At 44.1% G+C, this 72,089-nt stretch overlaps 1 protein-coding gene across 1 annotated transcript; it reads right to left on the bottom strand.

The window, feature by feature from the left end:
• Window positions 1-58,338: 58,338 nt before the first annotated feature.
• Ptger2 (prostaglandin E receptor 2) lies at window positions 58,339-69,941 on the bottom strand. The gene is made up of 2 exons (XM_006994168.4): window positions 68,537-69,941; window positions 58,339-59,588 (listed from the first exon to the last, which is right to left on the bottom strand). Exons 1-2 carry the CDS (start codon window positions 69,377-69,379, stop codon window positions 59,343-59,345), a joined length of 1,089 nt encoding a protein of 362 aa, XP_006994230.3. The 5' UTR covers window positions 69,380-69,941; the 3' UTR covers window positions 58,339-59,342.
• Window positions 69,942-72,089: the final 2,148 nt, after the last annotated feature.

Here is a 72,089-nt window from a genome sequence, read left to right as displayed (position 1 = left end):
GGGAGGATGAGGCAGCGGGAGAAGTTCAGCGTAACTAAAAGGTCGGTGATTTAGAGACAATGGCGGGAGTGGGAATATGCTGAGGCCAATGCATCACTGCAAACGCATTTGGATTCTATAGTGAATTGGACGGAACGCCATCAAGGGTGTCTGTCAGTGGTAAAGTGGCAAGACCTGGTTTGCTGAATCAGAATATTCTCATCATTGTGAGGAAAACAACTCCACAGAGGAACAGAGAAAGAAGCAGGCACGTGTGGGCATCTGTGGGAACCTACGGTGGTTTCCCAGGTGAAGGATGGTAGTGGTTTGTACCAGTCTGATAGGCAGGCGAGAAGAAAGTGCCAGTGGAATGGGCATGGAAGTCGAAGGAAAGAGAAAAGTGAATTGATTCAGCTTTTAAGTTTTTTTTCTTTTAAAATTATGTGTGTGTGTGTGTGTGTGTATCTGTATGTGGGTTTGCACACTTGCATGCAGTGTCAATGGAGGTCAGAAGAGGGTGTCTGTTCCCTTGGAGCTGGAGTTATAGGCAATTGTGAGATGCCCAATACTGGAGCTAGAAAACAAGTCTGGGTCCTCTGCCAGAGTAGCCATCTCTCGGTCCTAACTCAGCTGTGTGTGTGTGTGTGTGTGTGTGTGTGTGTGTGTGTGTGTGTGTATGATATGTGAAGTGTAGAATAAGGTAGAAAAGACCAATTATTAGATACTGACTTATTGACTGAAAGATTTACTTAAAGCTTGTACTGTCTATTTGCCAAGCCTGACTTCACCTAGAACAGAATGACCCGGAGAAATAGCTGAAACAATGGATTGTTACCCTTAACAACCTTCTGACTGCCATGTGGGCTTCTATAAACTCTTGTTTGCTTGCCCACCCCGCCTTGTGGTTTAGAGTATAAAATGAGAATAGACACTGGATCCAGCTTCAAAGCCCTCTGGGAATCCTGGCTTCAGGTCACTGGCCATATCTCCTCTCTTCCACTCTCACTTTCACTCAAGAGTGCTTATTCCAGAAAGATCCCTGCAACATATGTATGTGTTTGTGTATGTGCACATGTGTGTGCGTTTGTGGAGTCTAGAGGCCAATGTCAATGTCTTTCTCAATTGTTCTCCCCCTATTATTTATTTATTTATTTTTGTTTGTTTGTTTGTTTTTATGTGTATGATGTTTGTTATGTAAGTCTGTGCACCACATATGTGCCTGGTACCCATGGAGGCCAGAAGAGGGTGTCAGGTTCCCTGGGTGTTGTGTGACAGATGTTTCCCAGAATCATATAACACACATGCCCACTCCCCCAGATAGGGAGCCCATGACAGACCAAAGTACTGATACCACCAAAGTCCAACTTGGTGAACCATGCATTTTATTAGGATTACTTACAGGAAGATGGGTGAGGGGTTATTTACAGGAGCAGAAATGACTCCAAGACAGCTGCATCACCAAAGCCCACGCCAGCATGAGTGACAGCTCACAAAAGCTGAGAATCTGGAGCACACTGCATAGCCTACAAAGCCCCCTGAACAGGTTGGAGAGCATCCTTTCCAGGTACCTCTGTTGGTGTGAACCCCTTCCAGGCAACTCAGCTGATTTCTGCTTCTTCCAGGCTGCTTGACCGGTCTCAGAGTCCTCTTTGCAGCTTGGCTTGCTTGAGACTGACTGGAAGTAATCTTTAAGATTTTCTCTTGAGAGGGAGGGGCCTAGTGACTCTGGTTAGTTTCGGGGACTTCCTGAGCTATTTTAAGTTGTTTACTTTCTGTCTTAAGACTGTTTCCCTTCTAGATGGAATGTTTCAACCTCAGGGGAAACAGCTACACAACACTGCACTGGGGTTTCAAACAGCTGTGAGCACCATGTCAGGGCTGTGAATCGAACCTAGGTCCCCTGGCAGAGCAGCCAGTGCTCTCAGACCCTGAGCCGTCTCTCCAGCTCCAAGTTCTCTACTTTATTTTTTAGTTAGGATTTCTCGTTGAACCTGGAGGTCAGCCAGTGAATTCCAGAGAGCTGCCTGTCTCTGCCTCCCTGACACTGGTTTTACAAATGTGCACCTCTGCATTCAGCTTACACCTAGCTCAACTATTAGACCATTTCTATGACAAGTCTTTCATGCCCGTCACTGTGGCACAGATGATAAATGTTCACTATTTGCTGAACAAGTAAATGGATCAGAGGATGCTCACGAATACTTAGTGAAGAAATGACCTGTCACGTGCTTCATTAGAGCTCTGGAAGCATCATATTGGCCTCGTTTGACTCCCCTCTTCCTGGCAACCCTCCACACCAGTTGCTTTTCTTGATGTACCAATATAAGTTCAAGGTTCTACCTGTGTGTAAAACCTCAGAGTTGCTTATTTATGGTTTTTACTGAATCATTTTTATCTACTCTACTTCCTCATCCATCTTTGGTTCTTTTTGACATACTGTTTTCTCCTTCATTCAGTCAGCAAATACGACTGTCCTGGTTAGCATTTTGTCAACTTGACACAAGCTCGAGTCATTTGACAAGAGAAAACCTCAACTGAGAAAATTTACCTACCAGACTGGCTTGAGAGCAAGTCTGTGGGGGGTATTTTCTTGATTAATGACTGATATGAGGGCCCAGATCATTGCAGGTGGTACTGCCCCTCAGCAGGTGGTCCTGGATGCTATAAGAAAGTAAGATGAGCCAGCCATGGAGAACAAGGACGTAAGCAGAACTCCTCCGTGGCCTCTGCTTCAGTTCCTGCCTCCAGGTTCCTGCCTGTCTTCCTTGAATAAGGGACTGTGATTTGGAAGTATAAGTGAAATAAATACATTCTTCCCCATGTTGCTTTTAGTTATGGTGTTTTATCACAGCAGTAGAAACCCAACTAAGACAATGGCTTGAGAATTTACTATGTGCCAGATTTGGGGCCAGGAACCCCAAATACAGGTTGAATTAATTTTAAACAGTAACAAAATCCTTGGTATTCTTCCTTAGTGATACCACATAGATTTCCCTCCTAGTTCAGACCTTTATGACTTCTCAAGGCTTCTGCAGAGTCTCTGTCCACTCACGTGGCCACACTTCTTTACAGAAGCACAGTAGTGAAAAATCAACAAACACATCTGCTGTTTGGTTTTGTCCATATTGCTTCCTCCATGGACAGTGCCCTCTTTCCCTCTGTTTTGTGAAACCCTGTAGCCTTGCTTGTTTTGGCCGCATTTCCGATAGGACTCTTTCCAGGAGCCTTTTGACCCAGTCTTCCTCCCTCCCGAGTCTCCCTGAACATGACTCTCTTCTATTTCCTGCAGATGAGCTTTGCACTGTAATCAAGAGCTCTTCCCCACTAGACCTTGAGCCAGGACCATGACTGCATATTATCACAGATGTGTAAGCTTTTGATTCTGGGTTTGAATCCTGGTTTTGGAGTTCTGTGGTTTTGTACAAGCTGTTTAATCTCACAATATCCTTATTTGGAAAAGGAGGTTCATAATATTACTTACTCAATAGGGCTATGAGGTTATGGGGAGACTTAGTGAAACACAGGGGGTAGCATTCAGGAAGTACTTGGTTAGCATTGGTTGAACTTTTGCACGTCTAGATGATTGATAGTTTGTTATTAGCATTTCCACTCCACTTGCCATTCATCAGTTAGAAGGAATACACTTGTCTTCCTTAAGAGTGTTTCTTGTTGTTGTTAAATAGCTACTCAGAGTCAGGTTACCTAATGTGATATACTTTGGCTTTAACATGTGGGAGATAATGGGAACCAAATCACAACCCGGAGAATGTCTCACATTCTGCATAATAGTTGGCTAAGCCCCATACCTCAGTGACAAAGTCCTTGACCCTAAGATTACAAGATACTTGGGGATAGGCCAGTGGTTTCCTTCTATTACAAGAAATTTCCACCGTAATCTACAGGACCTCCGCTGTTCCAGGATGATCTGTGACATGATCCCCAGTCACCTGCTCTCCTTCTTTGACTTAATAAATCTTTGTAGGGGCCTAGAATGTAAATTCCCAAAGTGACAGAGATGATGGAAATATTTGTCATAAGAGTTAAATAAGGACATCGCCGCAAAGCTAGTTGGGAGTTGTCAGAAGACAAAAAACTCATGTTTTGTCCAACTGCCATCATCGTAGGGGTAGAAACGGAAACATCAGTGGTTTGAATTCTTCTCTTCAGAAAAGCCACAAATGGCAGATATAAATTCTGTGGTGGTTTTGCTTGCAGAGGGAGCAGAGAAGTCTTGGAACTCAAGAAGAGGTGGGATACTTCCAAACCCTGTTTGACCTCTGTGCTCTACTTTCCTTTACATTTTTTTATTGTGTGAGCACACGTGTGTGTGTGTGTGTGTGTGTGTGTGTGTGTGTGTGTGAGAGAGAGAGAGAGAGAGAGAGAGAGAGAGAGAGAGAGAAAGAGAGAGAGAGAGAGAGAGAGAGAGAGAGAGAGAGAGAGAGAGAGAGAGATCAACTTCAGATGTCTCCCCTGTATTGCTCTCCACCTTATTTATTTATTGGTTTTTTTGAGACAGGGTTTCTCTGTGTAGTTTTGGTGCCTGTCCTGGAGCTCTCTCTGTAGAACCAGGCTAGCCTCAGACTCACAGAGATCCACCTGGCTCTGCCTCCTGAGTGCTGGGATTAAAGGCGTGCGCCACCACTGCCCAGCTCTCCACCTTATTTTTGAGACAGTGTCTTTAACTGAACCTGAAGTTTGATGTGTTGGCTAGACTGACTGGCCAGTAAGCTTCCTGTCTTGGCCTCCCAAGTGCTGTGATTGCACGCTACCATGCTCAGTTTTTATGTGGGTGCTGGGGATCCAAACTCAGATCCTTCTGCCTGCAGAGCAAGTAATTTACACCACTGAGCCATGTCCTTGGCCCCTGCACTGTTCTTTAAAATGGGATGGATGGGTCCTAAATCCCAAGCATATCTATCTATCTATCTATCTATCTATCTATCTATCTATCTATCTATCTATCTATCAATCTAAACATCACTCTTATAGACATGAACTCATTTTAACATCCATAACCTCATCATCATCAGCACCACTTCCAATTTTAACAGTGTAGAACTTCATCAAGAACACTGCGGAGGGCCCTAGTTTAACCCTGACAGGTTGGCTTCATAGCCAGTGTGACAACCTGGAAAGGCTTGTTTTCTACTGAGGGATTGCTTGACTGACATTTCAGTTCCAGAAACTTTGACCACTTCTTCTGGATGATGCCAACCATACAAGGTTTAGCTAGTAAAAGTTGAGGTTTCTGAGAAGAAAAAGGACAGTCTTCCTTTAAGTAGGTGTGCTGAAACTTTATAATCTCCCTACTTTCTTTCCTTCCATGGACCAAAGAAAGCTGGGGGTGGGGGGGGGCGGTGTACCATCTCCCTTACTGAGAGCCCCCACTGAGTTTCAAGGCATTGGTCTTTATGTGAGTTGTATAATTTAACTCAACTTTCCATGTGAATGCACGGATGCCCTGGGTTAATGGGTAACAGCTGAAGCAGCATTCACAACAAGGTAGCATACCTGGAGTGCCTTCCTCCCAGGGGCTGGCCTGCAATGCTTCTTGGCTGCTGCCTCTCAGAGTCTCAGACAGTTTCTGAGAAATACATGGTACTCCCTCCCCTCCTCCTGAAACCAGTTGTGATCTTTGATGTGTATGGAAGTAGGGAGTGGGCAGGCACTGGCAGTTTTAAGTACAGGTTCAGGTATTTCAGCACTTCATGAGGCTTAAGAAGCGCTGGGCTGGAACCAAACCACACATGCTCCTGTGATTAGGGTGACCCACACTCGCTAACAGTGACCCCAGGCCCAGCAAACTTCTATCTCTAACAGTGTGTTACTTTCTGAGATACATACCGAGAGGAGCCAAAGGAGAGGATTCCTGCTGGGGGATGTCTTTCTGTATGCTGTGAATATATGTTGTTCCCATTGGTTAATAAATAAGCTGCTTTGGCCTATGGCAAGGCTTCTTAGAGGCAGGTGGGAAATCCAAGGAGAGAGACAGGAAGGAGAAAGGTGAAGTCTAGGGAGAGGCCAGCTGTTGCCAGGAGAAGCAAGATGTGAAAGTACCGGTAAGTACAGCTGCATGGTAACTTACAGATAAATAGAAATGGGTTAAGTTATAAGAGCTAGCTAGCAAGAAGCCTGCCATAGGCCATGCAATAGGTAATTAATATTAGCCTCTGAGTAACTCTTGTATAAGTGGCTGTGGGAACGGGCTGGGCAGGATTGGAGAAACCTTCCAACCACAGGATTCAGCTGACATTATCAAGTCCAGTTGCTTTTAGGCCTGAGGTAAGGCAGGACATTGTGGCGGGAGCAAGCTGCTCACCTCACAGCAGGCACACAGCAAAGGGAGAGAGGAGAGAGGAAGGGTCCTCACATACTCTTCAACGGCACGCCCCAAGGACCTACCTCTTCCAGTTAGGTCCCGTCTCTGTGTCCAGCACCTGCCAACAGCGCTGCCAGGCAAGGGCTGAGCCTTCAATGCGCCAGCTTTTGAGGGGCCCTTAAGATCCCAACCTAACAATAAGCACTTTTGTGTTTTAATTTTCTCAAGTGTGTTTTTAAAATGCGAACAGCCTAGAAATATAGCTGTCTTTTGGTAGCTGGTTTCAGGACTACCACTAATCCAAATCCCAAGTCCCTTACATAAAACAGCAATCCATGCACATATCCCACACATATCCTTCACCTATCCCAGCAGTCCCGCCACATACTTTACGTCAGCTCCAGATTACTTAACGGGTAGAATGCAATGTAAATAGTTATAACACTGTATTGTCTAGGAACTAAAGACAGGGAGATAAGTTTGTACGTGTTTGACACACGTTCAAGTTTTAAAGATTATTTTCAAGCCACAGTTGTTCAAACCTGTGGATGTGGAAGCTGTAGATAGTGGAGTTGTTCAAACCTGTGGATGTAGAAGCTGTAGATGGTGGAGTTGTTCAAACCTGTGGATGTGGAAGCTGTAGATAGTGGAGTTGTTCAAACCTGTGGATGTGGAAGCTGTAGATAGTGGAGTTGTTCAAACCTGTGCATGTAGAAGCTGTAGATAGTGGAGTTGTTCAAACCTGTGGATGTAGAAGCTGTAGATGGTGGAGTTGTTCAAACCTGTGGATGTGGAAGCTGTAGATAGTGGAGTTGTTCAAACCTGTGGATGTAGAAGCTGTAGATAGTGGAGTTGTTCAAACCTGTGGGTGTAGAAGCTGTAGATAGTGGAGTTGTTCAAACCTGTGGGTGTGGAAGCTGTTGATGGTGTGTGAGCTGCGCTCCGCACACGTGGAAGGCAAGGAAAGGAGATGCTTTGCAACGGGCCATTCTCCCAGAGCTGGTACGAGTGTGGCTGTCAGGCCCTGTGGTCATCCTCTGCTGGACTGGAGTGGACATTTTAGTAAGAGCCACATGTTCAAGTTTGAGAAGTAGTGGCCTGGAGAGCCTTCTACTCCTTTGTGTTTTTAGAATGGGTGGAGAAGAAACAGAATATTAGAAAGGGTATGGAAAGGTTTGTAATCCTGAGACCAGCTACAGGGATCCAGGAGGCCAGCTGGGTGTGCCAAAGTCAAGGCCTGGGACCTATCAATCACTGTGGGTCTCTTTCTCTGTGTGAATTAAGGCCACATTTTTTCTGTATCAGAAATTATCCAAAAAGGCCTGGAGAGATGGCTCAGTGGTTAAGAGTACTGGCTGTGCTTCCAGAGGACCTGAGTTTCATTCCCAGCACCCACACAGGGTAGCTCACAACCACTTGTAAATCCAGTTTCAGGAGATACAACAACCTCTTTTGCCCTCCACAGGTACCTGAACACATGTGATACACATATACACATATGTGTTACACACAAACATGTGGTACACATACATACATAGGCACATAAACATAAATAATAAATTTATCTTTAAGAACAGCATCCAAGATTAGGATTTAAATGAAAGGCTCGTGTTTGATAAAGGGAAATTTTTTTTTTTCTGTAAAGGATGCATATTTAGGACAGAATTGGGGCTGGCGAGAGGGCCAAGGGGGTAACAGCGCTTGCCAAGTCCTGTGACTTGAATTAGATTCCCGGGACCTACATGGTAGAAGGCAACAGTGGACTTCTCCAAGTTGTCCTTAGATTTTTTTCATTTGGCACGTGTGCACATGCACAGACACGCGTGTGTGCGCACACACACACACACAAAATGTAATAAAAAAAACCCCAAGAGTGCTGTAAAATCTAATTTTACATTGGCCTTTTAGAGAAAATTATAGTATACAAGGACAGTTTGTTTTTTTCTTTTTATTAAAAACAAAACAAAACAAAAAACCCCACAGCACCTTGAATCCCATGAAATGGAAGTTTCCTCTTTGAACTGTATGGAGGAATGCAAGTTTTGGATGACAGATGTTTGATTTCCACATACATTTTTTTATCAGCTGCAGATTTTTTTTTTTTTTTTTTTTTTTTTTTGGTTTTTCGAGACAGGGTTTCTCTGTGTAGCTTTGCGCCTTTCCTGGAGCTCACTTGGTAGCCCAGGCTGGCCTCGAACTCACAGAGATCCGCCTGTCTCTGCCTCCCGAGTGCTGGGATTAAAGGCGTGCGCCACCAACGCCCGGCAAGCTGCAGATTTTTGATAGGAGGAAATATAATTGTCTGCATCTCTCCCCAACTGAAATTGTCTCACTCGTATCACAGACTTGAGTCAGGGGGACTTGATCAGGCAATCTCTTTGTGATTGACTGCTAAGGCAAACATCGGGTTCCATCTCCCTCCTGGGGAATGAGAGCGAGGGTGCTTCTGGGATGCAGGATCTTAGGGTACCACATGCTGCACCCCCCCCCCCCCCCCCCAAGCTGAGCTGCATCACTGGCACCCGCTGCTCATTTCCATGGCTTTGCCTCCTGGCCGGAAGGCCAGGTTGCCTGCACCTGTATTTTTACTCTCTGCCCTTTCTGAACCTGAATCTGCCAAGCTTACTCAGGGACTGCCTCTGTTCCCTTACTCTCTGGCCCCATCACGGCTGCCGGTAGACAGGTGGTATAAAGCCTAGGCTCTTAGAGAGACCTACTGAAGGTGAGTCCTGACCTGAGGCCAGGAGTCTCTGCTGCCTTCCTGTTGGCAATGACTTTCTTTTTGGTGGGAATTGCTGTCACACAATAGCACATTAGTTCTGCTCAGCCACTTGGGCTGTGAACTCCATGCCCAGCATTCTGACAGGTTGCATCTGCTGATATTTAAAAAGAATTTATTTCTGGCAACTTTAAAAATGTGCACCCTTAATTGCAGCACTTGGGAGGCCAGTCTCTGTGAGTTTGAGGCCAGCTTGGTCTACAGAGTGAGTTTCAGGACAGCCAGGGCTACACAGAGAAACGCTGTCTTGAAAAGTAAAAAACAAACAAAACCCCTCTATCAATTCCTGGATCTTATAACTGAGTACGGGTCTCCTGTAGTGTACAGAAGCAGAGTCTTTATCTCACCAGCTGGGATTGTCTGCACCCTGGACGCAGTACACAGGAAAGTTCTAGATACTGCTTGGATGGTGGAGGGAAAATACAAAACACTACCCTCCTGTTGTGGAATATTAGTTGAAGATGTGCTACATTTGTTTATGCTGTGGAACATTTGTTTAATGATGCAAAGATGTGTTGCATTCTTTTATGTTGCATTTGTTTAACTCGGTGAAGCTGTGTTACTGTGCCTGTCTAAAACACCTGCTTGGTCTAATAAAGAGCTGAACGGCCAACAGCGAGGCAGGAGAAAGGAAAGGTGGGGCTGGCAGGCAGAGAGAATAAATAGAAGAGAAATCTGGGAAGAGAAAATTGAGGAACAAGAAAAGGAGAAGGAAAGGGCCGGCTACCCAGCTACACAGCAAGCCACGGAGTAAGAGAGAAAGAAAGAAAGGAATACAGAATAGAGAAAGTAAAAGCCCAGAGACAAAAGGTAGATGGGATGACTTAAGTTAAGAAAAGCTGGCTAGAAATAAGCCAAGCTAAGGCTGGGCTTCATAAGAAAGAATAAGCTTCCACAGAGTTATTTGGGAACTGGGTGGTGGCCCCCCCAAGAGCAAAGAGTAAAAAAAACAAGCATAGCACCCTCCAAACTCCTTTCTGGTTATACATACCATATTTATTTTAGATTCAGTATGCTGGTATCTGCTTTTCAATTTATACTTATAAGAGGAAGAGAATTCAATGGTATAAACATTTCCGGAATTTTCTGTATAAAATTTCCTCCAGCCCATGACCTACTGTTATTAATGGATCCAATTGCTACAAACTTGTGGCTTAAAACAACACAGATGTATCATCTCAACGATTCTGGAGGACAGTGGTCCAAATTCAGTTTCCCTGGGCTAACCTGTGCTTCTGGAGTCTAGAGGAGACCACGCTTCCTTGCCTCTCATAGATTCAGGAAGTTGCCTACATTCCACACCTTGTGACCCCCTCCTCCATCTTCAAAAAGAGCAGAGTGACACCTCCCTTCTGGGGCCTCTGCTTTCGCCTCTATGACCCCCTCTCTGGCTCTATTTACCTATTTCTCCCTTTTAAGATCCTTCTCCACCCAGATGATTCAGGCTTACCCTGTATCAAGGTCCCCAGCTCAGTCCCATCTGTAAATTCCTTTCACCCTGCAGGGCATGTGTATTTGGAATGAGGGTGTGAGCACTTTAGTGGGAAGGGGCCTGTGGGGGATGTGGGGGGGGCAGTGGGGGTGTGAGGGTGATGTGGGTGGTGGGGTATGTGTGGGGTGTCAGAGGTGGGGTGGTAGGGTATGTGTGGGGTGTGAGGGGTGGTGGGGTGGTGGGGTATGTGTGGGGTGTGGGGTGTGGGGTGTGGGGTGTGAGGGGGTGTGGGGTGTGGGGTATGTGTGGGGTGTGAGGTGTGGGGTATGTGTGAGGGGGTATGGGGTATGTGTGGGGTGTGGGTGTGGGGTATGTGTGGGGTGTGAGGGGGTGTGGGGTGTGGGGTGAGGGGTGTGGGGTGTGAGGGGGTGTGGGGTATGTGTGGGGTGTGGGGTATGTGTGGGGTGTGGGGTATGTGTGGGGTGTGGGGTATGTGTGGGGTGTGGGGTGTGGGGTATGTGTGGGGTGTGGGGTATGTGTGGGGTGTGGGGTATGTGTGGGGTGTGGGGTATGTGTGGGGTGTGGGGTGTGGGGTATGTGTGGGGTGTGAGGAGGTGTGGGGTATGAGGGGGTGTGGGGTGTGAGGAGGTGTGGAGTGTGGGGTATGTGTGGTGTGTGAGGAGGTGTGGGGTGTGGGGTATGTGTGGTGTGTGAGGAGGTGTGGGGTATGAGGGGGTGTGGGGTGTGAGGAGGTGTGGGGTGGTGGGGTATGTGTGGGTGTGAGGAGGTGTGGGGTGTGGGGTATGTGTGGGGTGTGGGGTGTGGGTGGGGGTGTGGGGTATGTGTGGGGTGTGGGGTGGGTGTGGGGGGGTGGGGTATGTGTGGGGTGTGGGGTGGTGGGGTATGTGTGGGGTGGGGTGTGAGGGTGAAGGCATGATAAATGGCTGGAAAGTTTTCTGAGATAAGAATTTTTTCCCCCTGAAACTCTTTCTTCTCTCCTTTCAGCAGGAGCCACACTCTGATCTTGCTTCAGGGGGCAGAAAGCAGAAGTCACTGGCAAAACACTTCCCCTTCTGACTTAGGATTTTTAAAACCAGGGTACATAAGGAAGTTGTGCGCGGTGTCGTTGATGGAGAGGGAAGATGGAGGTGGTGGACTCTCATAGCCAGGAGGGGCTTCTCCTGGTAGTGCTCAGGGAACTGGTGGGGCTGAGAACTGAGGAAGTACCAGACCACGTTACCAATTCCAGAGCCCCCAGGCATGGATAACTTCAAACCTTAGGGACCTCCCCCAGGAAGCTGCAGCTGCAGTGTGAGATGGAGTGGAAAGTAAAAATGAAATGATGGAAGGAAAAAAAAGAAAGAAGCAACAATATTTCTTACACATCTGTCCAAGCTTGGATATAGGAACGAATAAAGCCATTGCTGCAAGAGGCAGCTAAAGGGAGGGGTGTTGCTGGAGGGCTTCTCTCCAGGTTCCCCAAGCCCCGCAGTCCCACAACCCACGTATAAAATAATCACTCAGACGCTTATATCACTTATAAACTGTATGGCCATGGCAGACTTCTTGCTAACTCTTTTTATATCTTAAATTAACCCATTTTTATAAATCTATACCTTGCCACGTGGCTGGTGGCTTACCAGAGTCTTTACATGCTGCTTGTCCTGGTGGTGGCTGCAGTGTCTCTCTCTTCAGCCTTCCGCTTCCCAGAATTCTCCTCTCTCCTTGTCCCACCTACTTCCTGCCTGGCAACCTACTTCCTGCCTGGTCACTGGCCATCAGTGTTTTATTTATATAGAGCAATATTTTTATAGAGCAATATCCACAGCAGAGGTGGCTGTTTCCTCCTTCCTCCCGGCTCTCTCTGGTCTCGGACTTGCCAGGTGGAGCACCGTGGTGCACAGGAAGGGGAAACCTGGGGTGCTGAGAGGCACCTGATCTAACGCTGTGGGTCAAGAGATACTTGCTGGGAGAACTGATGTCAGGGCTTGGTGACTAAGACAATAGCAACAGGAAGGTGATTTGCTTAAAATTCAGCCTGCGTTCTGGCAGCTGAGCTGAGAACCCTGACCTGTGAAGCTATGCTTCCAGTCCCCTACAGAGGGGTGGGCACTTTCCATGTGCTGTGGTGTGAATGCTCCCCTCCCCCCCCACAAAGACTTAGCTGCAAGGCATCTCTAGTGGGAAGTGAAATCTTTAATAAGAGTTGGGGCCTTGGGAGAGGTCTGTAAGTCACTGAAGAGGGGCTTTAGAGCACTAGCCCCTCCTTGTTCCCTGGCCTGTAAGGTGATTGACAGTTCTCTGCTCCCAGGCCACAGGTATAGTGGAAATTAATGAGGCAATTCCATGTAGTTTATCTGATAGTCGAAAGAGATTTATTTTGGGTCAACTTACAGCAAGCAAAGGGGTCGGTTATAGGACCCAGGAGAGTGCCCATGTCATTTCCAGTTTGCTCTCTGCTGTGTGGTTTTTGTCTCAACATGAGAGTTTTCAGCTACTGCTCCAGTGCCGTGCCTGCCTGTCTGCTGCCCTGATCCCCTCCACGGTGGCCATGGACTCGCACTCCGAGACTGTAAGCTCCAATAAACTCTCTTCTCTGAGATGCTTTGGTCATGGTGTCTTCCCAGCAATAGAAGAGCAACCAAGTCAGGCTCACAGAGAACACGTGGAGAGGAGCGAGAAGGACACGGAGACAAGGACTTAGGTGTGACTACAGGTTAGAAATCAATTGTACTCTCTTGTTTCTAATCAAGATTTGTTTGCATTTTCTAGACCAGTCTTCACAATATCTCTTTATATGTCCAAACTATAATAACACGCCACAGCATGAGAGAACCCAATTACTCACTACGATTCTGTTTCTATTTGTTCCAGCTGCCAAGTGGGGACTCCAAGAATCTATTTTCTTACAGTCTCAGAAATAAAAGTTCCTCCCTCCATCCTGTCACTCCCAACCCCTCACTTACACTGTCCTGACATCCCCACAGGCCCTGGTGAAATCGGCAGAAGGATGGAGCATGGTGCTTCCTAGTGTGGGCTGGGTAGGAGAAGAAGGGAGGGGAGGGGAGGGGAGGGGAGGGGAGGGGAGGGGAGGGGAGGGGAGGGGAGGGGAGGGGAGGGGAGGGGAGGGGAGGGAACAGGGCTCCAGGAAGCAGCTGTGAAACTGATGGGAAGGAAGAGCAAGCAGAGCTCCTGTGGCCCCAGGTCAGCACAGGGGAAGATTTCCGAACACACTCTCTTGACAGTGGTTCTTAGGGAAAGGCTGCTTGCAGGGAGCAGAAGAGAGAAAACAGAAGAAAGCGGAGGCAGGAAAGATGGAACCAGTTGTCTGACATATTACAGCGTGCAGTGGACTGCACTGGCCATCAGTCACTGGAGAAAGCTAGGGCACAGCGTGCAGTGGACTGCACTGGCCGTCAGTCACTGGGGAAAGCTAGGGTACAGCATGCAGTGGACTGCACTGGCTATCAGTCACTGGAGAAAGCTAGGGTATAGCGTGCAGTGGACTGCACTGGCCATCAGTCACTGGGGAAATGGAGAAACCTAGGGCACACTAAGAACTGGGTCAGGGATTAGTGAGTGTACCAGCTGCCGTATGTGAGCTGTCTCAGCAATCACTCTGTGATGGCTAAAGAAACTCCCTCGTGTGCCCAGACATGCTTCTTGGAACCCACTAGCCATTTGCCTGTCTGTGACTCCAGTCCCTGGAAGATAAGTTCCCAGTAACCCTGACTCTCCCCCAAAAATGTACAGCTGTGACCATCTACTTGTTATAACATGACTGACTACCTTTTGGCTTCTGTAACTAGCTTATGCAGACATTCAAGGACTATTTTGAGGTCACCTTGACTACCTAATCTTGGCAGAGCAGAACAGCTCTTGGCTTGCTTTCAAGTGCAGAAACTCAAGGTCTTTTTATGTTTTTTGCCTTTAAAAATCCTTCCCTTACCTCCCTTCTCAAGGCAGTCTCAAGTTTGGCTCAGACATTGTTCTTCTGCTAGTGGCACTGATAAATTTAACTAATTATAATCCTGACTGAATCTGTAGTCTTTTCTCAGGAGTCACGAATTTCATGAAAACTGTCCTTGTTACTAGGAACAAGAAATGTTAGCAGACAGAGTGAAGTCTGCCGTACGTGTAAGCTGCCGTGGTTAATCTTCACCGTCAACTTGACTGGATTTGGAATGCCCTAACAGACACACCTCTGGGAATATTTCTGAAGGTATTTCCAGGACATTTAACTGGGGAAGGAAGACTGACCCTGAATGTGGGCAGCACTGTCCTATAGGCTAGAGTCACAGACTGAATAAGACAATAAATAAATAAATAAATAAATAAATAAATAAATAAATAAATAAATAAATAAATAAATAAAGCAAGTCAGCTTTCCTCCCTCCCTGCTTCCTGGCTGATGATACAGTACCGCCAGCTTTCCCGACTCTAGCTGTGATGCCTCCCTACAGCAGATTGTATTCCCTAAACTGTGAGCCACAATGACCCCTCCCTTCCCCTATTTTGCTTTTGTCAGTTTTTTAAAAATATTTTTTTTCCCACACAATATATTCTGATCACAGTTCCCCTCCATCCTTTCCTCCCAGGTCCTCCCCATCCATCCAACTCCACACTTTCTCTCTCTTTAGAAAACAAACAGGCAAATTAAAAATGAGAGAAAGAAAAAGCACAACAAACACATAAACACACATTAAAAACAAATCACAAAACCCTAAAAACACAAAATCAGAAACCATAATATACAAGCAAAAGACTGGTAAGCTAAGGAAGCCCAGACAAAGTGATATCACACACACACGCACGCACGCACGCACACAGCATTCAGTTTGCTTTGTGTTAGCCATCCACTGCTGCGCATGGGGCCTGGCCTTCAGTGCTGTGTGCTTACCCAGTGAGACTCCGTTGAAAACTAATTTTTCCTTCGTGAGCAGGTGTCGGATTTTTCAGGTATTTGTCGTAACAAAAGTGACTAACACAGGAACCCACTCCTTTTCAGTAAGGGCTGTCTATGGAGTGTCCACCTAACATTGGTACAAGGAGGAAGGGTGTCCAGGATGGGACTGGATCATATTCAGTAGAAAGGTAATGCCTTTCAGGTTTCTGTTAACTGTCCTTTTTGTCTAGAGTTTCTCTGGTCAGCTATAGCATGTACACTTAAAAGTAACACATTAAAAAAAAAGATGGTAACAACCTCTGAATGCAAAATTCCAAAACAAATACTTGTGATTTTTAATAGAAAAAGTTATTTAAACATCTATTGGCTTAATCATGAGTTAATTATCTTTGCTGAGTTATGATTTCAAAGTACTGGGAATAAGTGTTATAAAATATACAAAGATATAAAAAATGTTTTATTTTTTACTTATAGCTTGAAATCTAGTTGGAAGACAGAATTCAAATTCATGTAAGAAATTTGAATAATTTAAAAAAATTGTACTATGAGAATTTATCAACATTAAGAAACTCTATGATGGGTACTTCAAAGATCTTGGGATACCAGGGCACTCTTGGCATTGATAGAATTCTGAGAGCCATGCGCTATGAATTCTGGGATGATTCTAGCCTTGTGAAAGGTATTTGCCTGTCACTGCTCATATTGAACATTCAATAATAAGACAGGAGAAAGGCCATATTATCATTCAATCACAATTGGAAATTATTTCATTCACTTGGGCTCATGCATGTGGATAACCACTGACAGAACATTAAGCAGTAAGATGAACACAGACACTGGGCTTTCAACTAGATTGTTCTTCTAACATGTGGCTGTTTCTACTTCACATGAAAATTTAGCTGCTGGTCTTAGGAAGTAGCAGGAGAGTAAATTTGGCTCCAAAAGAAACTCGGAAAATGGGAATCTGTGATCAAAGTTCAGCTAAATATGTCAGCGTGAGTTGCCAGTAATAATGTTATAACAAATGTTTTCCGGAAGCAAATGATTGCTTTTTTTTTTTTTTTTTTTTTTTGGTCTGTATGAAATAATTCAAACCATACTTAGTAAACAGAAATTCTGGAAGCAGTCTCAAATAATGGCTCTCCCTAGTATGCCACATGCAAATAGCAAGTTAAAGAGTAAGACCTCACTCATGCAAAGGCCACTTAGAAGTTTCCTTGTAATGATGGGATTTGAGTCAACAAGTGCTCAAGGAATGCCCAACATATGATTAACTTTCCGAGCCATGGTTGCAGACAGGAACTAATGGAGCACTCCTAACACATGGCCTGGAGCCTCGGGAGTCCTCACTGATTTGGAGAGACAAGCAGGAAACACACCACATATCTCAAAGTGCAAAGCAGCAATCTCAAGTAGTGTGAGGTTATGCTTTTCATTGAGTATGGAGTGGGGGATTGTGTGTGTGAGTGCGTGTGTGCATGTGGTCAGGGAAAGTGAACAGGGTGAGGACTGGAGACGGCTTCCTGGGGGCACAGAGTGTACAGAGGGAAAATAGAAAGGACATTCCAGGACAAGGTCGGGCAGAAGCAGGAAGCATGTTGGAGAGGGAGGAGGCGAGCAGGGCCGCTTTATAATGGCTCAGCATCTTCATTTCCTAGCCTCTCACCTACTTTGCTGGGCTTCCTTCCTGTTTCAGTCATCACTGTTTCACAGCAGAACACTCCATCTCTTCTCACTAGTGTGCTCTCTCACTTGATCTTAGCCAAAGGGTTGAGAAGAGAGTGTCCCTCTTCTCTTCACCATAGCTTGCTTGTTTTTTTTTTGTTGTTGTTTTAATGAGTAGGGAGCTGGGGATCAAACTTAGGGTGTCTTTAGACATACGGCTAAGCATCAGAAAGGAGTTAGAATCAGGGATGGGAAACAGTTGACAACCTTGAGAATTTTCCTCCTGCCTCCTCCCCCTTCGTTCTTTCTCTCTGCAACTTGAGTTACCTGCTGTCCATTCACAAAGTGGAATATGCTCACCCCCAACTCCTTAACAGAAGGGCAACAGGCAAATCTTCATGCTACATGCAATCTTAACTGTATGATCTATCGTCAGGAGAGTGAAGTCACAAATAGCTTACAGAGGAAAATGCAGAAATTCCTAGGTAAGGTCAGTTGGCTTGAATGCTGTCTGGTGCTCCCTCAAGGGTGTATAGGGAAAACAGTACAGCATGCCCTTCAAGATGTATTTTTGGAAAGGCAGGGAGGAAAGATAACGAAAACCCTTGGGGGGACATGTTGCTAATCTTCATTGTCAACACAACTGGGTTTAGCATGCCCACGGGATAGATACACCTCTGTTGGGTCTACACGGGCATTTCCAGAAAGACTTAACTAAGGGGAACAACCCAGCCTGAATGTGGGGGGCTTGGATGGAAAAGCTGACTACTGACATTTCCTTTCCTTGTTCCCAGACCTTCTATGGAGCGACCTGAACTTCTCTGCTGTGTCAACCCCAGCAAGATGGACCAAACTCTTAAAACCAGGAGCCAAAATAAACCCGTTCTCCTTAAGGAGGCAAGTATTTTGGATATAGCAGAGAAAAAAGGTAGCTAGTACAGGGACTCGTTAAGAAAGATAGAAATAGAAATACTGTCTGGACGGACAATATTGGGTGTGATGAAGTAGGAGATTCCCTTGAGTCTCAGGTTTGTAACGAATGTGCAATTTAAGAGGCAGGAAGAATCAAAGATCAAGTAATGGGGGGGGGAGTGTGGGGCGTTTACCCACCACCCCCACAGCTCCCCAGAGTTTTCTTGAGTGTGAACAGCAGGAAATATTAGATAGAAGGATTTATTGCAGAGATAAACAGATAGAAAATAAAGGATAGCCTCGAGAGGGCCTGGAACCTTTTCCAATGGGCCCCGACTGTCTCTGCCCCAGGGTTTTTATAGAGACACCAAGGGGTGGAGCAAAAGACCTCCTTCCTCCCCCAGCACAGCCAAGTGCAGACCATCTCAGACACCTGCACTCAGGCCCGTGGTCCTGATCATCCTCTATTCGGACCTGCTGGGTAAAGCCACAAGGAACCCTAGAACAGGCTTCCACAGGGGAGGAGGGGAACTGGATTCAGTGTTTTGATGGAAGAACAAGAAGGAAGGTATTAAGCAAAATGGATTTTCATTTGTGATTCAGTTGAATATTTCCTCATGTGAACCTGGGACTCCTTTACCTCGAGTGTACCTAACATTCCCCCTCCCGCCCCCCATGAACCCTTTGGTTTCTGTTCCTCTGCCAGAGGAGGTTTTGTGGCTTTAATCATTATTATTAGCACACTCTCCTGCCCATTTGCCACCGCTCAGAACCAGAGAGCTGCGTGTGAACTTCAGCCCCGTTCAGAAAGTGCTAACCACTTCCTGGTCTTTCAGCTACTCTTCTCTTCTTTTCTGCTCCCTGGACGCAGAGAGGACAGTTGGTGGGCAGCCAGGAGGGCTTTGAAATCATACCTATGTGTTTTGAGCTCTCTGCAGCTTAATGTCTTGAATTTAGTTTGTAGACTTTGCTTTCTTCCTCAGTCTTCATTTGCAGTTGTATTTCATATGTTGTAGGCTGACGGGCGTCTGACTCATGATAGTTCTCCCAGCAAGTTACTTTGAGCCTCTGTTCCAAGCTTTCCATCCAGGAAATTGCCAATTCAATAACGTATCTCAGAATTATTCCGTAAAAACAAACCTAACCCAAGCACTTCTAAATCTATTAAGACTCTCCTTCCTCTCTGATGCCATCATGATTTTCTCTCTCTACCTCTTCTTGTGGGTTCCCAAGGCAGCCACATCCCAGGGCTCAAGTGGTGCCTCTCTGTGAGCTCCTCTGGTCATACACTTAGTGTTTGTGTCCTTCCCCTCCCCAGTTCGTACGCCACACTCTAGTGTACAGGTAGAAAGAGGCTTTCACAAGGTAAGGGGGTGAAATAAGGTCATGGCAGGGGTCCTCAAGGTGGGTTTAGTGCCGCCACAAGAAGGGACAGCAGAGGCCTCTCTTCTCTCAGGAGCACAAAGAAGAGGCCAGCTGAGCACACAGTGGGATGGCAGCCATCTGCAGGCCAGGAGGGGGCAGGGCTGTGTCTCCAAGTGAAAACCTTAGCCTTTTGGCAATAGGTTTTGTAGTGTCTCCAACTGTGAGGAATAAATGTTGGATTGCTAAGCTGCTCTCCTTATGGTATTTTGATACAGCCGCCTCAACTCTTACATTATTAATCTCCTCTCAAGATTTTTCTCCTCTGTTCTGGTTTCACCTGACTTTCATTTTAGATCTTTTCATTGCTAAATATTTAGATGTCATACTATCAACTCAAGCTGGACATGTCCAGGCTCAACATGTCCTGTCTGCCAGCCATAGAGACTCTTGGTGGACTCTCTCTATTTCTTCACCTTCATGTACATTAATGACAAACACTCCTGATGTCATCCACTCTAATGGGAACTGTCATTTTTCTGTCTCTAAAGCAGTCCTTTTTAGAATACTGGTTATAAGTTTGCTTTTTGTTTCATTTCATTTTTAAGACAGAGTCTGACTGTGTAGCCCCAACTGGCTTAGAATTTGTGATGTTGACCAGCCTGGCCTTGAATTCACATAAAGACCTGCCTGCCTCTGCCTCCTGGGTTCTGGGATCACAGTGTGTGACATCAGGCCTAGCTGGTTGCAAGCTTTTGTAGATATGATGTTTCTTGGTTTTTAAGCTTTTTAATTCTATATCTTTATAAAAATAGCAGATGTGCAATAAACATTTGAGTTTATTACTTGAGTTTCAAAGTGCATGTTCCATGCTCTAAAAATAGAGAACCTTGAGTTAATGTTATCTAAAATTCTTTACTCCTTAAATGATCATTACTCATTTTTATTAATTTCCAAAAAAGACATTATAAAATGTAAGTCTATCCAAACTTACTCAGTCTAAGGACACACTTTTCAAAGCCTCAATTTACATCTTCCTGTAAAAAAGTCCATGGAACAAAGCCTGAAAGATGCTATATTATGTTTAATTATTCACACATGAAAATATTGAAATAAAATACACACAGAAAATTGCTACATGTAAAACATGTATATATATATATATATATATATATATATATATATATATATATATATATGCAGATGATTATTTGAAAGCTCTAAGAAAATAAGGGTGATCATTTTTTCATGAATGTGGGGGAGATTTTACGTAATGACAAAAATCTTAAAAAAACTGGCATATTCGGCTATATGTGCTTAAAAAGTTTTAAGTGTTTCTATATACCCAAAATAATCATAAAATTAACACAAAAAGCTAGAAAACAGTGAGGAAAATCTTTGTCATGTATATGACAGCTAATTAATATCCTGCACATGAAGAGATGAAGAACTAAAGCTAAAAGGGTCAGGAGACACAAGTGAGTCACTACAGGAGGGAGACACGGTGGTCAGTCACATCCGGGGGAAAATCCAACCCAGTTATGCACTTAGTGAAACACAGGCCCTGAGCTGTCCCAGCCACTTGACCCCTCCTCTTCCTCCTCTAAATGCTCTGCTGACCCTCACCGAGACACCTTCCTTGGGTGCTGCTTGGATCACACCACCGTTGGTTCAGATGTCTGAGACAGGTCCTGTCAAGTCCAGAGCTTCAAGCCTGATGGTCAAGGACTCCTCTGCTCTCACTGACCTTTCACCCTCTCTATCCTATTTTGCCACATAGACTTAGAATTCAGTCACCGTGATGTTCGGCTATTTTACAGTCCAGTCTACAACTTCCTGTCTCTCCACTTCGGCAAAGCCTCTTCTTTCTGTCTTTTTTCTGTGCCCAGTGCCACCCCCTTCATTTGTCATTGCGCAGTTCTTAGTGAGGAACTTGGGTGCTTAACAGTTTTACTTTTAACCTTTTTGTTCATGCCCAGTCTTTCCAAAGGGTTAAATGATTCGCTTCATGTAACTTTATGGACCCCACATCTCCCAGGACATAGATACCCAGATACACTTGTTTAACAGGGAATGAATCAAAGCTTAGATCAAGTAGCAAGTGGATTACTCAACCTTCCCACTCAGAGCAGGAGTCACTTACGAGTGGCCAACTGGCTGCACCATCAAAGTGACCCTGTTTTGGCAACGAGTCTCCCACATATTGTTGACATTTTGTTCGTGTAGCTTTTGTCTCCAATAAAAGAAACACATTGTTTTTCCGTCTTATCCCAGAGGACTTGAAAGAAAATGTACTTTCCATTTATTATTTGAGAATTTCATACCGTGTACAATATGTTTTTATATCACCCACACTCACTCCCATTTCAACTCCTCCAAGACCTCCCTTGCATCTCCCTTTCAACTCCGTATTCTCTTTTTAACCCCACTAAGTCCAATTAGACCTGTTCATGTGTGTACGGGTGCAGGGCCATCCACTGTAGGAGTATGGACAACCCATGGGACATATCCCTGAAGAAAGCTGACTCCTCCACCCACAACCCCCGACAGCCATTCACTGCCCTAGTAATGCCCTAGCCAAGAGTGGGTCCTTCTGATTCACAAGTGTGACTGGGTTAATCTTATACAGGCAACCACATGGCATAGATAACTTACGAGGGAAAATTGTCAGGGGGCGAGAACAGGTCAGTTTTCCTCTTTGTGATGACTGTTTTCATTGTTGGTGGGGCACACCCACCCCACTTCTTTCTGGTAATAGACCAGCATGACTCTCCTGGCTCACTTTGTGCCTCTCTCTACCCTTGATCTACCAGAATTCGTGTGACAGGTTTGGCTCAGACTTGAGGGTCCATGTGAAAAGCAAAGACCCCCAGACTGGATATGGGCCCAGGTCTAACAACTGGATCCTTCACAGAGGTGTCTGTTTGGATTGGTAGGGAAGTGGCTGTGAGAAACAACTCCAGAATGACCATGGAGGCATCTGCCTATAGATATAATTTTCTCCCTCCCACTGAACCAAACAATCCCTATTATTTAGTAAGCCATCCTGGGCATCCTCAGATTCGTGTATCCCAGATAGAACTCTCTGACCCTCCAATCTATTTCTCCAGCCCCTTCATTGCAGAGCAAATGGCTTTACTTCCCTCCACTTGTGTACTCAAGAGACATCTTTAATTCCTTTCTTTCCCCTTGGTGTGTGTGTGTGTGTGTGTGTGTGTGTGTGTGTGTGTGTGTGTGTGTGTGTGTTTGAGGGTGTGAGGGCTTGCTAGTTCAACAGCATGCCCGTGGAGGTGAGGGCACAATCGCGGGTGTTGGTCCTTGCCTGCCATCTTGGGTGATGGGTCTCTCTGCTGTGCATGGCTGCAGCAACTCACAGTAAGAGCTCCTGTGTGTGGCTTCACATGGGTGTGAGGATTTGAGCCACCGAGGCCGTCATGCTTGTACAGCAAGCACTTTTCCCACTGATTCCATTTTTCTTCATAGCTAATAGACATCAACAAATTCTACTGCTTCTAACTCAGATCTGACTCCTTCCTTTATCTCCTTTGTCACCAGCCATAACAATGACATGGCCCCTTTCACTGTGCAAAGACAATACACAGGGGATCGACTACTAACACCAATCTACTCTCCTGGCACCCGATCTAGTCCCGTGGCAGTGAGAACTCACTTATCACCCAGAGCTGCTAGTAATCTACTGTGAGAATGACCCAAATGACCTCCTACCTCCCAATGAGGCTGCATTAAAGAACGGAATTTTGGTGGGGCAGATCATGCTCAAGCCATGCCCTCATTCTCCTTTGTTCTTTCTACCTGGAACTCTCCCCTACTGGAAATAGTGGTGATGGCTTACCATCTTCAGGTCTCTGTGCTCAGTGCTCCCAGTCAAGAAGTGGCAGCTGGTAAGTTCACGTAAGTCTTCTCCCCTTCCGTAACTGCTTTTAGGTGTCAGCTTGTCATTTATTGTGTGACAAAAACAATCTAGAAAAGGAAAGATTTATTTCAGTTCATGGCTTCAGAGATTTCAGTCCATGGCCATTGCTTTGTTTCTGGGATGTGGTGAAGAAGAACATCATGGCATAGACTATGAGGTAGAGCAGAGCTTCTCCTCCTCTTGGCAGATGGGAGACAGAGAGAAAGATAGGATGATACATTCCCAGTGACCTACTTCCTCCTCCTGGACAACACCTAGTTTCCACCACTTTTAGGAATGTCATCAAAACTTGAACCCATCATTGGATCAATCCATCATTGATTGGGCCAGAGTCTTAAGGATTCAGTAACTTCCCCACCTCTGAATATTGAACCAGGAACCAGGTCTGCAGTACCTGAGCTATAGAGCATGTATCGTATCCAAACACAATATCATCGTTACTCCATTCTGTGTATTTATATATTATACTTGTGACAATGGGTAATTGCTTCTGTCTTAGTCAGTGTTCTGTTCCTATGAAAAGACACCATGATCATGGCAACTCTTATAAAAGAAAGCATTTAATGGGGCTTGCTACAGTTTCAGAAGTTTAGTTCATTATCATCACAGAGGGGAGCATGGTGCCATATAGGCAGACCTGGTGCTGGAGAAGGAGCTGAGAGTTCTACATCTAGATCTACAGGCAGCAGGAAGAGAGAGTGGGCCGCTGGGCCTGGCTTGGGCTTCTGAAACCTCAAAGCCCACCCACAGTGACACACGTCTTCCAATGAGGCCACACCTCCTAATTCTTCTAAATAGTGCCACTTCCTGATGACAAAGCATTCAAACATGAGCCTTTGGGGGACATTATTCAAATCACCACCATTTCTTTGTTGACCTTTGCTTCCCATTACTGGAATAAATGCTTTCTCCATGTGGATTTCTTTTCTGGTGCTCAGCTGCATCTCCATGCATAGCAGGTTCAAGGCATGCATGTTTAATGTAATGGCTTGTTCTGTTCTCTGCTCTTCAGGGAAAGTTTATTAGGCCACACAATATATCACCACACCCTCCCCCCAACAAATTCCCTTCATCAGAGTAGTTTATCACGGCAATGGGAAACAAAACTGAGATAGCAGTGAAGGTTTTTGTGACATTGTAAAAGCTGAAATAAGCTTCCTTCTATGTTAGCTGTCCAACAGATGTTTCTTGAACATCAACAACAGGCCAGCCACATAGACTTGGAGGGTAGTAGAGGACAAACTAGCTTCAATATTAGACCCCTAACAGAGACACAGGGACTGGCAGTTATTGCCTCTCAAATAGCACGCCATTTCTTTGAGGAATTAGGGGAAATATATGTAAAAGCACAATCTGAATTATGCAACTCTATACAATGGCTCCTCTCTCTGTCTCTGTCTCTGTCTCTGTCTCTGTCTCTGTCTCTCTCTCTCTCTCTCTGTGTGTGTGTGTGTGTGTGTGTGTGTGTGTGTGTGTGTGTGTGTATTGCTAGGAATTGAACCTAGGTCCCCTTGCCTGCTGAGTAAGCACTCCACTATTGGGCTATATTCCCAGGCTTCATTTCCAATATTATATTAGTCTATGGCATATTAACTTAAAAGGAGTTTATGAAATCAGGTGTGGTGGTGCACACTTTAAATCCCAGCAGCCAGGAGACAAAGGCAGGTGGATCTCTGTGAGTTAGAGGCCAGCTTGGTCTACACAATGAGCTCCTAGCCAGTGAAAGCCAAGTAGTGAGACAAGACTCTGCCTCAAAACAAAACAGAAAGAAGTTTATGGCACTCGATTTTTAAATCTGCTCTTTATTTGCAGAAACTGGAGCGTTAGAAATGAAGAGAGCTTGCTGAGTTTACATAGTCACCCCTGTTTGCAGCATGCCCATTTCACTTGTTATAATAGCAGCCCTGGGTCACTGCCATCATAACCTAATGTGTAGTTTCCATGTATCTATTGTGAGAACTACAGCTTAGATACAGGATTCTATTTACCACCCTTGTGATCATGATAACAGCTGGCAACAACTATAAAATCATTCCAGTTCTCCCCTTTTCTCAATACTGGAAAAAAAGGAAATGATGCCAGTAAGCCAGTGCCCTCTCTTATGAACTGTTCTGCTCCAGTTAAGATGAACATTTTAATCAATCTTCATTCTTAAAAAGATCATAGACCCTTGGCTAGTTGGAGAGTTTGGGTGAAGGCTGTAACTATAAGACAGTGCCTGCCTGTTCTGAATGTTGGTGGCCTGGGAACTGGATGCTGAGTTTGGCCACAGAGGACTTTAACTTTCTATTAGTGGCATGACTCAACAGAAGAGTAGTCCATTTGTGGCTTGCCTTACAATATCCAGGTTTCTCATACTCTTAGAAGTTCCAAGTAGCATAGTGTGGGGATGAATGTAATTCAGTTTAGCTCCCTATTGGAGAACAAGCCATAGGAGAGTGTGTTGCCTGTCTATCATGGATGTCTATGACTCATTGCTTATTATATGAATGTTCCCTAGGATTTTCTGAAACTCCAAACACAATGTTTTGCCCTTCAGCTTTGGGGATCAGAACTCAGTGGCTCGTTTTCAAGTTGCTCAGGGCCACACACCAAGTTGTTGGACAGAAAAGTCCAGTAGGACTTAGAAAGTTAAACAATAGCTTGGAACTGTCTAACACTGGCCTCAAGATGCTACCCCGTCAATGAGTCTAGAGGGCAAGGCTTTCCTGTGGCCAGGTTGGGGATGGAGGATGGGGGGTAGATGGGGGGCAGGAACAGGGGGGGACAGGGACCGGGATGGGACATGATGACAACAGGGGTACAGGGTTATGACTGTGCTTGTGGACTGCGACCTAGGTGTGGCTGCTCAGAGACCTGTTTCTTTCCACACCCATCCGAAGGTACCATGGATCAGCTTTATTCTAAAACTCTAGGCCCAAATGACATCTCATGGAAATGTTAAAGTATAAGCTTGGGGAAAATGAGCCTATATAAATTTAAATTTGCCTCAAGCTACAGGGCTTCCATGAACCTTTAATGTATTCATTTTCATCATGGATCTTCAATACAGTATTACTTTTTTTTCAAATTTATTTGACCAGAATATCTATTAGTGGTACAATTATTAACACTTGGAGGGTTATAAATCTAATCTATGAAATTGTTACCAGGAGCAAAATCCAGAAAGCCAGACCTGTTTCCAAAATTGCCTGGATTGGAAAAGGTCCACATGCTAGGACTTTATCAGAGACAGCACCTTACTTTCTGAGTCTTGCACTAGGTATAGAGGGAAGCAAATCAGCCACAGTTAGGGATCAAACCCAGGGCTTTGTGCATGAAGGGCAAACATTCTACCAAAGAGCTACACCCTAAGCTAGAGGATGACTTATACATAGAATTATTTTATTAATTCTTTAAGAATTTCATACAATGTGTCTTAGGGTTTCTATTGCTGCAATGAAACCCACGACCAAAAAGCGAGTTGGGGAGGAAAGGGTTTATTTGGTTTACACTTCCACATCACTGTTCATCATTGGAGGAAGTCAAAACAGGAATTCAAGCAGGGCTGGAACTTGGAGGCAGGAGCTGATGCAGAGAGGCCATGGAAGGGAGCTGCTTACTGGCTTGCTTCCCCTGGCTTGCTCAGCCCACCTTCTTATAGAACCCAGGCTCCACCCACCATGGGCTGGGCCCTCTGGCATTGATCACTAAATGAGAAAATGCCTTTCAGCTGGATCTCATGGAGGCATTTCCTCAACTAAGGCTCCTTTCTCTCTGATGACTCTAGCTTGTGTCAAGTTGGCACACAAAGCCAGCTAGAACACAGTGTGTTTGGATTACAATCACCCTACTTCGTCTTCTAACTCCTCCCAGGTCCACCCCACCTTTGTTACCCTCCAAACAACATGTCTTCTCTTTATAACACATTAAATCCAATTTGTGCTGCCTATGAGACCATCTACTGGAGTATGGTTGACCCTCCAGGGGCCAAAACCTTAAAGAAAAATGACCCTCCCTCCCCCAAGAAGCCATCAACCTTCCATAGCTCTTCCTGGCACCCAGTAAGTACTAAAAGCCCCCAGCCACACACCTAGGTCTGGACCTCCATCTCTGAGGCCTCACTATAAATGGAATTTGCCCAAGTCAGTGGTTTTTAACTGGTAGGGTTCAGTTGAAGTGCAAACTAACAACACAATTTTATTCTGGCTACAATTTTGATCCAGAAAATTGATTATATGTAAATATCTTTAGGGAATCTGTGAAAAGAAACATGGTAGGATCATCCCAGAAGAGAAACAATGTACTTTGATTGCAATCGACAGCGTGAACACCCCGTTTATATGATGTTCCAGAAGCTGAAGCTTTGTTTGTGTCCTTAAAACATTCAGGAGATACATATCATCTGCACAGAAACTAAAATTATGTAGGTAATGGATGAGTAACCTTTATTTTATCCCACCTTGGCCCACAGAATTTGTTCCTTCAATTGTGTAGTTACTGGCAAGGACATACAAATCGTGGATAGCTTCTTTTTGACGTAGCTTAAGCAGAAGAGCATCAAGTGGCTGCAAGAGGTTGGAAATGCAGGATTTCTGGCCCATTCTAGATGATTCCAGTTCATTTAGAGGATGCTTGTGAGGTCAGGGATGGAAAACAGACTCCACTCACTCTGACTGCATTTTTGTGAGATAACACACTCTCATGACGGTCTCAGTCAAGATAACCTGGTTTATCTTGACTAACCAAATTAGATCAATTCAATAAAAATGACATTTTAATGAGCTGACTAAAGCAACGTTCCAGCTTTCACATCTCCCCCAGGAAGGAGGAGCGAAAGAACCATGGCATGGCTGCCATCGCATCCTTTGTGGACGGAAAATAAGACAGTGACAAATGGGAGGAAAGGCCCAGCCACGAGCCATCCCTGGAGAGTGCCATCAATTCACCATTTGTGCTGGTCTCCGATTTCCTTCGATCCTCACTCAGGATTGCTTTCTGTCATGTCTTTTTGGTGACAGTTTGTGTGTATGAAAACTCTGAAGGAAACATTTGAGTATGCTAACAGTGAAGATCACGTTTATTAAAGTTTGAAGTTGACACTTTATAGGTGAGCTCAGCTGCACTCTGGACTAAGGACGCCCTTTGAATGACTGCTTTGGAGAGACTACAGAACAGCTCACACACTATGTTACAACTGACATTAGGCAAGCCACGTGGTAACTCTGGTTACCTTGTGAAATTCCAAAACATGGAATGAGTCCTTCTTATATAAAGTGAGAAACTTATACAGCTTGATAGACAAGTCAAAGATGGGGAGAGACTGCGATTCTTGGCATTCTCAAGAGCATCTGAAATTCGCTATACTAGACAAACAAGGATTGATGGGAGAATGTTCTAGCCACATGAAAACTTGTAAACTTACATATGCTATATGTTTAGGTACCTAATTTATAGCTCAAAACTTAAGTACCCAGTCACTAACTGATGATCAAATTATAAGATGAAGAAACACATAAATTAATGAATTATTTAATCCACAGTGTATTATTTCCCATTACCAATTCTGCTGGTTTTGTCTGTCACATCCAAGATCAGAGCACTTAAAAGACAGGGTGTGCTTCAGGACGACAGGGTCATGTTTAGATGAAAAGGTGGATGCACAGACATCCCACGTCACATGCATCCTGAGAATGTCTTGCACACATTCACCTCACGTGGTACATGGAGTGCTCATTGCAACGGCAAACTGGACGATGCCTACAAGTTTATATCTGAAATGCCCACCAGGAAGAGAAATAAACAAATGGCGGTGTTCTTCCCTTTAAAGGATATAGCCACTCGTTAAAGTGAATAAATTAGATCTGTATTTATGTATTTTGAAAAATGCTTATACACGTAGAAAGCTGATACTTATAGGATGGTAGTGTGTGGGTAGTTTATTGTAGAAATAGTTTAAAAGCACATAAAGCCATTCTCTCTCTCTCTCTCTCTCTCTCTCTCTCTCTCTCTCTCTCTTTCTCTCTCTCTACCATATTCATACATAAAAGAGTCTGAAACTTACTGTGATGTTTTATTGTTAAATAAGCATGTCAATCATGTCCAAATGTAAAATTCTGGGTGGTAGGTATGGTATGTTTATATATTACTCTCTGCACTGCTCAATGTCCTTAAAGGGTTAAGCATTAGTACAGTGTCTCTCAGTGCTGCTCCTGGAGAAGGCAACAAGCTGGGGGAGTTCTGGCTGATGGTTGATTCGCCCCCAGAAGTATTACTTTGGGGAATTCAAGTAATGTACTGTTGTTTGTAAATAGACTCCAGCCTGACCTTCCGTCCAAGTTTGTGTGTGCTTGGGTGAGCCCTGCCTAACTCTCCAGATCTTCTGTTCCCCAGATTTTCCCAGCTGCCCCTTCCACTTTCTCTGTCTCTTTCATATGAGCCTATTACTCTTAAAAGTATTTCATGACCTTTTAGCACAAAAATATTTTAGAGCCATAGGATATATATTCTTTGCATTTTTTTTCTCTCTGCAAATTTGGAATTAGTCATTTTCCTAAGAACTCTGTGGGTTTTTTTTTCCCCTTCCTGGTGGGTGAGGACTGTTGCTAGAGACCAAACTCTGTCTGTTGCAAGTGCTCATATACAATATTAAATGACCTTTTTGTATAATAAAATACTCACACACACACACACACACACACACACACACACACACACACCTATAGATTAGCAGTTCTCAACCTGTGGGGTCACGACCCCTTTGGGGGTTGAATGACCCTTTCACAGGGTTGCCTAAGACCATTGGTAAAACATAGATATTTAAATTACAATTCTTTTTTTTTTTTTTTTTTGGTTTTTCGAGACAGGGTTTCTCTGTGTAGCTTTGCACCTTTCCTGGAACTCACTTGGTAGCCCAGGCTGGCCTTGAACTCACAGAGATCCTCTTGGCTCTGCCTCCTGAGTTCTGGGATTAAAGGCGTGTGCCACCACCGCCCGGCTAAATTACAATTCTTGACAGTGGCAAAATTACAGTTATGAAGTAGCAGCAAAATAATTTTATGGTTGGGGGTCACCACAACATGAGGAACTGTACTAAAGGGTCATAGTGTTAGAAAGGTTGAGAATTACTGCTGTAGTAATGGTTTTCCTTTGGGCTAGATTTCTAAAAGTAGGAAGATTGGATCAAGAGATAAATATACAGAATTTCTTCTAGGTAATTGTTAAATACCTCTCCACAGAGGTTTCACAATTACTCACTCTGTTGTGTATGAATGTATGCTTTCCCATTCCTGTTGAACTGAGTAAACTGTAGATTTTAGATTTGCCAGACTGATGCTGAAGAAATAAAATGCCACTGCATTTGTTTCCATTGTCCTTGTACAAGGGAGGTTGAGTTTGTTCCTGTATGTTAAGATCATTTGCTTTTCTTTTTCTGTGACTGTGCTGGCCTGGGCTGCGTTTTCCATCAGGCTGTCAACCCTCTCCTTCCTCAGTGCCGTGGAGACTGAGGGATCGGCCCCACCGGGAGCATTGCGGTATCTTCCCAATTTGTCCTTTGCCTTTTGCCATCTAAAAATGTTTCTATCTTACTATGCCTGCATATCTAGTCAGAGAAAGGAAGGCTTCCCCCACTTTTAGATTTTAAATGAATTTCCTCATATATATGTGTCCATATATATATTATAATTTATTATATATATATGTATTTTAAAGCTGATATGGGTTCATTTTGAATATTTAGAATTCTGATTACTTTGGAATGTATCCAGGCTTGTATTATGAAATATGAATTTTATTTTGTTTATTTGGCTATTTATTTTTAAAATTCTAAGTTAATATTTTGCTAATAACAAAGAATGAGGCTATTCCTTTTTAAATTTCCAAATGAAATGAATTAAAAAGCATGTTATAAAAATCTATTCCTGGGCCAGAGAGGTGGTTCTTAGGAGCACTAGCCACTCTTCCAGAGGACTCGGGTAGTTGCTCACAACTGTCTAGTCCCAGGGGATCTTAGATCTTCTCCTAGTTCCTGAGGGCACCAGACACACACAAGTTGCATAAACACTTAGGCCAAACAAACAAACAAACACAAAAAAAGCATCCATACACACACTAAAAAAGAAAAACAAACAACAACAAAAACTCTGTCCTCTCTCTGACTTGAAATAGCTTCTGCACCATTTACATTTCCACTCGGTGTGCCTCTGTTTTGTCCTGTTCCATCCACCCATCCCCAGTCCTCTCGTGAACCTTCTGTGGCCCAGCACCACCCAGCTGAACTTCAGAGACTTCCAGCATGGGTTCTAACCCCAGCATCTCCAGGCCACTGCTCCTTCTCACCCTCAGCGCCTGCCTGTTCTTTTCAGGGCCCTCCTACTAGTCTTCCTAGCTTTTTGTTTGTTTTTTCTTTTCTTCTTTACAAAGCCAGAAATAGAGAACCTGTTCTAATGACTGAAAGTATGTTGATAATGTTGATTGTATTATTTCCCCCAATGAATATTTCAGATATGAATAAATGTATGTGAGTGAAGGTTGGTAACCCTGGGTCGTAAGCAGCACGTGGTTTTGGTCCTGAATTGTAAGTCTGAGATTTTGACCCCTAGGACTATATGTTCCCATCCCCCTTTGCTGTTCACATGACCAGCCCTGTGGTTCCGGGGATGGAGATGTAGCTCAGTGGTAGAGTGCTTGCTTGCATGCTCAGGGCCCTGGGTTAATTTCAAGACTATTAGAGAACAAAAAATCTCCTTGTCTGACAAGACATTTCAGGTCTATAGCTTGCTTGTTCTGCAGTCTCAAGCTGTGGCCTTCACAGTTGTCCGCTGTTGTAAATGGTGTACTCAAAGGGTCCAGAGCAGCCCGAGTCCCCGAATTTTGTGCTTTCCAAAACCAGTGGTTACAAAATCAGCTCAGCAAGACCTGATACTGTGTGGACACAGCAGCCACCGTCCAGTTCAGGGACATCAGATGCTTGATTTGGTTCTTAGTAAGCTGGCACTGAACCCAAGCTTCTTCTAAAGATAGAACCTTTTCCTAGAGGTAGTTCATTAATCAAAAATGGCTATAGTCCTGTACATAGTATGAATTCCTTTGAATGGAAATTAGGCTTAAATGGAGACGCTGGGAGCCAGGGAAAGTTAAAGAATGGGGGCGAGGGTGTCAAATTTGGTATCTGAGATTGGTTCTTACGGGTATAGGTTTTGAGAATTCTTGGCCAGCATGAGAAATGTAGTGAAACAGAGGCTGTGGAAGCTGGGCAAGGTGATTACACAAAGCCCATCAGGCTCCAAGGAGGTTATTTTAGAATCATAAATATGTGCTTTGGAAATGTGCCTGCTTCTAGAGTTTAGATGTCCTATAATTATTTTTTTATGTTCTCTCTTATTTAGTTAATTTTTTTAAAGGTCAGTGATAAGCTACAAAAAATCAAAAGGAACACAAAGATATTTAAAAAAAAAAGCCTAAAAGAAAATATCAAGTCCATAACCAACTGGGTTAAAGGGAACTAGGGAATGGGCTGGTGGCCAGGGTGTGTGTGTGTGTGTGTGTGTGTGTGTGTGACTCCATTTTCTGCTGAGGGCTTGGAAGATCTGTGTTTTTAATGAGGAAATTTGTTTCCTGTTACATTGTACTTTGTTTTTACTTAACTATATGATTCTAAAACTGTGTTTCTAACCTGCTTAGAAGAATAGAAAAGCTAGACACTTAAAAAATTGATATTCTCAAAGAAGCATTTTTTAGGTTACTTTAATATAAATCTAAGTTTGGGCGAATTGAGTTTACTAAAGGAGGCAGAAGGTAATTGCTCATAGGTGGCTTGTTGCCCATCTTGGTGGCAGAGTTCACATTGTTTCCACTGTATTTTTTCCTCCTTCCTGGAAGGATCCTGGCTTGTTTGGCTTATTGTGAGAAACTCTGCTCTGTGTAACTATTCGTCCAGTAATGAAAGGAGCGACACTGTGGCATTTTTAGGCATCCACTCTTGCTTCTGCAGGGAAACATCTTGATAATAATGGTAATGTACTAAAATATTTCCTAGGGATGTCTGATTTTTTAAAAAAATAGTTTATAATCTAAATACAATCTATAATGTGCAGCTTTTTTTTTTTTTTTTTAAAAAGAATGTTCACTGCAGCTGGGAATGGTGACATGTGTCTAAAACCTCAGCATTCAGAAGGCTGAAGCAAGTTCAAGACTAGCCTGGAAATAAATAAATAATACTGATTAATAAAAATAAAGTTTGAGCTACAATGTAATAATATTTCCAAATGGCTTTCTTTAGTCATTCTCTTGAGAGGGACCTCCTTTGTCTTTTTACCATACTCTAGTCTCCAAGTAGTAGAGGTATAGTAGAAATCTCAAGATAGGAGCTTCACTGTATGAAGACTTATAGCAATGGTTATCATTTAGATGAAACTTTTCCAAAAGTGCCCAGAGTGGTCCATTCTTAATGGAAGCTTTTTAAAATTGCACCAAATATGAGGGCCTGAGTTCATATCCCCTGAACCAACACACACACACACACACACACACACACACACACACACACACACACACACCAGGTACAGTGGTGCACGTCTATAATCTCAGCTCTGAGACCCCATTTCAAAATAAATAAATATATAGATAAATAAGTAAATAAAGTGGAGAATGAGTAACAAAGACACCCCATTTCAACCTCTGGCCTCTGTAGGCACACACATACAGATGTACACCATCCACCTCAACACACATATGCACACACATGAACACCCCCCTACACACACACAAATGCTGAATAATGAGAAATGTTTACAGGGTTTGCATTTGCTTTTGCAAGTATAATAGAGAGATAGAAGAGGAGGAAAGGACCCTTGGTACATGGATCCCAAGTCTTTTTTTTTTTTTTTTAAGATTTATTTATTATGTATATAGTGTTCTGCCTGCACTCCAGAAGAGGGCACTTAGATCTCATTACAGATGGTTGTGAGCCACCATTGGTTGCTGGGAATTGAACTCAGGACCTGGAAGAGCAGCCAGTGCTCTTAACTGCTGAGTCATCTCCCCAGTCCGGATCCCAACTCTTGTATTTGTCTAAACCCCTGAGGGGTCATGTATGACTCATGCTTTGATGAAATTCAAATGGAAAGTGTAATCGGAACACAAATAACCATGGTTCTAAACAAATGGGCACTTGAGTCATTTAAAAACTTTTACAAGCTAATTTTGAAAGAAATACAGCTGTACTATTATCAAGTATATAGAGTAAATTGAATTAGCCGTCAACAAGTATTATCAAATTTTATTTGCTGCTGCTGACGTAAGTTTCTGTTGAAATGTTAGGCGTGTCTTGACCTTTCAATCACATTACAAGTTCTACACAATTTCAGTTATTTTTATCTTAAATTTGCGTGTATACAGACTTTTAACATTCTGATGACTTCTTGATCTGGAGCACATGCCACAGGACAAGAACAAAGAGAGGAAGTTCTGCTCGGAATCAGGAAGTGTATGTGTGGCTGTACACATCCTGAAGTGATATGTATTCAGGGACATATAGATGGTTAAGGGTACAATCTTTCATTTATTTATCTGCCTGTTTATTTATTGTGTGTACTTGCTTGTGTGTGTTCTCATGTGCATGTGTATGTATTTGTGTGTGAGTATGTGCCCACACACGTGTGTGCCCATGGAGGCCAGAGGTTGATGTTGGGGTTCTTCTTAATTCAATTCCGTTTTATTTCTCTCTCTCTCTCTCTCTCTCTCTCTCTCTCTCTCTCTCTCTCTCTCTCCTCTTTGAAAAATTTATTTTGGGACAAAAATCTCACTGGACCTGAGCTCACTGCTTAGCTGGACTGTCTGCCCAAAACCGCAGGGATCGTCCCTGTCTCCATCTCCCTAACTCCTAAATGCACAATCCTGAAAGCTCCCCAGTACTCCTATGAGCAGCCCGAGTTCATTTGATGACTGTAAAACTAAGAAATCACTGGTTAACCCATCAGCAGCCCATACGCGGACAGCCTGCTCGGCTTACTGGCATTTGTATAATACCCAGGGAGATGAAGGAAATCAAATCAAGTCTTAAACTAGTGAGAAGAACAACGTAACTAATGCTGAATGTCTTTCCTAAAACCTGGTTGTTACCAGAAGAAAAGGATCAGATTGCTGAGGGAGGAAAGCCTTGGACTAGTGACAGCTTTTGTGGCTGTGTGTGTATGTGTAAAAGTGTATCACGTCTGCCCTGAGCATCCCACAGGCCCTCTGAACCAGGCTACATCGGGGAAGAAGACGGGTCAGGGGAAGACAGATGATCTGTAATGAGTGAGAGCAACTGGCTGAATGGAAAGATTACTTTTATCTTTGCTACTGAGGCTCTGTATTCTGCCAAGTATATTTATGTTCCTTGGCAAAGACCAGATTTTAATTTCTTGGCAAAACACGCACCCAGACGGCATTTCTACAAGACCTAGTAAAAGATTCTTTTTTGTACATACTCATTTCACTGGGTCTTAAAAGATACAGTGGGGGATTTAAAGATAGACTTCCTAAGTCTTCAGAGAAGAATTCTTCACAAAAAGACCAGGGCGAGGCAGCTACCAGGAAGCGGCCTCTTTGCTGAGCAGTTCAGCCTGGGTCTGTGCCTAGGATTCCTGTTGATTCTGAGACACAGACTGAGTCATGATTCCACTTAAAAGTGTGTGAGGCTTTCCAAACCCCCTTTGAGTTCTTCATAAATTTGGGCTTATGATGGGCTCCTCTTATCCTTGTTTCTGTCTGGGGTGAAGGTGGCAGTGTCATTTCAACCCTGTGAGGTCACAGAGAGCACAGGGGAGTGATTAGGGAAGTTGTTAAGTGTCACTCAGGCAGAGTTCCCTACAAAATCCAGGCCCGGGATCCAGGCATAAGTGAGGCCCTGGCATGCAGCACCAAACAAAACTGACAGAAATAAAACTCCGGTTCCTGAAACGACTGGCTTTCTCTTTTGAGAATGTGCTTCGACGTGGAAAAATGGTTCGTACTGTCAAACATGCTGCCTCTGACTGCTGCTGCCAGGCGACGTAGGAAGGACAGTCACTATGATGTCCAGGTCATGGAAGTTGGTAGCCAGGGGCTCTGGACACAGCCATTCCATTAGAAAGGAGAAGAAGCACCAAGCTCAGATCCCTCCCCGCTTTGGAGCTCCCTGGGATTACATGTGACAGGCAGTCTCCTGTGGGATGTAAATATCCCTTAATTCAGAATCTGCTACTGTTAACAAGGGTTTATATTTTCATAGTGTAAACTCCACTTTCCTGAGAGAAAAGATTCTATGCTTGGCGAGACCAACTGTGCTCTTCTGAAGAAGAACAAGCGTGGCGAACTTGTAGCCCATACAACTCTCTTGTTTAGTTAGAACAACATCCAGGGAAGACACTTTTCATTGGTCTTGGCATTCCTGTAAGCTCCCGGGGGCCTGCAGAGATGGCTCAGCAGTTAAGAGCACCTGCTGCTCTTGTAGAGGATCTGAGCTCAGTTTCCCAAACCTACATCAGGCAGCTTAGAACTACTTGAAGCTCCTGCTCCAGAGAATGTGAGGTCAAATGTTGTAGATATGATTAAATTAAACATATTGAACTAGAACGATTATCCTGAACAATCCAGGTGGGCCCAGTGTGATTGCAGAGGTCTGTAGGAGAGGGAGAGCAGAGGGATGCAGCAGGGGAGGCTGAGGTGATGGATCTGCTCATCCAGGAAGGAGTTCAGGCAGCGTTCAGGGGGTGGAAGAAGCAAGGCTGTGCTTCCCCTGCGGCCTGCTGGAACACAGTCCTGCCAGCCCGTTTTAGACTTCTGCTCCTCAGCCCTAGAACATCTGCTTGCATGTTTTAAGGTCCTAAACTTGTGGTAATTTTTTTTTTTTTTACAGCAGCAACAGGAAGCTGATACAGTACTCACCTCACTGGTCTCTCTTTCCGATGACTGGTTATTTTTCTGCTTTCGGTTCTCGGGGGGCAAACACAGCCTCCATAGAGCACCTAGCGTGACTTGTTGCTGGTGTAAATTTGAGCTCAACTCTATTGGTTCCAGCTCAAAATTTCAGATAAAGATCCTGCCCAGGTCAGCTTAGGTCAGGGTTTTCCCCGAGTGGGGAAAAAGAGAAAAGAAAAACCAAACAGGATGTCAGGTCACATGGCAGTATGCTTCCTGGCTTCGCACATGTGCATTTGCATATCACAGCATCTTCTTTGCTCTCTCTCTCTCTCTCTCTCTCTCTCTCTCTCTCTCTCTCTCTCTCTCTCTCTCTCTCTCTCTCTCTCTCTCTCTCTCCCAGAGCTGAGGACTGAACCCAGGGCCTTGCACTTGCTAGGCAAGCACTCTACCACTGAGCTAAATTCCCAACCCATGTCCTTGTCCTCTAGAAGGACTTCTCTAGAAGTAGCTCTCTAGAAGTTACTGGAGTAACTGTGTGCCACTTATTACAAATGCTTGTGTGAGACTTGTGCCCTTTTCGAGAATAACAAAATAATGACAACTGCGCTGTGGTTTGGCAGTATGAGCCAGGTGTTAAAGGCTTGACCTCTCACAGTGGGGCTATTGGGAAGGTGGGAACCTTAAGTGGATTGGGGCTGTGCCCTTCAAGCAGGTATCAGGATCCCAGCTCTTTCTGTCTCTTCCACCACCAAGCTATCACAGGTCCCAGTGACCGTGTGGACCAGACCTCTGAAATCATTTGTGTCTGAAGTTGCTTGGTCATGGCGACAGGTCACTGGGCCATGCTGTGCTTGAGACTTCTTCATATTTAAAGGTGGTTTCCCCTGCTTCAGAATGATCAGAAGCCTAATATTTTTACTTTGTTGTTTCTGATTAACTCTTCTAAGAGAGAACATGGGACACGCAGCTTTTGGCTGCCTGGAGTTTGCTGTTTATCACAGGTCCCAGCTGGGCGACAGGCCCTATGCCCAAAGTCCCTGCCCATGAGAAATTTGCATTCTAGCAAAGAAAGCTATGTTCTAAAAAAAATTCCAGATAAATGAGATACGATAATAACTTGTTTGTGTTTTCTGCTTAAGAGGCCATTGTTCTCTCTATTCAAAAATAACAGTCACCAACCTCACCAGACAGATTCTCATCTTAAAGCCACATTTACCGTCATGTGGTGTTTATAAATTCATTGTGGTTCTTCGGAACAGAGTTCTCTGTTTTATCTCCTGAGTAAGGTTCAAGAGACCTAAGAGCAACAAGTCGGGGCTTCTTCCAGCAAGCCTGCATTAGAAAGAAATGTTTACTAATTGGGGAAAGCAGCCTGTAAATGGAGCATTCCTATGTGCTGAGCAGGCAGCAATCTCGACACATCACACCGAGAAAGAGATCCGGACTGTGGGGCTGCAGAACCTCTTAGCCACATTGTTAGTTAATTCTCCCTCCTGTATAGCAGTTTGCTTGTGAGAACGCACAGCCTAGGCGATCGATAGCAGCTCACTTATCAAATCAGCGAATGGCAACATTTTTCAGCTGTTATCCTCCAGGAGGTACAAACTGGCATCAGAAAAGGACCTCAAATATGAACCGCTTGGAGATGGCTCCCCCACCCCCAGCTGCTTGTGTAATGGCAAAGACGATCTGAAATCTATGTTTGATACAATCTACAGTATTATGGCTTACATCAGGTTTAAGTCAATGAGCAAATAAGTGAATGTTAGGTCAAGGGAAAATATGGAATGAACCAGGGGTGGGTAACAGATGCTGCTCTGGACTTTGTTATCTGGCTGGCTTCTTCAGAAGAACAGGAAGTGTCTTTGCTCATTTGCAGCACACGCTGTCCTGGGCAAACACACAAGGTTCTGGCACTATGCTGCTGTCCAGGGATCTTGGGTTAGGGAGTGTTACCGAAGCCATTACTCTGCGGCCTCTTCTTCAAAGATGTTCACCTTAGCAATACTGAACATCACATGCCACATTTCTCTGTCTCTATCCCTCTGTGTGTCTGTCTCTCTGTGTCTCTGTCTCTGTCTCTCTCTGTGTGTCTCTCTTACACACATATTTAGTCAATTTTCTTACCATAGCAAGATTTATGTAGTCTTAGCATGGGTATATCTTGTTTATTAATAATAAGACATTAATAAACTATTGGTTATTTAACTCTGGAAGTGCCTCTCAGTTAAAAAGTTCAGAAGATATATAACAAAGACATTGGTGCCAACTGTTCAGAACTGATGAACATCAACCATGTGTTTTGTTGGCTTCAGGTTTCTTCTAGGAAATGAAAATTGTAGATAATGTTCCTTTGGTGTCTCCCTCATCTCCAGGGACAACTACCATCAAGAAGTTGCGGGGCTTCCCTCCTTATGCGTTCCTGCCTTCTATGATGTCTTCTCCACTCACAGTTAATGTGTTAAACATGTATACGAGTGCCAGTTTATTCTACAAATCCATCTGAGACTTGTATTTTATTCGACACTGTGTGGAGGATCTTTCCATAGCAAGGCATTCTATTTAATTCATCATTCATTTTCATTTTCACTGGTGTTCGAACTGTGTCTGGTAAAACACAAGGTGTGTTTGGATTTGCGCTTTCCCGATCATAATGAGGTTGATCCTAACTTTGCACAGTTTGGTTGGTCGTTTCATATCATACTCTTCTGCAAATTGTCTGGTTGGCTCTCCGCTCGTTTTTCCTTTGTGACATTTGTGTTTTCAATAAAAAGATTTATGGACATTCTTTTTATGATTTTGTTACTATTCTTTCTTCGGCTACGTGGATGAGAAGCATCTTAAAAATAACTAATAGTTTTTCTTTCAACAGTTCTCATGGTGCTGTCTGTTGTGTGGAAGCACAGCATTTTGATGCACTGCAGAATATTGCTTATTTTATGTAGTAAAATGTACATATCATAACCTTTACCACTGGTGAAATCCAGTTATCCACAATGTTGCACAACCACCACCTCTGTGTGGTTGCACAACATTTCATCATTCGGAAAGGGAACACATATGCATTAAGCAATTCCTCCCTCTCTACCCCACCAAGGCTCCAAAAGCATGAATCTCTTAGCTTGCTGATTCTTGGTACTGTACATAAGTGGAATCACGTGACATGCGACTTTCTTGGTGTTTCACAAATGGAATCATGTGACATGCGACCTTCTGTGTCCCACTCCTTTCACTTGACACGTTCCCCGTGTTTGCTCCGTTGTGCCTTACATTAGTGCTTCGTCCCTTTTATGTTTTCTTTGTTGAAGAGGAAATGATTATTGATTATGGTTTCTGACATTTCACCCCAGGGTCAGTTAGCCTCCTTGCTTTGGGCCTGTGGTAAGGCATGGTGTGTGTGGCAAAGCTACTTATATCACAGAGACAGCAAGAAGAGGCCTGAGTCCTAATGCACCCTCCAAGGGCATGTCTCCAGTGGTCTGCTTTCTCCAACCAGGCCCCACCTCCTAAGGTTTGTCGAACCTCCCAAGATATCACCACCAGATAGGGACCAACATAAGCTTATGGGGAACGTTTCATCTTCCCATAAGAAGTATTCCAACCTGGCCCTCCAAAGCTTATGTCCATTTCACAAAGCAGAAGAATTCCATGTACCTCTAAGAGCTCCCCACCACAGTCTTCACAGTTACAGCATTGTTCCAAAGTTAAATCTGAGGTTCTTATCTGTGAGCCCCTACCAAAAAAAATTTTCATATTTGTAGTGCACAGGCTAACAGGGCAGACATTTCCAATCAAAGTGTAAGATGTGGGGACATGGAGAGCAGGCATGGGACAGAAGTAATACTGAGATCCAGCTGGACCAACATTAAATCCTGTTGCCCTGGCACATCTGGCATTCAGGATGAGTGGCATCATTGTGTAAGTTCCAAGGGAACCTACTTGTGCAGCCCAGCCCCCACAGCCTCCATGGCTGCCTTCATGGTCCCCTCACAGCCTACACAGGCCTAAGCTGGCTCTGCTTGTTCTCTGCCTCTTTTCTCGACAGCTAGTCTATATTCCTGGCATCTCTAACTTGTTGGGGTCTCCATGGCATTTCTTTTTTTACTTCGGTCTCACATCCCCATGCTCTGCCTTTTGGGGGTTCCCTCAGGCATCTCACCCTCACATACTGTTTGGACTCTGGTTCTTTCTTTGGTATCTGAGTGAAAGCCTCCATGATTCCATATATCTTCTTGCCTTCTATATCCAAGCAAAACCAGCATTACATGGCCAACACAGTATCTGCCACCAGCCTTACCAGTAGTCAGGATTCTGAAGTACCCTCAAGACATCTTTCTACTGTCAGAATGCAAAGTGCTTGGCTTGTTTCAATGCCCCTAATCTCTTTGACAGCCACACTTCCCTCGGCCCCAGCTCTGGTGTTCATTGTGGGTCAGAGGCAAGCATCTGGGATCTTTCTGTTCTCTATGCCCCCACTTCTCTCTGTTCATCCGACTAAAGTGAGGTAGCAAACCCCAAGCCACAGCCTGCCTTCTGAGCGAACTGGAAATCTCTCCCTCCAGATTAATTTTTTTCATCACCTTTCAATTCAACCTGCTAGGGTTTCAGTACACGGACAAAATGTAGGTAAGTTATTTGCCAGAGTGTTGCATGAACAGCTTCCGGTCTATTCCCAACAGAGTCCTGGTTCCCATTTGAAAACTCATAAACGGCCTTCTCTGCCCACATGCCTGTCAGCATTCTGGCCTTATACTTCAATCCTTTCTGTAGCTGAATGATAATGGGTTGTGTGTATATAGCATGTTTTTTAATTCGTTCATCATGTGACAGACATTTAGATTATTTCAGTCTGTTGCTTATTGTAAATAGTGTTTCTATGAACATTGCCACATAGGCATCTGTTTTAGTTCCTGTTTTTAACTCTTGGGAGTAGGTACATAATGGAAATGCTGGGTCACATGTAATTCTGTTCAGTGTTGTGAAGACTGTATTCTGCAGTAGCTACACCAATAAATTATTTTTATTTTTTATTTTTCTTTCTGCTTCTCCAAAATGCTTACAAGAGGGACTTAAACCCAGATATTTAACTTTCAGTGCAAACTGTAGGACACTGGTCCAAAGCTACACGTCTATGGCGAGAACTTACAGTCTGGACTGTGAAAAGCTTCCTGCTCTGTTTACTCAGCATCACTTAGACTTAAGTGGGTGTGGAACCATTGAAAAACTTACTTAGTTTTTCACAGTTTCATATATATATAATGTACTTGGACCATATTCCTCCATTATCTTCTCTTCTCCCCTTTCCCTTGCCACAGAACCCCGACCCCTTCCTACTTTCATGGTGTGTGTGTGTATGGTGTGTGTGTGTATGGTGGTGTATGTGTGTGTGTGATGTTTATATGTGATTCTTTTTTGTGTGTGGATGGGTGAACAAGCATGTGTATGTGCATATGGAAGCCACATGTAGACAGTGATGTCTTCCACAATCACTCTCCACCTCACTTTTTGAGACAGGCCTTTCACTGAACGTGGAGCACATTAGTTTGTCTAGGCTGGCTAATGAGCTCCAGGGACCCACTGTCTCTACCTCCCCAGCACTGCCATATCAGACACAAACCCCATGCCCACTTTTTATGTGTGTCTTGGAGATCTGAACTCAGGTCCTCATGCATCTGTGGCAGGCACTTGACTGACTGAACCATTTCCCAGCCACCGTTTTGTGTTCTTATCAACAATATCTGAAGGGTGGATTCTGCTACCCTTGCTGACGTCTACTTCCCGTTAAACTATGACTATAGTTATGTTAGTGGGTATAGAGTTGGTAACTTGTGTGGTTTTTAAATTTGCACTTAATAATAGCTGATGACTTTCAGCAATTTTTTCAGGTCCTTGTTGGCCACTTAATATCTTTTTAAGAGAAATATCTGTTCAAATACTTTCCATTTTATAAGTGAGTTATCTTTCTGTTGGGCTGTAAGTTCTCTCGATGCTAGGAGCTTCAAATATGTAATTTGTGAATATCTCTCTGAGTTTATATGCTTGCTTTTTAAATTCATTATAGTTTTCTGATGCACAAAAATTTCAAATTCTGATGCTTATTTTATCTATTTTTTAAAATTTTATTTGTGTTTTTGACGTTATAGATAAGAAGTTATTTCCAATTTAAGGCTATGAAGACTGATCTCTATTTCCCCCCTCAGAGTATTATGGTTTTAGCTCTTATATTTAGAACTTTTATTAGTTTCAGTTAATCTTATGTAATTATAATTTCCAATTGATTTGTAGAAATTCTCTATATTTTAAATACTAATGTTTTGGCTGCAAGAATGGTAGAAATGTTTTGAAGTTCATGAGCATCTTTTTACATTATGCATGGCATTTTTTATTGTGACAAGCATTACATTTTTATGTATAAAACTCACCATGTGTGCTTTTTGGGTCTGTTTAAGAAATCTTTCTCATCTAAGCTTGTAAGATTATTTGCCTACACTTTTCTATTTTCTTTGCCTATGTCTACATGACTTACCTGGAAATTACTTTCATATATGGTCAAGTAGAGATCTAATTACTGTTTTCTGCATAGACAACTAATAGTTTCAAATGGTGTTTATTAGCTTTTCCCTGCTGTGGATATTGCTCTATATAAATAAAACACTGATTGGCCAATAGCCAGACAGGAAGTATAGGCGGGACTAACAGAGGAGAATGGAGGAAACAGGAAGGGAAGGGAGAGACTGCCTGGAGGCGCTGCCAGGACAAGGAAGATGTAAGGTACCAATAAGCCACGAGCCATGTGGCAAAGTATAGATTAATAGAAATGGGCTAAATATAAGAGCAAGAGCTAGACAATGAGAGGCCTGAGCTAATGGCCAAGCAGTTTAAATAATGTAAGTCTGTGTGTTTATTTTATAAGTGGGCTCCAGGACTGGCAGGACTTGGCGGGAGCTGGAGAGAAATTCTCCAGCTACATTTCCCTCCTAATTTGAAAAACTACTTCTGTCCTATACCAAGTTCCTGACTTGGTAGTCTTGTCTCAGGATCTGTCTGTTTATATCTTTCCTAGAATCATTCTAATTAGCACAGATTCATTGTAAGTCTTAATAAGATTCATAGTAAGCCTGGTGTGTCAAGGTCAACCTCCCAATTCTGCAAAATTGCATGGTAGACGGAGTAATGTCCCCATGTAAGGATGTATACCTGAGTCCTATATCTTTTAGTTTACATGGTAAAAGGCACTTGCAAAAATAATCCTGGATGGTAGATGGAGAGAAAACTCTGGATTATCCAGGTAGACTCGGTGATGATCAGTGGGAAACAGGGAGTCAGAGCCAGAGAAGGCGGTGTGATGATGGAAGCAGAGGTTGGAGAGACACAGCTTTGGCCTGAGGAATGCTGGCGGCTTCTGAAAAAAGAAGGGATTCTGGGAAAACATAACTAAATTGTAACTGTTCTGCTCAGCCAAGTACCTTATGTGCATCAATCATATCATCTTGACAGAAACAGTCTAATAGGATGTAATTTGAAGGATATTTCTTTTGTTCACTATTGGGTGCCATGTATTTCTAAGTCCTTTATCACTAACAATGGAACTTTTTTCCTTTTTTCATTAGTGTAAAGTAGCAAATGTTTATTGCTCCATCAACATATGTGGCAGGCAATGTAGTCTTGAGGGAAGAGTGATTTTTTAAAAATGTTGTTCATGCGTACGAACAATTATACACAATTTGTGTGTGGTTTGACACTGCCATGGTCCTAAATCCTTTTTGCAGAACTACAGGCTCTAAAAACTAAAACCAAAAGGTCACTTGATTTTCATAGGACATTCCCAAGGAAATCTATGGAAGAATCCTTTTAGCCGTAAAGGCATTTCTGGAGATGGAATCCCTTGGTGAATGTGTTCAACTATTCATATTTAAGATGAGCTGTACAGTCAACAGTCAAAATGGTCTCTTCACACTCCAAATTCAAGCTCTCATGGCATGTACTCACTGACTTGGTTACTTTTGTGTTTAATTTTTAGCAAAGTTAGAAGCCCATGATGGTCCCGATTCTTTAAGGACTGCTCACTCCAGGTTGCAGCTCAGGGGTCCAGCCTTCGCCTAGTGTGTCAAAGGCTGTGGGTTTACACCAGAATAACAAAACCCAAAGATTCATCATCACTTGAAATAGTCTGAATGAAAAACAAGACTTCTGGCTGGGCAGTGGTGGCACACGCCTTTAGTCCTAGCACCCAGGAGGCAGAGGAAGGAGTATCTCTGTGAGTTCGAGGCCAGCCTGGTCTACAGAGTGAGTTCCAGGACAGCCAGGGCTGTTACATAGAGAAACCCTGTCATAAACCCTCCTTTTCCCCCAAAAAAGAAAGAAAGAGAAGAAAGATAAGACTTCTGGTTGAAGATTTACATTGGAAGCCTGCTAAAGGGGTTTTGTATATAGTTTTTGGCCTGGATTTTTATTTATGTCACTATTTTGAGATTTTTATCTGAATTCTTAGGAAAGGCAAGCTTCAGATTCTAACTCTAAACCCCAGTGCATCGCTCTTTGGCAGCAGAAATAAAATGCTTATCAGATGTCAGTTTTATTTTGCTTGGAGAAAAGTTCACAGAAAATGATGGGTTTAAGTATAATGCCATTATTTCCAAGATATAATTTATACGCCGATAAGTCTTCCTGAAATTTATAGTTTTGCAACTGACCAAGCTAAGCTTCTGTGTCATGTTCTTCTAAGTTGAGATAGAGCAAGTTCAGGGATGAGCAGCTGACCAAACTGGGGCCTTGCTGGTTTTGCTTTCTGCTTTTTCTTAAAAGCTGACTGCGGTTTGTGAGATCCTCCATGGCCAAAAAGCAACTAGTCTGAAGGTTGTTTTCTGTCTATATTAAATTTCCTTCATAAGACTTGGGTCATGAAGTACAATTGTGCAGGCTTTGATGAGATGCACATTTCATTAACACAATTAGCACTTGTGGATCTAGAGTTTGATGCAGGGCAGGGCTGCTTGTAGTGAAGTTATTGATGAGTGTTAACTTGGTTTTATTTTCATTTATTTTATTTTATTTATTTCATTATTTCATTTCATCATAGTTAAGAAGTCTGCCCCCGCCCCAAAGACTTGTAAATGGATCCCATATACTAGGACAGGGAAACTGAGGCACGGGAGGCTTCAGGGCAGTGAAAACCAAAGCTCAGTGAAGTGGAAGAATTTCTCAGTTCCAGGCTGGCAGCTGGTCTAGTTTGAATTTTCTTGTTGTGATAAAACTCTCGAAGGGGAGGAAAAGGGTTGATTTGGCTTACCCTTCCAGGTCACAGTTGATCACTGAGCAGAGTCAGGAGAGGAATCCAAACCTCACTCACAGGCTCCAAGCCTAGCTAGCTTCATGTACAACTGAGGACCAGCTGCCCAGGGAATGGTGTTGCCCACAAGGGATTTTGTATTCTTACATCAAATAACAATCAAGATGACCACCTACATCCCATAAATATGCCCACAGGTCAGTCTCATTTGGGCAATCCCTCTACTGAGACTCCTTTCTCTGGTGATTCTAGGCTGTGTCAGGTTGGCAGTTAATGCTAAGATGGCAAGGTCTCATGAACTGAGATGAGCAATCGGGCAGAGCCAGCGTACGCTGGCTTGTCCACTGAGAAGCTGGTAATGATGGGAATCAATCGTGTGGGAAGCTGACGAGTTAGGAAGGAACTGGTTTCTAGGCATCAGAAAGGCCCCTACTCCTCTAGGTGCTAGAGAATGGGTATTGCTCCTGGAAACCTATGTCATGAGGAAGAAAAAAAAATCACAAAATGAAAGAGAGAAGAAAAAATACAGAAGTACACGCTGCTATTAATGTGTATCGAGAGCTTCATGGTGAAGGCTATTTTGAGGGTCTTTCAGCCTTTGTAGTAACTGTACTGAATCTTCCTTCCTCCTCCTCCTCTTCTTCTCCCCTTAGCAAGTGTGGCAATACTGCATTTTCCCAAGGACCTTTGGACTTGATTAAAAATTAGGGTTATTTGTTTCTAAACTTAGCTGAAAATTAGATACACTCATTTGTTAACTCAATAAATATTTATTGAAAGTGTACTATTTGAAACAGTGTTTTAATTGCAAACAAAAAAAAGGTCTGCCATTAGGGAGTCTTTTATTTACTTGGAGAGAAAGATGATAAGTATGCACATACAGAGACATGTGCATAATGCCAGGTTCTGAGAAGAATGAAAGGGACCATTAAAAAATAAACAGAATGGTGGTAGTGGTGGGAATATGAAATACTTATAGAGTTATTTTCTACTTTATATAGGTCAAAAAAATATTCTCCATTGTGGCGACATTGAGCCAAGGCCTGAATGAAATGAGAGAGAGAAGAATGAGACTCCCTGGAGGAAAAGATATTATTTTTTGTGGGTGGTGTGGAGAGAAGTCGGTTCCATCAGGGCATTTTTTATTGTGAACACAAATGTATTTTCAATGAGGTATATCACCTCCGACTTCACAGCCTCAGGGCTTCAGTCAACCTCAATCTGCTAGACCGGACACCTGACAAAGCAGTTAGGTACATACAAGCATGATGTTGTTGTTTCTGATGTTGTATTGCTCAGTAATGGCCAGAGCAAAATTTGAGATGATGCCTAAACCTTATACTGATGGCTGTGCTGTTCTTTTTCCAAGGACAAAGCCTCTGTCATCATGGGGAAGACAGGCTGGGAGGACATCCGTAGTGAGAAGAACGAACCATCCTTTTGACTAATGTCCAGACAACAAACTCTATCCCCTGGGTGTGCTGTTACATACTCTCTAGAGTAAACATAACCCTCTATGTTCTCCAGCATAGATCTATGGTTGGTGGGGAAAGTCAGCGAAGAGATTTATTTGCTGGTTATATGGAAACCGTGGAAAGTTTAATGGTAGCCACATTATGGAAAAAGTCTTATGTAAATTTACTTTAAAGAATGATAAATCTCAGAGGGGCAGGATGGCTCAGTGGGTAAAGGTGCCTGCCGTCATGCCTGATGACCTAAGTTTGATCTCCAGGACCTGTGTGGTTAAAAGAGAAAACCGGCTCCCACAGGTTGTTGCCTTACTTCCACATGTTCACAGCCACACCCCCACCAAGCACATGAGATACATAGTTTTAAAGGTTAATGAATCTTTACTGGGGAGATGGAATGCTGTGTGTCTGTAGAAGCTGAGCTGAGCAGTAATACAGTTGAGAGCAGCTATCCTGTAGTTAAGGAAGAGGAGGGTAGTTGGGATTTTCTTTGGGCCTCTAACCAGCTCCCAAATAAAGGTACAGAGATGTATTATAAATTATGAATGCTTGACCTTCGCTTAGGCTGGTCTTACTAGTTCTTTTAACCTTATTTAACCTGTTTCTGTTCATTTAGATTGTGCTTCAGGGCTTTGTGCTTTTCTTTCATTTTGTATGTCCTGCTTTCCTACTTCCTCTGTGTCTGCCTGGTCCCTGTGGTCTTCTTTTCTTTCTTCCTTTTCGTGCCTAAATTGCTCCTCCTACTTACTTTCTCTGACTGGAAGTTCTGCCTATACCTCCTCCCTCACTATTGACCATTCAGCTTTTTATTATACCAATCAGGTGCCTTCGGCAGGCAAGTTAAAACAGCAACACATTTTTACATAATTCAACAAATGCAACACATCTTTACATCGTTAAACAAATATTTGGCAACAGAACAGGCTTGAAAAATGTGTGAAACCCCAAAGTTCAAACAATTGTATAAGGACATGCTCCAGTGGGCATGCCTCAGTTTTCTTTGGGACAGAGAATCATTCTCTCATGTGATACAATTTTCAGTAAGTCCGCACTGGATAAAAGGGCACTGTGATTTCAAAATACTGTATGTACATTTAAATAACTGTTTGTAGTTGTAGAGGTATTTGCTTTATTTCTCTCTTCTAGGAAAAGGATGATCAGGGATGTAAGTCCTCGAAGGCAAACTTTAATGTCATATTAGTGCTTAGCTTTACTAACTGGTGAGCAGGTGAGCTGGACAAAGCTAACTGTAGATGTAACCAACTGTCTTATTAAATAAGAAACACAGAACCAATGTAAAGAAAAAAGCCAAGAGGTCAGAGCTCAGAGCTAAAACCTTACCCTTCCTCCTGCGGTGGTCCTACCTCTCCGAAAGAGACCTACTTCCTGTGTGTTTGTCTTTAGATAGTCTTTCTGTTCTGTCTTCTCATTGGTTGTAAACCCAAACACGTGACTGCCTTGTCACTGCCTGTAAGTACAGCCCTGCAGGTCTTATAGGCGTATGTCTCCAATGCTGGCTGTATCCCTGAACACACAAAGAGACTTACCTACCTCTGCCTACCAAGTGCTGGGATTAAAAGCTTGCGCCACCACCACCATGCTCTTGCTATGGCTCTAATACCTCTGACCCCCGGGCAACTTTATTTATTAACATACAATTAAAATCACATTTCAGTACAAATAAAATACCACCATAGGTAATGGTTCTTAGAAAAGCAGCTCCATGGACCACACCATTATTTTGTGTCCTATTTTGTACATATTCAGTCCTTTATAACTCAGAAGCCAAACATTTGATGGAAACTAACCCCAAACCTGGGAAGATGGCTCAGTGAATAACGTACTTGTCATAGAAGAATGAGGAGTGGTGTTTGTGAGCCCAGAACCCATGTAAAATGCCAGCCAGTGAGCCAGCTCCTGATCCCAGCACCCAGGAGGCAGAGAGAGGACCCCGAAAGCAAGCTGGCTAGCTAGAGGAGCCAGAATGGGCAATCTCCAGGTTCATCAAAGACTCTGCCTCAATATGTAAAAGTGGAGAGTGAGGAAGACATCTGATGTCAGGCCTCTACATATGTGTGCACAAACATGTGTGCATGTGTGTGTGTGAACTTACAACATGCACACACAACACAAACATATACATATGAACACACATATATGCACATCACATACCCACATACACACACACACAGATACATAGCCCCTGCCTAGCCTGAGGGTTAGAAATTAGACTGTGATTATAGCTTAGACTAATCTTTCCAGATGTACAAAAACCATGAACTTGTGATCTTGTTTTCTTTGCCCTGCAGGAAGTAAGCTTCTTGGTTCATCTTTAATGCTGACATGGCCGTGAGCTCACAGAAGCACCAGGAGCACAGGACACAACCTTTTCCTCAGAATTACTTGAGATTGGGTTCTGGGCCTGATATGTCATCACCATGAAGACTTCTGTGTGTTTTTCCGAGGATATTATCCAACATTAGCATGAGACAATAACCAAAGGAAGGAAGTTAAGATGGGTGCATTACCATTTAGCTCTCAATACCAAGCTACATTTTGCTAATTGTCCCAATCAACCCCAGTGAAAGGATCTAATTCAGAACCACTCATATCCGCTCTTTTTGACCCTCAGGAAAGAATTCTGTCTGGGATCGTTCTTCACCTCTCCTTGACTCCCATGGTTTTGGGCTCTTGAAGATCACAGGGCAGGTCTTTCTTCATGATTGTGAGACGAGTCTTTGACTGAAGGAACCCTCCCCAAAGTGATTCCAGGGCGTATTACATACAGTCTTCTGGCTCGTGACTTCAGTTGTGTCTATCACTGGTGCTGGCTGCTCTGCTCCTCAGACTCAGTCAAAGCCTGTCTGAACATCTCACCATCAAGTTCCTCCTTTGCTTTGCCATTAGCAATTATTTTATCGGCAGATATTTTCACTTCAAAACTTATTCTTGTCTGCGTGGGGTCAGTTTTGTGTGTTGCACAAAACAGTACTGCACACACACCCGTAATCTGTTACCATTCTACATTTTGAAGTTTGAATTTGCACCACCTGGGTTGGTGGGAATCCACTTTGAATCTAGCTTCAACATTCTTGTGGTGTGATTATTTTGTTCTTTGAATTCCTCTTAATTTTCTTACAGAATAGAATATTAAAATTTGTTCTACTCTCTCCCTGGAATCAATCATTTCCATGAAACCCACTGTCTTCTTCAGAAAAACAACAACAATAACAACAACAACAACAACAATGCTATGTAAAGACCAAGTTGGCAAGAGGAATGCTTGTTACCATTGGGTTGGGGGAAGGCTTGCAAATTTCGTGTTCTCTTGGTGAATAAAACCAGAGAAGATACACACTTATTTATGTGTGTATTTTGAAAAATATGAGCTAGAACCAAGTCCTTGCTTCCAATCTGGCCCCACTGTATCTATTCTCATTTCCACTCTTGATCTGTGACATCTGCTCTCTGTTCTCTTCAAATGCTGGTTTATTTGTTAAACCCATCTAAATGACCAATCTCTCATCATGGCCATCACTCTCCTCCACACCTCCTTTTTCCTGCTCAAGCTGTTGGTCCAAATCTGAGCCTCTAACTGCCCTATACAGACACCATTCTCATGCCAGTTGGGTCCTGATGGCCTATATGGTAGGCATCCTACAGGGGTATTTTTCATCTTGCAAGCCTGGTCATGGAGCTATCCCCTTGCATGGACACCCTACTCTCACACAGAGGAACTCACTGGGTTGCTTCTTGTTTTAAAGGGGAGCATATCCGAGGGTGTAGCTATTGTGCTTACCTGCATGCTCACACCCTGGGCTCCATCTCCAGCACTGCACAAAGCTGGGCACAGTGGCACACACTTGCAATCCCAGCATTTGGGAAGTAGAGACAGGAGTTCAAGGCCATCCCTGGCTCCATAGTGAGTTTGAGGCCATCTTAGGGTTTTAGAAAGAGTATCCACAGAAGGTTTCTGTGGGGTAAAATGACCTTTGGCTGGTCTGAGCAGGGAGGGAGGTGAGAGAAGAAGGAGGTGAGAAAGAGAGATAAAACCACCACCAGAGCCTCCTCCCTCTGCAGTCCAGCCCCAGCTCAGCTTTCTGGGTTAATCTTCCAGTGTGCTGTGCATAGAATACCACTCTGCTTCGCCTTGGGTGACTGGCCTCCTACTTAATAGTCCTACTATAAAATATCCTATTTTATATTCTTAACATGTTCAATAGATAAACTAAAGGCACAACTTTATTGTTTGAAGACGCCATTAATATCGATCATGAAATAATAATGTTTCTCACATACTAAGTCGTTGCAGCCATTAAGTCACTATAACATTGTGGGGGAAAAACAAGAGATTCTTAGAAAGGGGCTGGGGATGCATCTTAGTGGTCTAGTGCTTGCCTATACCCTGATGAAGCTCTGGTGTTGATCCCCAGTACTGAAAAAAAATAATAACTTGTAAAAGGCAGGCAGTGTCTACACCTTCACCTTCCTTATTAGTGTTTCAAACCGATGTGCCATGGAAAGATGTGAACATCCGAGCTGGTGTTTCCTCTCAGGGTGGGAGCTCAACTCCCCCATCACCATAATAGGCAGTAAAGAGAATAAAGGTCCCTCATTTATACTTAGGCATGTTCTTCTTTTATCGGAATTCCTACTTACACAAGGAGATTTATTTTTACAGGTCAGAGGTAGCACACCGCAGTATGCAGCCCATAACATTCTGGTTATTGTGTCTTTCATTCTCAAGTAACACCAGAACATTTATTTTTAAGAACACAGGAAAGTGAGTGTGGGTTTTCAAAAGTCAGGGCCTTTTTGGCTGGTTTCTCTAAACTCAGTGTGGAAATACTGAGACACTCTCTAAGAGCTGAAAGATAGTCTTAACTCTATCTATAAAGGTCTGGCTGTTGCCGTTTTTTTAAATGCTGGATTTATCATGCACACCCTTAGGGCTGAGATGAGTCTGCTAGTTATTTCTAGTAAAGATGTCATTTGATAACTAGGAGCCAAGAAGTCCCATTCCAAAGTGTGGGTTTTAGCTCTGATATCACCTCAGAACTAAGTCATTGACATGAAGGACCAAGTTCAATTAACAATCCAATGCCCACCCCTCCCCCAACTAGTGTACATGGCCAAGGGGGAGGGGAAGAAAAAAAAACAGGTGGTCATGTGGTTGCAGATTAGATTTTTGATTAGAACCCTAATCACAGGGGCAACTTGAAGGATACCCTCTGTGCTGGCTAGTTTCATGTCAACTTGATACATGATAAAGTCATCAGGGACGAGGGAACCTCAAGAAAATGCTTCCATAAGATCCAGCTGTAGGCAAGCCTGTAGGACATTTTCTTAATTAGTGATTGATGGGGGAGGGCCCAGCCCACTGTGAATGGTGCCACCCCTGGTCTGGTGGTCCTCGGTTCTATAAGAAAGCAGGCTGAGCAAGCCATGGGGAGGAAGCCAGTAAGTAGCACCCCTCCATGGCCTTTGTATCAGCTCCTGCCTCCAGGTTCCTGTCCTGTTTGAGTTCCTGTCCTAACTTCCTTCAGTGATGAACACTTCGCTTTTGGTCATGGTGTTTCATTATAGCAACAGTAATTCTAACTAGAACACCCTTGATAGCCGCCTCACCTAACCCTGCGCACCTAGCATCCCACTCTGCAAACTGGGGTGCTCATGCTTCTTTTACTTGTTAAGGGTTCTAAGGTATGACCTTGTTTCCAAAGAAACTTGGGTGGCATCAGTAGAAACACAATGTTAAGCTTAAGCCGGGAGTCCATGTATCAGAACTCACACAATTCTTGATTGTTACCTGATAGAGGAGCAAGGGCAGAATCACTCCAGCCATCACCACCACGTCCAAGTATCAGAAAGTGGAGCCAGGTGTGCGTGAAGTCAGAACGCCCTCTAAACTTGGCATCCAGGAAAACACAGGCCCTAAACTACTCAGCATTTACTGTGTCCAGGCATAGTGTTAAATGTCCTGGTGACCTGAAAAATTGACAGGTAGATGATGCTATCTCCATTTAGAGATGAGAAAACGGGAACTCGGAGCAATGAAATAACTTGTCTGGGAAAACTTGGGGAGTCTGAAAAAAACATTTAGAGTTTGCATGCTGAATGTGTGCACCAAAGAAAGAAGGAATGTGTGCTGAGGGTGTGCACCAAAGAAAGGAATGTGTGCTGAGGGTGTGTACCAAAGAAAGAAGGAGTGTGTGCTGAGTGTGTACACCGAAGAAACAAGGAGTGTGTGCTGAGTGTGTGCACCAAAGAAAGGAGTGTGTGCTGACTGTGTGCACTAAAGAAAGAAGGAGTGTGTGCTGACTGTGTGCACTAAAGAAGGAAGGAAGGGGGCGGAGTGTGGTGGTACATGCCTGGATTTCAGCATTCTGGAAGGTGGGACAGGAGGACTTTGAGTTTGAGGATAGCCTGGGCTACATAGTGAGACTGTGTCACAAAAGTGAGAAGAGAAAAGGGGATGAATAAAGAAGCAAAGGCAAACCCCATGGAGCAGGACCAGCCACACTGGCAGCTGCTCCTGGAACCTGTGCTTTTTTTTTTTTCTACATTGTTAAAATCTTATCCCTGTCTACCCTGACTCCATTCTTCACTTTTTTTTTTCCTTTGGAGACCAGTCTGGTTTCAAATCCACTTTCTTTGGGCTCCAGCCTCTCTAGGAATGGGATTATAGGTATGCCCCTCTGTGCCACTTTCCCTGTGGTGCTTATTAGTGTTTAGATGTCACTGAATTGTTTTGTATGCTCTTTATATGGCACTGTGGACCTATCCGACCTGTGGTTTGGTTGGCAGGGCCTGCCCACAGTTAGGTTTTTCTTTTTCCCAGTGATCTTTCTCAAAATACGACTTCAATTCTAAACCAGTATACAGAGTTTAGGGCAAGTATTTTGGAAAGGAGATCTATGGTATCTTAACCCTTTCCATGAAAATGGGGCAGATCTCTATTCCCCACACTTGCTAAAGGGTATCTATTTGATGTGCAAGATGACAAGCAGAACTACCCAACACAAATTGTGAAACTACTCATGTTGGCTACCTTTCATTTTGCCCTCTAGATTTAACGCTCATGGGTAGACAGCCCAGGTCCTCTTGCATTGTAGAGTAACTACAACTAGGTTTGCCTGATGGGAGCGAGGGGCAGAGGAACTCCTTCCCGTCTTGTGGCTGGGTAGTAGCTGTTTCCTCTTTCTGAGCCATGGCTCTGGAGGACGGTGTCTTCTGCATCCCTCACTGCATCTCTACTGCAGTATCCATCCACATGGCTCTAGAGGACGGCGTCTTCTGCATCTCTCACTGGGTCCCAGTAACTGCTTCCCTCCCTTGTTACTGAAGGCATAGGAGGAAGAAGAGCTTCCAAGGCCCCCTCCACTCATCCCTTCACCCTGCCACCCCTCGGTAAATATTCCTCTCATTAGACATTCCTCCTTTATCCCTGAGTGTGTCATCCTTTCCCACCTGAATCATCGCTGACTTACACTTGACTCTGTAAAATTTCCACATGTCACACACCTGAGTTGTAGAATTGGATTACTAAAACTGACCTTTAATACCACGCGCATTTCACAGTACATAAGACCACAATTCAAGTATTTACAATTGTTTTTTAAATCACAGGAGTCTCCAGGATGAAAAAGGAACTTGATGAAAACAGCAGTGCCTGACAGAAGACCTTTGGCTGTGTGTAAATTGGATTATAGCTTTTGTGAGTTTCTAAACTACTACTGCTTTCCATAGTCTTTCAGGTGATCAAATGCCTTCTGTTTTGACATTTGTTTTTAAGATAGGGTCTCACTATGTGGCCCTGGTTGGCCTAGAATTCAATATCTAGACCAGCTGACCTTAAAGAGATTCTCCTGCCTCTGCCTCCTGAGTGCTGGGGTTAAAGACATGCACCACCACACCCCACTGATGAAATGTTTTTTTAAGTTACAAAGTCTGTTGTAATGCTGTTGAGGGATTGGCGCTATGTCAAGAGTGTACACAGAGAAGACATACAGTGGGAAGGGATGAACTTCACTGAACCCTCCCACTGAGAAGCACGGGCTCATGACCCTGCACGGAGAAATGTTCTTTTGCAGAGGGGAATGCATCTCTGTGCATGGCCCAAGTAGGAGTCTTTCCCAAGTCTGGAAAACCATTAGGTTTGGCTTAAGCTAAGTGAAATAAACAAACCTTATCCCAAGTGAGAGCTAATTGTTCTCCTCTGCCTTTCAAAGTTGTCAAATTCTAAGCCAGAGCGTGTTGTTTTTCTTAGTCTGAGTCCAAATCAGAGCTGTCTTGACTTCAGCGTTAGGACACCCCCCCCCCCCCCCCCGCCTCCCCCACTCCTGCAAAGTGTACTGGTGCTGGGGAGGAGAGTATTGAAGTTTAACAAGAGATGCTGGTCATGGGGTGGGGTGGATTGACGCCCCTGCTTGAAACCCGTGCTAGCCCAGGCAGTTTGGGGATGGTAGTTTCTAGAGCATCGGCTCTAGGTTGTCTTGGTTCTGTGGTTTGAGGTGGTTGTTTCTGGAGCATGGGGCTGGTGTAGGTTATCTTGGCTCTCATGTTCTTGACATTTGCATCTTCTATAGACTTTACAACAAACTTGGTTCTCCATCTGATCTCTAGAAAGCAAAGGCTCTAAATTTAACAGCAGCATTTCTAAGATCTTTCTCGGAAAGATGACCAGGGTCACACTGGATCACCTTGAAACAGACCGGCACAGAACAGACCACTCGGTTCCATTCCAGGACACCCTCACAAGGCTGGCATCCTCTGGTGACTATTCACTTGACATTTTTCTCCCTTTTCACACCAGGGACAGTTGGAAGCCAAAAACAAAATCAGGTTTTCTTTTCTCAAATTCAACCCTGTAATCTTTCATCTACCTGGAAAACGAGTCAGTTACTGAAACAAGCATGGCTGGTGGGATAGGGTCTCTAAAGAGGAAATTGTTACATACCTTCTAGGCAGTATTGTTTTCTAAGTTGCCTTTGAAACGTCATGAACAATAGGTAATTGTTAGATAAAGCTTTGGCATTCTGTTTCTTCTATGTATAAGCTGGTGCAAATGAAGCAACAGAACTTAGTCACCAGAGTGCAAGGGACAGAAGCACACAAGGGATGGGGTCCTGGAGACTGACTAGTTCTTAAATAAATGACTTGACAGAACTGAGGAGATGGCTCAGGGGTTAAAGCCCTTCTGCACAAACATGAAGATTAGAATTTGGATCCCCAGAACCCACATAATTTCTGGTCTGGCAGAGACAGAGAACTTCCAGAGCAAGCTGTCTAGATAGACTGGCCATATTGGTGAGCTCCTCATTTGATTGAAAGATCTTACCTCAATGAATAAGGTAGAAGACCCATGAAGGATGATTCCCAACAACCTGTGGGCCCCCCCCCCACACACAGAGGCTAACACTCATGCATGTGTGTGTGTATGTGTATGCGTGTGCACATGCAAAGAAATGCATGCACACCATGCTCAAAATTGGATATAATAATGGTAATAAATAAATAATTTCAGTGGCTTGAATTATGATATTATGAGCTCCCAAATGTATCATTTATTCCCATTAGTAATATGTCCATTTTAAAGAATTCTCAGGCATTGTTCTGGAATGGGTGCAGGAGTACAGTGTGGCCTGAGAGACCATAGTTAATATTTTTTCATTCTGAGATTTTAGGAAGTCATCTGATAAAAGGGATCAAAATTCCAGATTCAAAATAACTGGAATTTTATGCTTGAGGATCACAGCCTCAGTGTTCCCCTGGGTGTAATTTCTTGGCATGAAACACTGGGTGGAGAGGGGGTATTTATTTATACCTGTCTAGATTTTTGTTGTTAAACTTTGCCTGCCACGCTTAAATTTATACAAATGCAAATCATTTATTTATTCTTTTAAAAATAAGAGCTGATGATACAGATAATTTATATCAGAAATGCTTAGGTATTTGGAGTCTTTCTAAATGATCATCAGGTTTGATAACTAATTGTAGAAAACAGCATCCAGTAAACAATGAAACCTGAGAAACAACTAAATTTTAAAAAATAACAGCCACCCTACAATTTTGTTGCTCTCGAATAAGGCAGTTATATTATTCGATTGACCATGTTAGAAGAGAGAAAACTGAAAGCAAAACTCTCTTTGAATATCAAGAACTCCACTGAATATCTTAAAACTTTAATTTACGACAAACACACATTTTACATGCTTGCCAAAAATTAATTCGATTTTTTTTTCAACTTTCATTTCACTTAAAAGATGCCATGTGTACATTAATTGCAAACTGTTGTCGGGGAGTAAGTATGTTGAAGACTTCCACTTTTCTGTGTTTTGTTTTATAGTTTAGTTTGTAGCATTTCAGATGTGTTTATACCATAACTCTGACTAAAATGTACACGCTCACTGAAATACTTTAGTGCTGAGTTTACACCACGCCAAATGTTTGGAAATACATTAAGATATGACTCACAGTTACATGATTTCTTCTGTAGTATGAGTCAAAGTATGTTCCTTAAATAAAAATACAGACAGAAGAATTTGCTGTGACACAATCAATGTTGTAAAGTATATGTGTGTGTTAGTCATATCCCTAGTAGCAACACCAGAAGGATTCCAGTGCGCTTGAAGAATGGACTCGATTTTTCAGATTTTGATTCTTAAAATCTGGCCTCAGATACAACTGTGAAAAAAGATTTCCCCGACAAAAACCTGAAGAGCATTCATTAGAATTCACTTTTTTAAATTATTTCTTTTTGAGAAGGAAATTTCTGAAGTCATCTTCAGTAGCATCATCACAATAGACAAACAGAATAAATAACCCGACAACAGGACGAGGCTCCTAAGGGAAGGGTGAACCAAACCGCCACTAACCAAATCAGTGCTGCCCTCTCAGGAGGGCACAGTAGTGACTGGAGAGGACTCCCCCACACACAAACGTTACAGCTTTACAGTAAAAGGGACCAGTGACTTCCAACTTCATGATCCAAATAAAGAGTCCATTAAGTAGTCACAAGACAACCACTTGTCCGCCTCGGTTGCTTCATCGCTTGCACGAATTGACTTCCTAGAGAATGAGTTTTCATTTGGCCTGACTGCACTCTGCATTTATAACAGCAGTGGCATCGAAATCTAAAACAGGAGACAGTCACCACGCAGAGTTTTAAACAAATTACAAAACCACACGCTTTGTCATTCAGCAGGAAAGCTTAAATCAAGTGAGTCTCAGACACAGCTGGTTGTCCTTCAAAGGCCACATAAGGTGAGCCCTAGACATCCTTCGGAGGACTTCCACAAAGATTTGTCATCAGATCTACAGTCAAACTTCATCAGGGCAGCTTCATTTTGTTTATATGCCAGCTCTTGACGTTTCTCCAACGAGGCCGTTTAAAGGCGTTTGCCAAAGGCTCCCTCTTGAAGTGCATCCTCACAACTGTCTACAAAGGTCAGTCTGTTTACTGGCACTGGGCTGGGTAGAACAGGAAGTTCGTGAAGCTTCTTGTGTTCTCAATGAAGTCCGACAACAGAGGACTGAACGCACTAGTCTCAGGACCGGTGGTCTAAGGATGGCAAAGACCCAAGGGTCAATGATAGAGTTAATTGATAAAAATCTAAGAGCTCGGAGGTCCCACTTCTCCTTTCGGGAAGAGGTTTCATTCATATAAGCAAAGATCTGAAAGAAGCAGAGAGGAAAATGGTGTTAGTTCTACGTTGTAGGCAAGCTGACTTGGATCCCGTTGTCTCTTGAGGTCTAGCCTTGTTTTGTGTGGTGGTGGGCAGCGAAAGGGTGGGTGGCAAAAGTCTCCTACGTAAATCATAACAATCATTTTTCTGTGAACTTAAAAGAAGTACTCTAGCCGGGCAGTGGTGGCGCACACCTTTAATCCCAGCACTCGGGAGGCAGAGCCAGGCGGATCTCTGTGAGTTCGAGGTCAGTCTGGTCTACAGAGTGAGCTCCAGGACAGGCACCAAAGCTACACAGAGAATCTCTATCTTGAAAAACAAAGAAACAAAACAACAACAACAACAACATAAAAACCAAACCAAAAAACCAACAAAAAACCCCCCCGAGTACTCTAAGGGTTACAATTAACATTGGCATCACACAAAACTTTCTAGTCTTGTCATTGGAAATGGAGGGAAATTAACAAACTTTTCTAGGCATCTAGAATACAATCTGTTTTCCCTTCAGATGGTCTCATTAGATAGCCCCAAACTGACCTAAACTGCACGATCTGCCTATAAACTCCCAGGTAGGATTACAGGTGGGAGCCACTGTGCTTTGCCAAATGGAATATTTTAATAATATCAGTAAGTAATGATGATGATATTTATTAGCTCCTATTTATCAGTAGCCCAATATATGTGTTGTGAAGCACTCCAGGTCATGAACCTGCTTTCTTCCTAATCCTACTGAAACTGTAACAGATGAGGAAGTAAGCTTCGGGAATAACATGTTATGTTTCCAAATATCTGGCCTGATGCGACCATCATCATTCATGATTCAGCAAGAGAAAGCAACTGAGTGCTGGGTCTGAGTATTACACTATGATGGCTTGAATTTAACTCTGTTGTGTAACTTTGGTATCGTGGACAAGAAACTGTGAGCCTGCTTCACAGGGTCGTTGGAAGCAACACGTTAGCTGCTTCAATGGTGCTCCTGTAATAGTGCTCCACAGAAAGTGAGTTGTGACCTCAGTTCACCAGTGACAACATGGAGGCACCGAGGAGTTAATGTCACTTGCCATGAACCTAAGGCTGTTTAGTGGCCTAGTTAGGGTACAAACCCAAGACTTCTGGTGCTGGTGTGGTACTTGAGTATGTGTTACATCCAGGTCAGTGTTACAGCAGGGGCCTTCAGAATGATGTCCTAAACGCTGGGAAGTGGACAGACACATTCTTATACGGGGATCAGCATTTTCAAATCAGTATTGGTGCTCTCCTCTGGCTTAATGCAGCAGTTTGGTAAGACCGGCAGGGGACAGTACCTGTTTGGTAGCCATACCTCTTCATTCCAGCCTACAAAGAGGAGGAGATCGAATGTGGATCACACCTCATCCTCTAACACATGAATTCTTAATGCTCCAGGGATCCTCTGGCCTAGTCTGTGACTTAGGGAAGCCATCCACTTCTTCCCCGACACCCTTTTCCCAAAATAACTCATTCTTTCCCTTTGCCCTGGTACTTACTCTGCAGCATCTGGGAACTGGATGTACCAAACAAATTATAGGGAGAGAGAAAAGCAGTCCTCTTCGGGTTGCTTATGTTAGGACAATAGCGGGAAGGTTTGGCAGCTAGAGGTGTTTATGCCAGAGAATCTTGGCATGAGGAATGGAGAAAAGAGTTGGCAGATGAGTAAGGAAAAAGAAGAATTGATGGTGGGCTTCTCAGACCTCAGAGAGAAGAGTTAGGTGGGGCTGTGCAATGGGCCACACTACTCTGGATGCAAACTATTCAGTATGACGTGTTCAAGAGGCCAGCATGGAGGGAGAAACTCAGTAATAGTGTACATAATTCTGATAGATTGAAATACATCGCACACACACACACACACACACACACACACACACACACACACACACACACACACACACACACACCATACACAAATAAGAGCACTTTGTTGTAGAGAACCTCATAGCTGTCTCTGATCTAGTTTCGTAGAGAACACAGTAATGCTGAGTGGGGCATGCAAGGCAAGCAGCGTGGACAGGCTTGAGCACCTTCCTCTCCAGCGCCACTCATGAAGATGAGTCAGGTTCTCAGCGCAGACTGACCTACGTCATAGCTGCTGATCTTGTAGAGTGTGATAGGATAATGAGAAGCGCGAGCTGCTTTAAGGATGGAACAATTCTGGGCCGCTGCTTTTTCTTTTCATCCGTCATGGTGGGTAAGCTTTAGAAGTGCTTCAAATATGCCTTTCAGAAGGTAGCTAGTCCTCTGTAGGAGATGGCTCAATTCTTTTACATTTAGAAGACAGGCCAACTTCGGGCACCTTCCCTTGATGTAGTCTCCGTCTCTGTCTCCATCTTCCCTGACAGCCTGTCTCTTCTCTTCTGATTGGAATACCACCTTTGGTCTTGTGCATTATGGAGTCAATGTCTTTTTTAAGTTGCGATGAAGTCCACATAACATAAAATGTACCATTTTTAGCACTTTCAAGTGCACAATTTAGCAGTACTAAGAACATTCAACACTGTCATGTAACTATTACAGTTATAACTCTGATATATCATGATACTTTATGATGTGAGTTTTTTTTTTTCTTTATGGTGCTGGCACTTGAACTGAGGGCCTCACGTATGTTTGGCAAGCATTCTACCGCTGAGCTACATTCGCAACCCTTTTATGAGGTTTAGATGTCTAAAAGTCTCTAGCTGGGGAGAGACTGCCCCTCCTTGGGATGGCTAATTATTGCAACCAAGAAAAGGCTCCATAGGGAGTATGTCTTTGCTACATTACTAAGAAGTCCTGAGATATACCTCCTCTATAGACCCCATAACCCATAGTAATGTTCTCCTCGTTAATGATCTAGGATCTTGTGACCAGACGGCTAAGGACTGCCCTGTAGCTGACAGCCTGCCATAATTATCCAGGTTTGCCAATCCCAATCCTTCCACCTTGACATGCCTTTCTTGCAGAAACCCCAATAGAGACCACAGCTCAGACCCTGCCACCCGTCTTCCTCTTCTGCATCCTGACCTGCACATTGGCCCTGCCTGGATTTCTCATGAATCTCCTCTTGGAAATGTACTTGACCGATCTTAATGTTAAAAAAAAAAAAAAAAGTCCTATTACCGTCACCTGCTCCAAACTGAGTGTGGACCTCCATGCAGCCACACTTCCTCCCTCTCTATGGCTGACCCTCACTTCTTAACAAACAGCTGACACGTGGGAGACCTGGGAATTCATGAGTGATGTATTGGTGACGTCCTAAAATTTAAATTCAGAGGTTGTGCCTTCTGGCATATACTACCAATATACTTGCTGTGAGAAAAATGTCGGGTGCTAGTCTAATGCATCCAGTGAGTTAACTGCTTGACCTCCCCCACCCCAGGTTTTGCAAAGACCACAGAGCTGTGATGCATCGTATCGAGGGACAGACAGGAATCTGCTGTTTCAGCCATGTCTGGGGCAGCTGCCCATGGTAAGCTTCATCTTGGCAGTGGCCAGGGGTTATCATTTTAACTATCCTCCTATCTTTAATCCCATACAAAGCGGGTTCAGAATTCTAGAGTGAATGAGTACTTCATTTGGCTCATCAGTGAAATCATGATGGGAGATTTAAAACATTCACTTGCCTGGCTTCTTTGACATATTCAGCCTTGGCTAAGACATGGGCTTCAGGGGGTCTGACATCCTCCCCACCCCCCTCACAGGAGTGCAGACTCATTTCAGAGAGAAAGGAAGCTAAGGCTTAAAAGACTGGTTACCTTGCCTAAGGAGTCAAACCGCAGTGGTGGGGCTCCAACTTCAAAGTCAGGCAGTGTCCTGAGCCATGTACACAAAGCCTTTGATGTAAAGCTTCCTGTGAGATTCACAAGCGACTACTTGAACTAGAGATATGCAGACACTTCTGTTCAAGGGTGCCATAAAGCCTGTGGCTATCCCTCTTCTGTTTAGAGATGGAAAAACTATGGCCCCTTTTTAAAGCATCTGTTTGGCTCTCCCTGGGACTTCTTCATCATCAATACTGACCAACAGCAAACTGGCAGGCAGCACTCACTGTGTTCATCCGCCTTCTGTAAGATGGTGTGGTGTCCCAGCCACAGGCTTTGCCCAGTTAATTATTAATTTGTTGTTGTCGTTGTTGTGATGGTGGTGGGGGGGCATGCTTTAAAAAAGCCCTTTCTCCCCACGCATGTCTGTGGCACATGGAAACTGCAGCCTACTTTACTTCATAAGAAAAAACTGGGGCGTCGGTATGGCTCTAGCATGAGCGTGGCCTTGGCACTGTGTGTCTTGGAACTGCAGTGATGGCCGAGTAGATACAGCCCGGGACAGTGGCTCTCGGGAAATGATGGACAGTGTGATTCATCCACCCAGGAGTCCCCTAAACGTATTTCACAGATGGCTTTGGAGTGACCCATGTGAAGGGCTAGGAGGGGATCAGTCAGATCTCTGATAGGCAGACAGACAGGGAGAGGAGCCACAAACAGATACCAAAGCTGGCAAACTCCCAGCTTTTTCTTCATATACCTGACTGAAGACAAAGACCTTAAGACCTGTCTTCTTCTCCCGCCAGTTGCCGCCCCCTCCACCCCATGCTACCCTACCTACCCCCACTACCCTACCCTCACTGATGGACCAGCAAGACAAGTTCAAGGCTGGATCAGGACATGTTTACCTCAGACTTGTGGAGCTGCCAGCCTCCCTGTCTTTGTCCAGACTGACCAACACTAAACTGGGGGAGGAAGACTCCTCACAGACCCTTAAAGCCAGCCTTCCGGAGAGGTGGGGCTTCAGCTTTCCCGGCTCACCTCTGCCTTGTCTCTCTGTGTATCTGCTGTGTGTGTGTTTTCCCTAATAAATGCTGTTCTTTACCTGCTGATTCTCTCTGCTGTGTCTGAGACTTTCTCTGCTGCTACACTGGAGATTCTCCCTGCCTTCTAATTTCTCAATTGGCAGAGAAGACACACTCAGCCAAGGTCCCAGACGGTAACACACGTACTACCCACAGAGCAGAAATCAACACCCCTTGTCCACAGGAAGTTTCAGCCTTCCCTAAATGCTCTTTCTCTGATCCTTCATATTATACACATGCCCTGGTTTCAGAGTACTTAAACCCTGCTTTCAATTTAGGGAACAGTTTTAGGTAGCAAAATGCTGTCAGAGAAATGGAGCTTAGTACACCCCAGAGATGTGAGTTGAGGTGCAGTAGACTTGGGTTGAAGACCTGGATGGGAAGTGGTGGTCAGAAATTCAAAACAGGGACAGGAGAGGCCAAGCGAACAGAGCAAGTTGTAGATTAACTGAGAGTTAAGCCTCCACCTGGGAAAATGTCTGCTGACTGCATTCTTAAATGACGGTATCTATTTGTTTTTAAGTTCATACTGTGATGGGCTGTTGATATGCCAAAGAAGAAGGAAGAGATCTCAAAAAGCTGTGATATATATATATATATATATAAGCCCTGGCCTGAAATAACAGTGAACATCACCTAGCTGAAGGTGTGGATATAAAACTCTAACTCTCTGTTGTGAAAAAAGTGATGCTTCGTACAGACTACATTTTAAAAATCATCATAACTGTGTCTATATTTACAGTCACCACTGCAGAATAGCAAATTGGTGAATCAGAAGATGTCAAATGAAACCACTCACACAGAAGAACGTTCTCTTAAAAGGAGATGTGTATTTAAACGGTCCCAACAATTGTCAAACACATCGCTAATGATGTCTCAATGATAAAGCGCATTTCAGCTGTGGGTGAGCATTCACTTACATATCGCCACACTAAGTTCTCTGTGTGCACCAAGGATGTCTAGATTTCTCTTTCATGGCTACCTGAATTTTTATAGTTTATATCCTTATGATTGTCTAATTTCACACCAGACCTTCACCACCTTTCGACATGACATTTTACACAAGGAATACCAGGAATGAATGGGAAACTCCAGGGTTGTTTGCTTTGATTTTTTTCTATGGTACAAAGATCAGATTTCCACTAAGCAGATTTACCTAGAAATCCTAACCCTGGAGAATTTGTAAAGATGAAGATATTTTTAGGGTGAGCCAATGGTAGGGTCTTGAAATTTCAGAACTGAATAAAATGCATAAGCGCTTTATCCTAATGGCATGTGGAAAACAGTTTAAAATGACCAGAAGCTAACCACAATTAGCAAAGTGCTGAGAAAGTGGCTGGGTGTGGGCTGGAAATTGAGACACAAACAGTATTTGAGACAGGAATGGAAGGCTCGTATGTTTCCTGTGCTCTGTTCCATTTCGGGAAGAAAAACAGCTTCTATTTATCACTGTGAAATGATGACAACAGCTGATTAACATAAGGAGGAATTTATTAATTTATACAATACTCATTTAGTGGATAAACAGTTTGGAATATGTTGTTGGTCTCATGCATGGCTTCATATTGGATAGCCAAAGTAATGCCATTTCCTAAACACCACATGCTTTTTTTAATCGCTAAAGAAAAGTTTTTTTTTTTTTTAAAGATTTATTTATTTATTATGTATACAGTGTTCTGTCTGCACATATCCCTGCAGGCCAGAAGAGGGTGCCAGATCTCATTACAGATGGTTGTGAGCCACCATGTGGTTGCTGGGAATTGAACTCAGGACCTTTGGAAGAGTAAGCAGTGCTCTTAACCTCTGAGCCATCTCTCCAGCCCGCTAAAGAAAAGTTTTATGGACATCAAAAGAAGGTTTTATGGGAGGGTTAATCTGATTATTTCTTAATTTAGACTAGCATTTACACTAGCCAGTCTCCTAAAATCTCAGTCTCGGGCTTGCATTTCACAGGACTGTGGAGCAGGACAATGAAAAACATAGTTGGCACTAACATGGAGAAGAGACAAGGTGGTCCAGATATTTACAATACGTTCACAGTTCTCTTGTGAAGCCATAGCTGGATCTTCTCCCACGGAACTCTTGAAATGAGGCTTTCTTTTGGACATTATTGCTTTTAACACTTGATGGACTCAGTGCTTGGCACTCTCTATCACAACTCTGCGATTGGAAGCCCAGGAGGAAGTTACTGGACTCATCTGCACAGTAGGATGCCTCTTGGAGGTTACTGAGAAGACAATGAATTGATGTAGAAATTCACACCCGGAGCCCTATGTCTTTTGGGTGTCACAGTAAGCTGAACTGACATTATCTCAGTGTACTGGGCTTTTTCCCTCCCATTTTGAGAGTTTTTTTTTTGTTTTGTTTTTTGTTTTTGTTTTTCAAGACAGGGTTTCTCTGTAGCTTTGGAGCCTGTCCTGGACAAACTCTGTAGACCAGGCTGGCCTGGAACTCACAGAGATCCACCTGCCTCTGCCTCTCGAGTGCTGGGATTACAGGCCTGCACCACCACCGCCCGGCCTGAACTTTGGAGGCCCAAGACTGACATCCTAGAAGGAAGAATTCCACTCTGCTCATAACCTGAGACGATGGCTGGCATTAACAGTTCACTACTAATTCTGGATTTCCTGAGTCCCATATTCCTCCACCACCAGAGAGCTGAGGAACTGACTGGGGTCCCACCAGCTCTGGTTGTGAATGCTACTCCTTGCTGGCTAGAGGTCTGACACACTTTTGAGGAACATAGAAAACAGCTCTTGCTATTCTGAGTAAAAATGACCCCAAACACCATGTTGGTTTCTAAATCACAACATTCCACAACACAAACTCTCCTGCTGGGGTGCCTAGGGAGATGCCACCTTCCACAGCCCAATTCATTATTTAAGAGGGAGCCTTGACCAGCTCCATCTCATTTCCTGCTAAGTATAACTTACCAATTCAGACTATCTTCTCCCATGGCAGAGGGGAGGTACAAGTGTGAGGGTAATAGGGAGCAGAGCCAAGATAACATGGCTGAGAAGTGGAGGGGAGGGTTCCTTGGGAATGGGGTCCATATGTGAATCTCTTTCTATCCCGGAGGATGAGTAGATGACACCAATCAGAAGCCTTGATGAGGACAGGAGACAGGAGAGAGCTATTTCTACATCGTCTGCAAGTGAGGTCTTTGGGTAGCTACCGTTCATATCATCCTTTTCCAAATCCCCAGTTTACAGCTCTCTGTGAGAGGCCAGAAGGCTCCAACTTTGACTCTGCCTCCACATTAGACGTTAGGAGCTCAGGACCTATTTTAGAACTAATTTATTTAGAGCTAATGGTCCCTCTAACTGGGAAGCGCCCATGCTTCTACTCTACTCCATTCCCGGGGCAGCCTTTTCTCCCCTTCCCTGAGATGTACCAGCTCTTGCTACGTGTGTCTTCGCGCTCATGAAGTGCGCAGCTACAGAACGGAGGGTATGTGTATTCCTGACAGTGACATCAAGAGAATACTTTGTAAGGGGTTACAAGTGTCTCCTGTGAGGGGGGCCAAAAGCACTACGCAACAATTGGTCCTTTCCTCTCATTTTCGTGACCACACAGACTGGCACTCTAATATCTAAGCTGATGAGCCTGTCAACTAGATTTCTGACCTTAAAATTCCTCAAGTCAAATGAAAGCGTCTACACCAAGGGCCCTCTGAAGGCTGTGGGTCAGCAACTCCGTTTTGCCCACGAGAAACGAAAGCACCAAAGGAAGAGGCCTCAAGGCCAAGGCCAGCAAACTGGGCTCCAGTGGTCAGATTTTTTAACAGCAACAACCGTCCTAATCTGGAAGGGACTCCCTCCTCTTCAGTTCCCCACCAACCCAGGGAAGGGACCACGGAGAAGGTTCCTGTAGGGCACAGACGTGCTAACTTAGCAAAGTTGTTCCTGTGCAAAGGCTGGGGGCGGAAGGAAGTGGGTAAAGGTGAAAAGGAAAAGCAGCGAACGCAATAGACCTTTATAAATTAGGGCATTTTTTTTCAAGTTGCCAATGTGTGTCTGGAGGTGGAAAGGGTGGGGAGAAAGGAGTCTGAGAAAAGCTGCGTGCAGCTGGGCTGTGGAAACAAACGAGTGACTTACTGTGAAAGGCAAGGAGCAGATGGCGAAGGTGATGGTCATAATGGCCAGGAGAATGAGGTGGTCTGCCTCCTCCGCCATCGAAGTCCTTTCTCCTCTCCTGCGAGACCCAGGGCCACCCAGGCCACTGCCAGATGATCCACAGCGGCTTCTTCTGCCCCGACGGTGCATGCGGATGAGGTTAAGGATGACGCTGAAGTTGCAGGCGAGCACCGCCAAGATGAGCAGCAGCAGCACCGTGGCGTACAGCTGCAGGTATGCAGTCCGCCCGTGCCGGATAAAGCACCAAGACCCGGGGCAGTACTGGACGTACTCCCCGTAGTTGAGCAGCGGCAGGGAGCAGAAGAGCAAGGAGACCGCATAGATGGCGGGCAGGACCGCCAGGCCCCCGCGGTGCGAGAAGCGGCGCCGGTAGAAGTAAGGGTGCCCGATGGAGAGGTAGCGCTCCAGGGCCATGGCAAAGAGCATGAGCATCGTGGCCAGACTGAAGAAGGTCATAGTGAAGGCGAAATAGGTGCACACGCGGCTCTCAGGAGCCATGGCCACCAGGGTCTGGTTCTTCGCATAGGAAGCCAGCACTACCGGGCTGATGAGGCAGGTCCCCAGAAGGTCGGTGAGCACCAGCTCTGTCACCAGCACGTGGAACAAGGAGATAGAGGTCCTGCTACCCGCACTGCACCCCGTGTCCCCGCGCCAACGGCGCGCCAGCAGCGCCAGCGCAATAAGGTTCCCCAGAACCCCGGCTGAGAACATCACCGAGCTGATGGCTGGGCTTTCGCCCGAGGGGAGCAACTGACGATTCTCGCAGTCCTCCACCCACCCGGAGTCATTGGAGGTATTGCCCATGGTGGAGGGCTTGGAGGAGAGATGCGCTCTCCTCCAGGCTGGTACCTGACAGCAGGAGGGTCTGAGCGCCCCAGTGCTCCAAGACACCGAAGGGAAAAGGGGAGGGACCAAAATCCAGAGCTCCCTTCCGGGCCCCCAGCTCGCGCCAAGGGCAGCCTCGCCCGGGTCTCCCGTCTGCGCGCCCAGTGGCCACTTCCCTGATGCATCAGGTCACCCTGGAGGCTCCTGCGCCTCACCCGCTCTAGCTGCGGGCGCGAGCATAGAGGAGCAGTCCCCCACACCCCCATCCGCGCCGTCGGGGGGGCGGGTCCAGTAGTAGCTTCCAGGCGAGCAACTTTCATTGTCTGCGAGCTGCTGCGGGGACAAGGCAAGACACACTAGCTGGGCTGTAGAAGGAGGTCCTAGCGTCCACCCTGAGCCGGCCTGTAGGGTCTACATTCCCTGCAGAGTGCCCGGAAGTTGCAGGGTCGTCTGACTTCAAGCCTTTAGCCCTAGCAGATGGCTGGAAACCAGAGCAGGGTAGTAAGGCTGAGGTAACAGGAAAGCAAACCAACTCAGCAAACTGAAGTTAGGAGGACCCAGTCCTGTGAGATGTAGAAAACAGAAGAACTAAGACTTAAGACAACTTGAAGTAAGAACAGTATGAGAGAGGTTATTATTTTGCATTTTTTAAAAAACATTGCCAAGAAGACACTCAACAAGGGTGAGTGAGACAAAAACTGGAAGTGAAAGCAAGCCTGTTCATCGAAAGAATGGGACCATGTACACCACCGAGCGGCCTGTTGTACAGTTAGTTGTCTTGATTCAGTTATCAGCATTTCATTTTTTCCTATGCCAACACTATAACAAATGACGACTTGCTCAAGCAACCTTAACAACACAAATCAGGAACGGTTTTTGTAATCGCCTAGAGTCATGTTTGTGGCCACAAAATGTTCTCTACTCGAGCTCAATCTTGAAGAAACTGTTGATAGGCTGTTTAGCCACTCATTCATCTTTTCACGGTCAGCTAACCACGAGGGCCTATTGGAAAGACTCATTCCTGGGAGTGTGTTGGTAATTGGCCAGTTCACAATGGAGCTGACACAAATAGTTGCTTAGCATCTGTTGTCATAGTTACAGAGTAGTGAAAACGCACGGATGTTTTGAAATTGTCAAATCTGGCTCGACAGACAATGTAGGTAATTATATGCGACTTGAGAAAGCATATTTCACGTGAGAAAAGAGACTGCTTTGAGAAAGGTTTGCACAGGAGCCTAGTAAAAAGAAAAAGCAAAGGGAAGATTGCTTGAGGAGCACATCTTGCTTCCTGTGACTTAGGCCACCATAATTCTGGCCTGGGGACTGGAGTACAGAGAGAGGGTTTTATAGCAAAATAAGCCAAGCAGAATTTATTTGCGAAGCCTCCAGGTTCATTTTCACACAGCATCGGCTGTTCCCTCCATTGCTAAACTTCGTAGGGCATGGGTGGAGTGGGTGTCAAAACTCCACTAGTTTTCTTTCAGGCTGTGAACTTTCAGGCCAGTAGCATCCTCAACCCAGCCACCCAAAGGGGACCATTCCCCTTGGTAATCTTGTCCCATCTTATCCCAAGCGATCGGGCAGATGAGAAGAACTGGCATGATTCCACTGCAGTGTTTTCACTGTTTATTTTCCAAATGCTTTTATATACTTTTTATATTCTTTTTTATATACTTGTAACCAAAGCCTCTTGTTGCACTATTTCTATTTCTATATATTTGTCTATAGCTTTCCACTAGATGAGTACATGGTGGCAGGACTCCGCAGACTTTAATGGATGTCAGAGAACAATTCGAGATCCTCATCCCAAACCTTGCCTTTAACTTGCTAATCTTCACCTCAACTCAGCTGTACACTGTGAGAAGATTCTCACAGAGGTGCGTGGACAATCTAGTTTCTGATGCTCAAGCTCTGTTCACATCCCTTCCTCACAGATAGCCCCTCAGACCCTAGTGTACACACCCCATGCCTGTGGGGACAGCCTTGGGCAAAAAGCTAGTATGAAGCCGGGAAATAAGTTTAAGGCAAACATTTAAGCAGGGAGTTCCCTGATCTCAGGTGCAAGGAAGTTGTTCTACAGTACAGGTGGCTTGGGGTCTCAGTGAGCAATCCCTACTTAGGGGTGGATTTGTCACAAGAAAAAGACCAGAGCTAGGTCTTCTAATTCTTGGGAGCTTATATGTTACCAATTACTACTCAGTTGCTACATACTCAAGTTACCATTTTTGTTTGTTTGTTTGTCTCCAGTATTTGGACAGAGAGGTATCAGTTCTACTGTGTTAGGCGGTCGGAAGCCTTTCTGGATGCTTACTTTGCCGTCCCTGCTTCTTCAGCTAGGCCATCAGATTGGCTCCAGTAAACCAAAGTCTCATCTTGTAGTTTAAAGTGGCTCCTTCCTGTCTCCGATTGTAGTGTCAGCATCTCCGGACAAGTTCAGCTTAGTCAGAATCTAGAATTTCTTAACAGAAAACCTACTAACGCCCCCAGTTCTAGAATTGAGCCATAAAGCTTTGCTAACTTTCAGTTCCTGTTTGTGGGGCCATTGTATTTGGGGAACACCATGCCATTAGTAAGTTATGTCAACTTAACCAAGCACGGCCTGCTCAGGAGCTGATTAAACAGTCTGACCGTATCTGGGGAGGTGTTCTAAAAGAAGGTAATAGCCGTGTCTGTGGACTGACTAAGGCGG

Source organism: Peromyscus maniculatus, chromosome 9 (genome assembly GCF_049852395.1).
Source record: "Peromyscus maniculatus bairdii isolate BWxNUB_F1_BW_parent chromosome 9, HU_Pman_BW_mat_3.1, whole genome shotgun sequence".
Classification (NCBI taxonomy): Eukaryota; Metazoa; Chordata; class Mammalia; order Rodentia; family Cricetidae; genus Peromyscus; species Peromyscus maniculatus.
The sequence above is the reverse complement of the archived record's forward strand: the minus strand, read 5'-3'. Positions and strand labels throughout refer to the sequence as shown.

What these genes read in the sequence shown, in the direction of transcription:
- Ptger2 (XM_006994168.4), bottom strand. Translation starts at nt 69,379, where the DNA reads ATGGGCAATACCTCCAATGACTCCGGGTGGGTGGAGGACTGCGAGAAT. An exon ending in TCTGCTCCTTGCCTTTCACA is followed by an intron (nt 59,589 to 68,536) that starts GTAAGTCACTCG and finishes TGCTTCTTTCAG; the next exon opens with ATCTTTGCTTATATGAATGA.